The sequence below is a fragment of the Brassica rapa genome, chromosome A05, assembly GCF_000309985.2.
Source record: "Brassica rapa cultivar Chiifu-401-42 chromosome A05, CAAS_Brap_v3.01, whole genome shotgun sequence".
Taxonomy (NCBI): domain Eukaryota; kingdom Viridiplantae; phylum Streptophyta; class Magnoliopsida; order Brassicales; family Brassicaceae; genus Brassica; species Brassica rapa.
Genome location: NC_024799.2, coordinates 7,159,474 through 7,223,060, shown reverse-complemented (window position 1 = coordinate 7,223,060; position 63,587 = coordinate 7,159,474). Strand labels below are relative to the sequence as shown.

At 29.0% G+C, this 63,587-nt stretch overlaps 2 protein-coding genes and 3 long non-coding RNA genes across 6 annotated transcripts in view; 4 read left to right on the top strand and 1 right to left on the bottom strand.

The window, feature by feature from the left end:
• Positions 1 to 5,112: 5,112 nt before the first annotated feature.
• LOC103867860 (40S ribosomal protein S3-2) lies at positions 5,113 to 6,634 on the bottom strand. The gene is made up of 5 exons (XM_033291813.1): positions 6,445 to 6,634; positions 6,041 to 6,360; positions 5,823 to 5,877; positions 5,624 to 5,755; positions 5,113 to 5,560 (listed from the first exon to the last, which is right to left on the bottom strand). Exons 1-5 carry the CDS (start codon positions 6,472 to 6,474, stop codon positions 5,348 to 5,350), a joined length of 750 nt encoding a protein of 249 aa, XP_033147704.1. The 5' UTR covers positions 6,475 to 6,634; the 3' UTR covers positions 5,113 to 5,347.
• Positions 6,635 to 6,865: 231 nt separating this feature from the next.
• LOC117134090 (GDSL esterase/lipase At2g31540-like) lies at positions 6,866 to 12,192 on the top strand. The gene has a single exon (XM_033291815.1). The coding sequence runs from the start codon at positions 7,688 to 7,690 to the stop codon at positions 8,414 to 8,416; it is 729 nt and encodes a 242-aa protein (XP_033147706.1). The 5' UTR covers positions 6,866 to 7,687; the 3' UTR covers positions 8,417 to 12,192.
• A 12,766-nt stretch (positions 12,193 to 24,958) lies between these two features.
• On the top strand, positions 24,959 to 31,205 carry LOC117134097. The gene is made up of 3 exons (XR_004458244.1): positions 24,959 to 27,154; positions 28,921 to 30,838; positions 31,114 to 31,205. It is a non-coding gene; the product is annotated as an uncharacterized LOC117134097 (long non-coding RNA).
• Positions 31,206 to 42,961: 11,756 nt separating this feature from the next.
• Positions 42,962 to 47,604, top strand: LOC117134094. The gene is made up of 2 exons (XR_004458231.1): positions 42,962 to 43,239; positions 47,190 to 47,604. It is a non-coding gene; the product is annotated as an uncharacterized LOC117134094 (long non-coding RNA).
• A 7,729-nt stretch (positions 47,605 to 55,333) lies between these two features.
• Positions 55,334 to 63,587, top strand: part of LOC117134095 — a 13,455-nt gene continuing 5,201 nt past the window's right edge. The window contains exons 1-3 of one of the 2 annotated variants that reach the window (XR_004458237.1): positions 55,334 to 55,421; positions 57,890 to 58,061; positions 58,969 to 60,381. This is a non-coding gene — a long non-coding RNA (uncharacterized LOC117134095). Of the gene's footprint in view, positions 55,422 to 57,889; positions 58,062 to 58,968; positions 60,382 to 63,587 lie in introns of those variants that run through there. The other variant, XR_004458238.1, reaches the window with a different exon arrangement.

The following is a 63,587-nucleotide window of genomic DNA, read 5'->3' as shown; positions in this document are numbered from 1 at the left end:
ACCCTTAATGAATAAAATGTATAAATAAATTAAAAAATAAAAACGAAATTTTAATTGATTTGATTAGATAATTGATTAATATTAATAATAGTAAGAGTTATCCAAAATTTGAAAATATAATTTAAAAAAGAGATAATTTATGTATATATTGTATTGTTATCTGAAAAAAGTATTTTAGTAAAAAGTTAAAAACATAAATTATATAACTAAATATTAATTAAATGTAAAATTTAATTATGTAATTAAAAATAGAATATTGAATTATCCAAAATCTAAAAATATAATTAAAAATAATAATTTCTATATATATATATTGTATTGTTATCTGAAAAATTATTTTAGTAAAACGTTAAACACATAAATTATATAATTAAATATTAATCAAATAAATTTTTTTAATTATATAATTAAAAATATAATATTGACTTATTTTAAGATTTATTTTGTAATGAATATAGTGTACAAATAACTTTTCAAAAACTTATGAAAATGTTTAAGCCCCGCGTCGCGGGCAAATGTAACAAATTTTTTTTACTAGGGTTAAACCCGCCCTACGGGCGGGGTAATCAATTGAAAAATGATTTTTAAATGTATTTATTGTAATATACCAGTAAAACTATTCGGTTTATTCTAAACTAAAACTAATGATAATCTAAATATTTGTTTATGTTGTTCATATTAAAAACCAAAGAGTTAGGCAAAATACTAAAAAATACTTTTTCATTAATATAATATTTTACATTTTTAGTGTTTGTTATTCCTTTATTATAGAGTAAGTAAATTGTGTTTAATTACTGTTGAAATTCAATATAGAAATCATGAATTATTTTCTTTCTTATATATTTTCTCATTTTTGAATCTGTAGGTACTTTTCTTTTCTTTTTTCTTTTTGCGTTTTTAAACTTATTGATTTAGATAATGCAAAATTTAAAAATTTGTTTCTTATGTTAGGTAAATAACATAACAGTCAAAATTGATTATTTAAGAATATACACCATTTATTAAAACTTTTATCAAATAAACTATATCATTAAAAATGATTAAGATTATTAAACAAATGTTATTGTTAGTTTTTAGAGTATAATTAGTTGTTGTTTTATTTTTATTTTAGTATCTTTTGTATATATTTTTCACATTGGTTTTACTATATATAATCACTTTATTATTCCCTCAAAATTTTACTATAATTTTTTTATCAGTAAACTTTTTTAAAAATACTGTTGTTTTATTTTAATAATTTTATATTTTCAACAGATATATTGCGTACTACATTTTAAGATCAATTAACACTGATTCACTGAATAACTATTCATAATCATTAAAATTTATCGAAAACAATACCGAAACACACAAAATCTGAAACTTAAAAAAATACTCATAATACCAAAAATATACTTAAACACCCATATCTATTATAATAAAGGAGACTCTTTTTTTTATGATTGTGGTATTATATTTGTATTGGTTGGTTTTTAAAGGTATGTTGTGCCAGTTGACATTTCTTTGGTTGTGTTATATTTAGTGTCTTAGGTGGTGATGTTGTTGTTTGTATAAACTCCCATGCGTGTACAAAAAATATTCTTTAGCTATGCGAAATGGGATGGTTGTTATTCAACCATTCCCTCACTGCTCTTTGTTGAAGTTTTTGAGATTGTTGCGTACTATGTTCTCCAACTCCAACAGGTATTTTCGTCACAATTGCTAGAGAAAAATAAGAATCTTTATCTGGATTAGGTGTAATCTATTTGTTGTGAAAAAGAAGATGTTAAGAGTTTATGAAATGTGGGTTTATGCTTATGCATTGACGACGGCTTATGCTACGGCTCATGGTTTTCCCTAAGTGTATTGACTGAGGGCTATGAATTGGTGGTATTTTTTGCTTAGCTCGGAGATGCCAGCAAGTAACTTAAATCAACACGTTCACTTAGTACAACTGAGTTTTTATGTTCTACGATGGTTGGAGGCTAAATTAAGTGTGATACATATTTGAGAGAAATTTCTAAATTTAAATACTCATGTAAGGTAAGAATTTTATATAAATGTTGGTAAGTAAACCTCTAAATTTAACTACTCATGTAAGGTAATAATTTTATTTAAATATGTTATGAAACTTAAGTTGTCATAAACCTTTCAATCGTTGTGGACTTGTGGTTGCCATGATGCGTTGAGTACTAAGTTTCTCGGCGTTGAAAATGGTTTTAAAACCCATAACTTTCCCCACGATATTATAGCAAAAAAAAAAAAACTTTCCCCACGATATCTTCTAGCGAATAAAGAATATGTAGGCCACTTGACAGGGATGTTAACTAAAACAAAGTTATAAAGCTCTCACTTCAATCGTTTCCGCAAGTTCAACGAATATTTTTTGTTCCGCTTTCTATAATAGAGCTCTTCTTCTGCTATTTCTGTTTCTTGCACGGTCTCACATACATTTTTTGTTCACACAGCACCTGCAGTATTCAACCACTGAATTGTTAGACAAAGTCCCATTACTTGGCTTATATATCTGAGTCTCTGACCATCGAGAGAAGGAAGAGTTAACGATAATGTTTAGTTATACTACCTTGGCTTTTTATGGAGAAGACTCCTCCAACGTGTTTGCTTTTAATTAAATGTCAAGTATATAATTTGATAATCATACAACTTTGTTTGTTTGCTATAATCTTTTAACTTGAGATTTCTTGTTGATGCACACTTTCTTATGCTTCCAACCTAGAACTCCAGGAAGTGCCATCAATCAATTCATCAATCTTATGGTAACTTGTTACTTGGTAGCATAGAAAAGATAGAATTATATAATAAGTTTGTTCAAAAAAAAAAGAAGAAGATAGAATTACATTATGAGATCCAGAGCGCCATGATTTTGGAAGTGATCGTAGACTCTGTATTGGGACTTTATATATCCAGAGAACTATGTAATGAATTGCTTCAGCTAACTGAGTTCAAAACCGACAAATTTATACATTGACCTCGAATCCAAAACTGATACAATCCACTTTTAAAATATGTAGTTTATTTTAAATTTTCAATTTAAATTAACATTAAATTAAATTAAATAGCCTTTTAAAAACATTAAATTAAATAGTCGATGCTCTGTATTGAGACTTTATGTATCAGTGGATCTAGGTCAACTTTACACGTTAATTTACGTTGATCGTAGACTGTAGACAAGGAGATCCAGAGTGCCATGCTTGTAACAGAATCTCGCAATTGATGCATGTGCAGAAACTATACCAACAAAGAAGTAAACACTTTTAGCAAATGAGCAGCCAACGGATCAACTTTACTTGCTTATTGGAAGCCATAATTGTACAGAGTAACCAGAATATCAAATCTGAAAACATACGAATCACATAGGCCATTGCAAGAGATGAAAGATGCATAATCAGATGTTTGAAGCATTCAAAGCCATGACTTGGCATTGTTCACGTTCTCCTCCATCAGCTTTTGAACTTCTACCTTACCTTCCAGCTGTCTAGACGTAGCAACCAGCCTGCTTTCACAATCAAAAGACACATAAGAATGGATTCAAGTCAGTGAGCGAAACCATCAACCTACTGATTTTTATCGTTCTTTAAGTTACTCTAGACATAGCTTCACACACATTTGTAAATGAACAATCACATACCTGTCTCATCATCATTTACATAAATGAGCTTAGAGTTGCATAACAAAAAATATGAGACTCAGCGTGCTTCGATAGTTTGGAACTGCCGCTCAGATGAAAGAAGTGTTTCTACAACGTTGGTGGAAGTATTGACGAAATTTCATAGTGACTCACACTCTTGTCTTCAAATGACGGAGCTCCTCTTCATTCTCAACAGCTTTTTCTATATCTCTCCTACTGTCTTCAACCAGTTTATTAACTATCACCAGTGTTTTTTTTTGTTCATCGCCAACAGCCTATTCACAATGACATCAACAAAAAACAAATATGAGAAAAAATTGGATAACCCTTCTTTCACTAACAACATAGTTTCACACCTTAGAGACACCCTTCCCAAGGTAGTCTGATCCACCATCCAAGAGCTCAAGAGCCTGTAGATACCAATGGAAGCTCCACTGGAAACTACATTTGTAGCCTTGACACCTTTGTGTGGACATCGACCTATACCGTTATCAGATAAATATCCGGCAATCATTAGCTTCATTTATATGAATCAAAATCAATCACTAACAATATATTCCTTTGAGGTAATAGTATAAACAATTACAAATTCCAAAAAGACCGATCTAACAATGGAGGAGATGATGATCAATCCAATAAGAAACAGAAGGGTTCATAAATTACCGCCATAGGCGTCGGGGAGCTTGAAACAACACATCGTCGAAGAGTTCTCCGTTTCATCGGCATAGATAGAAGGCAAGACCGCCGCGATGAAGGAGATCTTAACTTCTGCTTTCAGAGAATGCTGAACTCGAGGAATCTAGAACGTTCCGAATTATTCAATTTGGCAGAGACCATATGTTTGTGAGGTGACAAACTGAAGCCATAGATTGTAAGCACTGTAAGTTAGCTGAAAGAGATTAAAAATTTGGGAGATGGATATCCAATCGAACCAATGTGAAGCATAAATCTCATGGTCGATGATGGTGGGTTTACATAGCTAGTTTGGGAGAGGGGATAAGTTGAAGAGCTAGATGGGTGATGCTGGAGATGTTTAACGGAGGTGACGATTTGTTTACCGAAGTAGGAGCTACAGAGATCTCGAAGAGTCGTAGCATACAACACACAGAACATGGGCTTGTAAACATACACAAAAAGCCCAATTCAATAACGCAAAGGACACGACAAATTAGTTTCGTAGAGTGCTTGTTTAGGCAGCAAATGCCCCTCCTTCCTTGCTGACGTGGACGCAGGAGGAAAGAGACAAAGCCAACTTTATTGTATAAGATAATGTTGGAGAGTTGAAATTTACTGATTTTTATATCATTTGCACATATCATATTACTACAGAACATATCTATCTGCAGGGTCAGTTAAAACAATGTTTGATTTTGTTCATTTATGAACTAAAATTCCATTGAGCTAAACGCAATAATGCTGGAGAGTTTGGAATTTACTGATTTATACGGTGCCAAAAGAATGAATCATTGAACATCTATGTAGAGTCAGTTAAAACAATGTTTGGACTTTGGAGTAACGTATTACACTGCAACGATTCATTATTCAAGCCCAAAAATTCCATTGAACTAAACGCATTCAACATCCAAAAATACTTGACATAGATGTTAAAAACAACATGAGAAAAAACTTGTCTGCTACGATGACATTTAAACAACAAGTATCTTAAAAAGACGCTGGTAAGGTTTAACCAAAAACAGAGGCATCCCAATGAGTTTTCTTCTAGGCGACAGGGATCATCTCAGGATAATCGACGGCTGTGAGGGGAGCTTCTGGTAGAAGAGCAGCCGGAGCAGCAACCGTAGCAGGTGCGGAGCTAACATCTTCTTCCTTGGGAGCATGGATGATGACAACATCAGGCAGTGGTGTCTTTGGTCCATTTATTCCCTTAGGGTCCCAGTCAAGCATGACCTTGACCTTGATTCCGAGCACACCCTGCACATTTAAAGATTTAACCAGAGAGTACGATTAGACATTGCTCGGCGAAGGAACTCTCACCTGTCTGAGCAGAACATGTCTGACTGCAGAGTCGATGTAATCCTTGGTGGGTTGACCAGAGGAAACCATGTAACCATCCTTGAATTTCATGGACTTGGCACGTGCTGCACGGAGCTTTCCACTCACAATGACCTGACAGTAATCAACAATGTCAGAGAATTTTAAGTGGAGAGAAAATGAAAACAATTTATCTACTCACCTCACATCCCTTAGCGCCACTCTCCATGACGAATCTCAAGACACCATAGCATGCCCTATATTAGCAGCACAACATCACTCCAGTATTAGCAGACAACTAGAAAACAACTTAGAGAATGTCTCTATGAAGGAAAAGGACTTGACGAGTAAACTAATCACACTCTCTCTTGCTAATATTTTTTTGCAGTTAAGATAACAGACAAACATGAGTGAGTGTACCTGCGAACGGCAAGACCGCCGAGGAGTTTGTAACGGAGAGACTCAGCCTGAGCAATGGCACAGAGACCTCTGTTGGCAACCTTCTCAGCGTAAAGCTCAACACTGTCTTGAGGAAACCTGAATCTCTTCTGGACAAGGGACGTCAACTCTCTGATTCTCCTTCCCTTCTCACCGAGAACATTTTGGGTACGGGTGGCTCTGATGATAATCTCTGTCCTCATGGGAGTGACCCTAACCTCCACACCTGAGTAACCATCCTCTGCCAGCTCTCTAGTCAGAACCTCGTTCAACTCTGCGTAGAACACACCGTCCGCTACAAACTACAGATACTCAACACAGTTACGGTTCAAACTACGAAACTTCAAGAAAGAGAAAAAAAAAAAAGACTCAGTGAAACTGCTCACCTTCCTCTTCTTGCTGATTTGCGTCGCCATGATGTTCTTCAAGTCGCCGAAACCCTAGAATCAGGACGAAGAGCGGTAGTTACCCAATAAATAGTCTGGCGCTAGGGTTTCCCAGTCTCGTGCATGGGCTCTTCTGTTCCTTTTTTTTTAAATTAGGCCCATTAATTTGATAAATGCTTGCTTGGGCTCATTTATTGATAATCTCGGCCTTTTATTTTATAAATGGGTAAAGACTTCCTTTTTTCAATAGCTAGAGAAATTATATGTGTGATAAATACAGAAGGAAACACGCTAACACACAAACGTCTGATCTCAATGTTCTTTTGACAATTTCTGAAGCCAAATGTTTGTATTATGTAGCAGGTTCTCTTGCTTCCCAATAAGATAAGTTTTAGCATCCCAAGTATTGTTTTCTTTAAGCATCAATATTGGATTTATCTTAAAGAAAAACTATGAAGTAAGTGGGTTGGTAACAAGAAAACGTTTACCACTAACAAATTATTAAAATTTCTTTTAATTTAGTAATCCATTCGTTTCTAATTAACATTTTCTTTTGTTATTTTCACATAATAGGTAAATATAATAAAGTTTGACTATTAATATATTTGTGAAGAACAATTTTATTAAGTTTAAACTAAAAATATATAGATATGATTATAACTAATAAAAAATACTTATAAAATTCAAAATTTTATTTAAAAAAAAAACATTAATTATTTGGAAATAGAAAGAGTATTTATATAGGTATTTTTCTAAGACGGGAATACATCATATAGTGTTTAGAGTAAAGTTATATTAGGTTGTTTATGTGATTTTGTATTTCACAAATATGTATTGTTAAACTTCCCTCACCTTGTATAGTTTGAGAAATGTTATATTTAATATTATTCCTTCCTCTTACAAATCACAGATATATGCATGGATGGACAAATGGGGTGATTAGACAAATGGATTTGATATTATTTCTCTTTACACACCTTATGATGAACTGTTAAACCCCTCGACCAGCGGTTTTAACTATTTTCTTTAACCATTTTGTTTTTAGGTGAATCTTATTTTAGACTATGAAATCCAAAGCACTTATCCATTTGTTTTTCACTGTAATGACCAAAAAAAACAAACTCACACAATTATCAAAAAAATCCAGCAAGGTCCAACAAAAAAAACTAACCTCCAAAAGTCTTTATAAATTGATCACCATTCACATTTCAAGCAACCAAAACACAAGAAACAGCCAAAAAACATGTCGACTTCTAAAACCATTGCCCTCACTCTATTCCTCGCGACAACACTATTCGCGTCCTGCAACGCAGCCGCAAACGCCACAACCAAACCTCTATTCCCAGCCATTCTAATCTTCGGCGACTCAACCGTGGACACAGGCAACAACAACTACCCTCTAAACACAATCTTCAAAGCTACACATTTTCCCTACGGCATTGACCTCCCAGACCACAAAGCCAACGGGAGATTCTCAAACGGGAAACTAATCCCCGACATACTCGCAGGCAAATTCAACATCAAACAGTTTGTTCCTCCTTTCTTACAACCAAACCTCTCCGACCAAGAGATTGTAACCGGAGTCTGTTTTGCATCAGCCGGTTCGGGTTACGATGACCTAACCAGCCTCTCCACTCAGGCCATTCCCGTCTCGGAACAACCCAAGATGTTCAGGAATTACATTGCTCGTCTTAAGAGTATCGTGGGAGACAAGAAAGCTATGGAGATTATAAACAACGCTTTGGTGGTTATAAGCGCAGGGACTAACGATATGGTCTTGAATTTTTACACCATTCCTACAAGGCGTCTTGAGTTTCCTTTTTGGGCTCATTTATTGATAATCTCGGCCTTTTATTTTATAAATGGATCGACTGACGATCCTGACTGCTCTTCGCGACCCGACGATCCGATTCGGCAGCTCGCGAAGTTCTTCTCGATTCTCGGTGGTCCGTTCAACCCGTTTGGAGGTTAAGGTAAACATCTAAACCCTAAAATCTTAAAACTCCAAATCGGATTCTAATAATCCGATAAACCCTAAATTATGTTCCTACATGATTAAAACCTCAAATCGGATTTTACAAGTTAAAATCTGATAAACCCTAACCCTATATCTATAAACCCTAAATAATATAAGTATCAGAACTAATTATACTATATTTATAAAATCACATATTAAAACCTAAACGGATATTTTTGAAATCAAAACTGTGTTCGGTTTTGATCACTGAGGTTTTAAATCTGACTGAATCTGATGCTATGTTGCTAGAATTTTTTGACAGTTAAGTTGCTAGATTTATTATTCTCATCCTGCTAGTTTAATAATTTTGATCTGTTTAAGTCGATTAAATCCGACCTGCTTGTTTTTATTAATGCTTTGATCACAGTTAGGATTGATAGATTTATTTTCTCATCCTGCTTGGTTAATTGTTCACCTGATTTAAAATTGTTTAAACCGACCAGCCTGTTAAAGCATTGATTGAATCCGATAGGTTGCTAGCTTACTTTGCTTATATAATCTGATAGGTTGATAGATTCATGATAAAATCTAATGTCTTGAGGTTTAAGATTGTATGCTAGGTTCGATTTTATTGATTGATCTGATTAGAAATCATGAAACCCTAATTCTAGTCCTAACCTTAATCCGCATATCTGAAACTTGAAACCCTAAATTCATTATGCTTATGAGTTCTATTAAATTGATCTGATTATATGTTTTTGAGGTTTGATAAATTCGGATACTAGATAGATTATTTACACACGGTTTATGCTAAATACCAACCAGCCTTGAAACTAATTCATTGAAATTCATGCTTGAAACCTATATTCTAGTATTGCTAAAATCAGCCTTGAAACTGATTGAGTGATTAATTGAATCCGTTTTTTGCTAGTCTTGATAAACCATAATATTACGAGCACATATAAATAGTATTGCTGAGACTTGCTAGAAATTGACTGATTGATTAAATGCCTTTAAGATTGATAGTTTCATTGTCCTCACAAGATTGAAATCCGAATTGATTGTTTTTAAGAATAAGGCCGCATGAAAAATTATACTTAAATATTGAGTGATATATGATTTGAGATGTCGAAAATCAACCTGGATTTTGCTGCCCTTAATCTCTTTGGAGATAATTATTTACAGTGGGCATTGGATACAAAGATTATCCTAAAGTCAAAAAGACTTGGTGAATGTATCATAGAAGGCAATAATGCCAATGAGAAAGATTGATATAGGGCAATATTAATTATTCGTCATCATCTTATTGAGAGTCTCAAAAATCAGTATTTGACAATTGAGAATCCTCTAGACCTTTGGACATAATTCAAATCGAGATATGATCACCAAAGAAAGGTGTTATTACCAAAAGCTATGGAGGAATCTCAGAATCCAGGACTACAAGTCCGTGGATGAGTCTATTGCTAGCTAAGCCTCCAATACTGATGAGAAACAATGAATTGAGATCTCCTGGATCAACCCCATTACCTGAAGCCAATAAGGCCGCAAAGAAAAAAAAGAACCAAAGAATCTAACCACGTCCAGGATGATAGACCACATGGCCATGGCCGTGGAGGGTAGAAAGGACGTGGCCATGGCCACTATTATACATTTGGCCGTGGGAACCACTATGGCAAAGGCCGTGGCTATCAACCTAATTTGATACCATGGTCGAGGCAGAGACCGTGGTATATTCTTTAAACCACAAAGCTCGACCAAATCAGTGTGCCAAAGATGTGGAATGGAGAACCATTGGGCTAAGATATGTAGGACTCCCAAACATCTTTGTGACCTCTATCAAGAGAGTCTGAAAGGGAAGAATCCTGAAGCCCACTTGGTATTTAAAGATGGTAAAGATGATTTTGATCATGAAAGAAATGATCCTACGGAATATGAAACTTCTGATTGCCTCAAAGAATAATGTTGATTTCGACTTCTGTGTTTGTTTTGCTTTTATATTTGCTTTGTTTTATCACTTTGAATTTATTTTATTGCTTTGTTTGCTCCGAACTTAATAAAAGGAATGAATAATTTTTTCAAATATATAAGTTTATAAGAAATATAGTTGCCGGTATACAGTGGCGGATGTAGAATCAAATTTAATGGGGGGGGGGGGGGGGGGCACATAAATTTTTTTTACTGTATTTCGTTTTCAGGTTATGGCACTTCTATACTCTTATAGTAATTGTTAAAGAAAATAAAAATTAGTTGGGGGCATGTGCCCCCGTATGTTACACTGTGCGTCCGCCCCTGCCAGTATAGCCATTCTCATGATAAGCTACGACCAGACTAAAGAAATTTAATGATTTATATTCACTCATAGAAGCCCATTGAGTTTAAAAGATATAAGAGTGGTTTCCATATTGAAACAATGGGCAAAGAAAATAAAAAGTTCATTTTTTTTGATATATAAAATTCGCCCAAGACCATAGAAAAATGGTCGAAAATATACTTGCATTCTCTATTGGTCTTTACTATGCCAAGATCATGATGATAGAGGCTAAATGCCTGCGAACAATATTCACTTTATGGCATAACCGGATTGGCCATCCTGGTTCAAACATGATGCGAAATTGATATACAAATGGACACACATTGAAAGAAAGAAAGAGTTATCCCAAAGAATCTCACGTGTGTAGCATGTACACAAGGAAAACTCATTGATAGGCCATCACCAGTCAAAGTGACTAAGTAAATAATAAACTGGTGAATACATGTCTCAAGTGTTTAAATGATTATGGTATGTCCATGGGGGTAAGTGTGGACAATTCTGTGATACATGTCCATACCAAGTACGGCTTGGCCGAAATCTTTTATTAAACGCATACAGCTGATTGCTAGACCATTACTTATGAGGTCAAAACTCCCAGTCATAGCTTGGGCCATACAAAATTTACATGCATGTAAGTTCATACGCATCAGGCCATTTAGTGATCATAGATATTCCCCATCGATTAGATAACGGGTCAAGAGCCAGACATATCACATCGTAAGATATTTGAATGTGCCGTCTATATACAAATTACTCCACCACAGATAACTAAGATGGGACCTCAAAGGAGGATGGGGATATATGTTGGATATGATTCTCCCACGATTATTAAGTACCTTGAGCCAAATATGGATGATCAGTTTGAGGCCAGGTACACGGATTAGGGGGAGAAAGTAATAAGCTGGTAAAAGAGTAAAAGAAATTACATGGAATCATACATTCTTATATTGGCAAGATCCTCGGACTCAAGAATGAGATTTAGACAATTGCCAGATTCCGTTACTAACCCGAATAGAATGACTAAGTCATATATACCAGCTGTAAATGTACCAAATTCGAATTGATGTTCAAGAAGGACACAATCAAGTTGCTACTGAGTCTAAGGCACATTTGAAACATGGTAGACCAATAAGTTCCAAAGATAAGATCCCTCGGATATTAAAGAAAGGTGCTAATAAATCCGTGGACGAGGGAATCCTAGACATGGTCGATCCTAAGATGGACAAACTTAAAAGCCACGGCCATGGATGAGGAAACCATAAACATGGTTGTACCTAAGGCGCCTAACAATGAGGCTTGGGACGACAAGATTCAGGGTACTGAAGGTCATAATGAAACCTCAATAAGTTATGTCATGTCCGGGACACAAATGGAACAAGAGAAAGAATGTCGACATTGATGATATATTTGCATGCAGTGTAGCACTTGAGATTATGAAATGAATGAGGATCATGAACCCACGTCCATACTTGAGTGCACTCAACAAATCAGATTAGATCAAATGGAAAGGGGACGTGGAGTTAAGTTCATTAAGAAAAGAGAGGTTTTGGTCCCATAGTTCGGACACCTCTAGATGTGAAGCCAGTTGGACAAAAATGAATCTTTGTGAAAGAAATGATACATGGCGAGATAGCAAGATATAAGGCACGGCCATATGCACAAGGATTCCACAAAGACCAGGAATCAATTATGAGAAGACATACTCCCCTGTGGTGGATGCAACAAACATTTAGATTCCTAACAAGTCTGGCCATAAAAGAAAAAAAATAGACTTGCGGTTAAAGGATGTAGAAACCGCCTACTTGTATGGTCCACTGGATAATGAGATATATATATATATATATATATATATATATATATATATATATATATATATATATATATATATATATATATATATATATATATATATATATATATATAAAAGTCCCAGAAGGTATTGAGTTGTCAAATGCAACAGGTTCTTGAGAACTAAAATATACAAGTATATGTTAATGATCTAAAATATCCTAGGAACCTCTGGAGAGACTTTCAAACGATTATCTAAAGAAAAAGATTGAAATGAAAATTTGGGACAAACAAAGTTTTGTTTAGGATTACAAATTGAACATCTTAAAAGATGGAATCCTTGTGCATCAAAGGACTTATAGAAAGGTATTCAAACGGTTTTAACATGGACCAAAGCTCGCCCATTGAGTTGTCCCATAAGGTCCCTTGGTCCGGACACAAACCCATTGTAAGTCCCAAGAAGGACATGGTCGTGAGTACCCCTGACTTGGACACGGATCCTTTGGTCCCAAGAAGGACAAGAAATATGTCTTTGGTCCGGTAAAGTCCCTTACCCAAGTGCCATTGGCGCCTTGATGTAATAGGCAAGCCATACTAGGCTGGACATGTGTTCTTGCCGTGAATCTCTTTTATATGTTTATCTCATGTTCGACCATGAGGCACTGGAAATAAAGACATACACGTCCCTTACCTTAAGTACAATTGGCGCATTGCCTTGATGTATTTGTCATGTCATACACATCCGGACATGAGTATTGATGTAAACCTATTGTCTAGGTTTAGGTCATGTCAGAACATAAGGGACTGTGACAGGATAAAATACATCCTATGTTACCTACAAAGAACTAAAAATTTAAGATTACATTATACTAACCAAAACCCAAAGAAGGGTTAATATGTTTTGATTGATACATGTTATCTCTCGGATCCACAATGATAGATCCCAAGCAAGTTATGTCTTTGCAACGCGGTAGCACTATTTTACCTTGGTATTGAGACCATTGTTGGGGTCAAAAACGGTCACGACGAAGTTAACATCCAAATCTACGTAAAAATCAGCGTGAACATTTTTACGAAAGATACTCTTCGTAAAAATAATCTTTACAAAGAGTGTCGCGGTAAAATCTTGTTCAAATCTCGATTGAACCAAATACCGGCCGTTTCAAGGCAACATACACATGTCCAAAAGGCCACATACAAGCTTGAGTCTGGCAATCAGACCACGGACAAGCCAAGCACGATCGTCACGAAGCGACCAAGCACGCACACTGCTCGGTCGCTACATAGTGACCGAGCACGTGCACGTTTTGATCGTTACGAAGCGATCATGTTTTCCCGAAACATCGATACGACACGAATCCATGCATTCTCGTCTACTCTTTAATACTATCTCCCGAAGACCATAGCTGAACCATTTCATGTTTCTCGTCATTCGAAATGTCTTCAATCAAACTTTACGATAAAAACCGCAGAGAGTTCGTTTTTATCGATGAAACCGTAATAAACGTTTCGAGTCAAAAGAATTCCTAAAGAGGCCTAAAATGTGACTCGAAGCCCACTTACGATTTCTTAACCAAAAGCCCATAAACCGTAAGACGGTTTATGCTTGGTTCGCAAGGAAAGATAAATGTCAAGTTTTTGCGGATAAATATGAAGTTTTTGAAGATAATTACGAAGATCGGGAAAAATGATATATCTCCATTTTTAAGCCATGACGGCTTAAGGGCAGAAGAGGAAAAGCGTAAACCGACCTAGGAGCAAGTATATAAGGATTCCTAGGCGAGAGGCGCAACGAGAGAACTTTTTGGCAGCAAACTTAGCACTTACATCAATTAGGCAATTTTCCGTTTTTGTTATTTCGAGTTGCGACTCAACTAGGTTTTGCAGTCTTAGGTTGTTAGAACTAGGGATCTCGCCAACAGCTCTCATAGTCGAGGCTTATACCTTGTTGTAACGCTCATACGCAAATTCGGAATAAGACACCTTTTGCTCTTTTTACGATTTTTTATACTTTCATTGTTGTTATCTCGTGTTCTGATTGCTTGGCGTGTGGTATTAGCAGATATTCGGGATCTCTGGAAAACTAGGGTTCTCCTACTTTCCTAATTTAAATGGAAATCAACAGTGCGAATATCGGTTCCCACATCCATTAGTCATTGGCGTCCATGAAACTCAACCATCAGGTTGGGATGCGCCAACTTGAAGGACATATACGGAGGTACAAATCAGGGGGAGCAATATGTGTTGTATGTTGTACTCTTTTTCCTTCACCATGTTTTGTCCCATTGGATTTTCTTGGTAAGGTTATAAACCATATGATGGATGTCCATAACCGAGAAAGACAGACGGCCTGTTTAGAGAGAGAGACGGCCAGTTTCCATAATCCCTATCTGTTTATGATTTGTACGATTTCCATATTTGTGTTTTCCTTTTCCTAGTTGGATTAGGATTTGTAATCTTTCTATTTATCTATGACGGTGTAATTCTCTATATATAAAGGGCTCCTTATGATTGATTAATAATAAGAACTTACCGATTCTTAATCCTTAAGTTTACAACAAAATAAACTGTTTATTTTTGATACAATGGATTAATCAGTTAGCAAGTTAATGAGTTAACAGGTTAATATGTTAATAGGTTAAATAAATCTATTAGGTTGGGTCAACTCTTACCCATTTGGTTTTCAATTAAAAAAACCCACGAGTAAACTCAATTCTAGGGTTTGATAGAATTGGAGAATAATGGGGTTCTCTAAAGTTCAATCATTTATTCGGTGGAAAAACGCATTTTTCCGCCAAAATCGCAAAAATATGTTTTTCCGCCAAAACTGCAAAAACGCGTTTTTCCGCCAAAACAGTAAAAACGCGTTTTTCCGCCAAAACCGAAACAAGTGTGTTCCCAACTAACGACAAAAAAGCATTTCCCACCAGAATCGCAAAAGCGTGTTTTTCTAAAAAAATCACAAAAGCGTGTTTTTCCGCAAAAAAACGCAAAAATGCGTTTTCTCGCCAAAACCGTAAAAATGCATTTTCTCGACAAAACCACAAAACATGTTTTTCTGCCAAAACCACAAAAACGCGTTTTCCTGCCAAAACTGCAAAAACTCGTTTTCCCGCCAAAACACGTTTTCCTGCCAAAACTGCAAAAAACTCGTTTTCCCGCAAAAACGTGTTTTCCCTCTAAAATCACAAAACGCGTTTTCCCACCAAAACCGCAAAAATGTGTTTTCCGGTCAAAACCACAAAACGTGTATTCCCGTCAAAACTGTAAAAACTCGTTTTCCCACCAATACCGTAAAAACTTGTTTTCCCGCCAAAACCACAAAACGCGTTTTCCTGCCAAAACTGCAAAACTCATTTTCTCGCAAAAACGCGTTTTACCGCCAAAACCACAAAATACGTTTTTTCGCCAAAACTGCAAAAACTCGTTTTCTCGCAAAAACACGTTTTCTCGCAAAAACACATTTTCTCGCCAAAACCACAAAACGCGTTTTCCCGCCAAAACCACAAAACGTGTTTTCCCACCAACATTGTAAAAAAAAACTCAATTTTCCGCTGGGAGTTAGGTTAGAGACATGCAGTTAGGTTGGAGAATATGGAGTAAAAGTGTTCCAACTCTTTTTATATTTCACTTTAAAAATGCATTTCAACTTTATTATACCAAACTACCATTTATCATTTATCTTTCGGTTTCTTTACAAGCTAGGTATTATATAAATTTTGAATTTTTGACTTAATAGAATTTGATTTCTCATCTATATCGATAAAATATTTTAAATAAAATTTAAACTTTTTATCAAAATTAGAACTGTGATTTTTTTTTCAATAGTGCTGTGAAGGAAGGATATGACAGTCTTCTTTTGCTATAAAGTTAGTATTGATTTTGGTTCAGCTCATGAGGTTGTTCATGTCGGAAGTCGTATTCGTTTAGGTCTTCTTGATTTCACTATCTATGGAATGTATAGGGAACATGATTGTAGTTTTCTCAATTTGACTGTGGACATTACTTGCATTTGTTGTAGTTTCATCACTTTCTGAGTCGATAGTGTTTCACATTGTTCATCGAACTTTAACTTTTGATGAAGGATGTATGTATATTTTTTTCGAGAATTCTCTCTTACCTCCTTAACCACTATAGTTTTTCCCAAGTTCATGAGTTTGAGAAGCCTAATGAGGATGCATCCCTCAGTCTTATCAATTCATGTTCAGCTATGGTTTAGGAAGAGTTTTCTGATATCATCTTTCCTTATGGATATAGTGATGAATACATGTTCTAAAGCTCACTTTCTTGTCTTTGTTTGTCTTACACTCATTCTATATATCAGCTTTATCTATTTTCAATTGTTTTACGCAGCTTTGTATTCAAGAAAACCTCAAGATTCGACCAAACACAGGCCATATATTATTGATCTTTTGTAAGCTTTTTTCACCAATATTCTGTATAATTCGCTTTCTCCGGATATTGAAACTCAGACCTCTTGGTGTAAAAATATTAATGAACCTTTGATCAAACCACTGTACCAAGGGGAATTCCACACTAATGAATTTGTTTATGTAACTTATCTTACGTGTCACTTATATCTCTATAATATTATTTGAGAAGTCAGTTTCCTATGTGTCGTGCTCACATTAACTCTCACAGTAGTTGATTACAATGATACCCTTAATGAATTGATTCATTATAATTATAATTGTCATTATTGACATTTTTTTATAATATTCTCAATTTCCTTATTTTAAGTATTTTTCCTTTTTCTTATTTTTTTTATTTTTCAATCTTAGTATTTTTTATTTATTTTCAAAATGAAATATATAATAAAAACGAAATATTCAAAAAGTAAAAAAAAAATTATTTACAAAAAAAGAAAGAACATATTTTAGGAAAATTTATACTATATATAATGTGATCTTATAAAAAAAGGAAAGTTCACGAAAAAACAATCTTGATATTAATGTGAAATAAACATCTCTTTTACCAATAATAAATTATTTTAATTTTATCAATAAATTTTCCTAGATTATTAAAAAAGTAATCTAAATAACATAAACTAAGATATCTTTGATGAACTAAAATATTTTATAAATGCTATAATTGATATTTTTCTTCATTTTTGCATAATTGTTTTTGTGTATTTTTACTTTTCATTTGCAATTTTTTTTTACCAAAATACATTATAAATACAAATATACAAACTATAATCAAACCTAATGTACCACTAAAGTTTCTGTAAGGCTTCATATTTTTTTCCTTTTTATTGAAAAGTTTAATATATTTATACAACCTAATATACATTTAATAAGAATACATAAACCAATATGAACTCTTATGGTTAAGATTATGTAGAAGAATTTTTAATTTATCTTTTATACATTTAATGTATACAGTTATTTAAAATTTACGAAAAAACTACTTTGTAGATATCTATTTGTTCATGAGGTTTTAAAATTTTATTAAAGTATAGTTACATATTTATGATGAAGAACTGAAATACTGTAATAAATAAAATCCATCAAATTTTGTTAAACTAAAATCAAAAATAGTTGTACATAGATTTGAAGAAATATATGTAACTCAATATAACCTAAAAAGTATGTAACTTAAACAATCCAAAATTTTATACCCAAAATCATTAAACAAATTTTATCTATTTAGAACCAAAAAAATAGTCAAATTACGTTATAATATATCCAAATAATAATCAAATCTATTAGATATATTTAATGAAAATGACAAAATATTAATCAAAAATCATACATATAAATTACAAAATAATTAAAATAAAAACATAAACATTAATTAATTTATAATATATTTATTTTTAAATATTTTTATCCGTGCATGCGCACGGGAAAGTCACCTAGTATGTAATATTGTTAATAATGTATATAAAGATATATAGATATATATATATATATAACTCTTTTTATATTTCACTTTAAAAATGAATTTTTACTTTACTAGACCAAATTACCATTAATCATTTATTTTTTGGTTTCTTTTTTAACTAGGTATTGTATAAATTTTGAATTTGTGACTTCATAGAATTTGATTTCTTATTTATATCGATAAATATTTTCAATAAAATTTAAAATAAATGAGTCAAACATTTTATCTATTAAATAAATAAAATTAGAATTGTGATTTTTTGGGGTCAAACTAGATCCTTATATTTTGGCATTTTAAACGCCACTTAACTTAATTTAGATATATTTAATTTTGTGATTGATCTATAAATATACTTCTTGGTCTTTCTTAATTTTAAACTATCAGTTCATTATTTAATTTATTTTGTCAGGAAAAAAAATAAGATGAAAATTTATTATCGATCATCGCTTATTGGTTTCGTCATGCTCACAATTCTTCTGCTTGGTACGTATTTACAGCTAATTTATTATTATATTCTAAATAAATTTATTTTGATGCCGTATTATTTAATATACTTATATAACTTGTGTGTCTATTCTGTAATATTGAGTTTGGTATTTTCCAAGAATAATCAATGATCAAGAAAAAGATGTTTAAACTTTCAAATTAGTCAACAAATAAACAAAAAAAACTCCACCAAGCATATGTTAATAAAAAGAAATTTATATTCTAAATACAAAAAAACTAAAATTATGTTTTAATTATTAAAAACAGGAGTAGTGGCGAATGCTCAAAAAGGAGGACCAGTCCGAAAACAATGTGTTGAACAATACCCGGACCCAAATGGAAAATGTGTTATCGACCAATGTAAAGCCCAATGTGCCAAAAACAGAAAAGGAGGGCTAGCTAGATGCATTGATACTGGCAAAGGACACATGCAATGCAGATGCGATTATCATTGTTGATTTTTATCTACGTTGAAACTCAAATAATATTTATAATAATACAATAATACTGCCTCATTATCAATGAAAAGAATTTAAATATTAATAATTTTGTTGGTGATTGTTGTGTAATAAGGTGTACTAGATTACTAAATATAAATCCAAATTCACATATTTCTGTCTTTTTGTACAATAACGTGAAATAACCGAAAAAATTAAATGAGAATTAGCAGTTATTTCATATAGAAGCTGAAAGAAATTTTTTATTTTAACATTTAACCATTTATCATTTTCACAATCAAAATCAGATTTTTTAAGATATTTATATTTCAAAGAGATTTAACAAAAAAAAGTGTTAACCATTTCATTTGAATCAACAAAAACAAGAATCACATTTATCTTAAATATAACTGAGGTAGATGCATTGATACATGCCAAGGACACATGCAATGCAGATGTGATTATCATTGTTGATTTTTATCTACGTTGAAACTCAAATAATATTTATAATATTGCAATAATACTACCACTTTATCAATGAAAAGAATTATAATATTAATAATTTTGCGAATCAATGTGGCAAAATCAACTGTATTTGCAGCGGGGAGAGGTAAACAGGAGCTGGAAGTGGCTGCAGGGGAAGCTGGTCTTACCGTCTCAGCTCTCCCAAAAAAGTACCTTGGTCTGCCCCTCACTACAAAGACAATGACGCGCCATGACTACGATCCCCTGCTGGTGAAGATTCGGAACAGGTTACTAAGTTGGACTAGTAAATCTCTCTCCTTCGCTGGTCGTCTCCAGTTGATTAAGTCGGTCATTGCTAGCATTACCAACTTCTGGTGCTCAGCTTTTTGTCTACCACAAGCTTGTATTGATGAAATTGATAGTATGTGCTCAGCTTTCCTCTGGAGTGGATCCCCTAATATCACCACTAGAGCGAAGGTTGCGTGGGAAGAAGTCTGCTGCCTCAAGAAGGAAGGAGGCTTAGGAGTACAGAAAATTAAAGAAGTGTCGCTGGTTTTCGCACTCAAATTGATATGGCGTCTCTTCACAGATTCAGAGTCTTTGTGGGGTAAGTGGGTGAAGCAAACATTGCTGCGGGGAGTCTCCTTTTGGGACGTTAAGGAAGGATCCACAGGATCCTGGGTCTGGAAAAAGCTTCTCCAACTCAGACCTGTCGCGCAAAGGTTTCTCAAGATGGATATTCATGATGGGAAATTGGTGAAATTTTGGACAGATATTTGGCACCCAATTGGCCGACTGATCGAGATCGTGGGGGACCGTGGGAGGCTGAAACTCGGCATAGCTATTAGCGCTTGTATTGCGGATGTCCTTGTGGAGAATGTGTGGAGGTTCAGACGTACTCGAGATACGACTGTTCAAAACATGATCGTCAAAGTCCAAGAGTTAGGGGTTGAGCTGGAAACAAATGTACAAGATGAGGTACTTTGGAAAAGGAAGGACGATGAGAATGGAAGGGAATTCTCTGCTGCAACGACATGGGAACATATTAGATGCAAAAGGCCGGTTGTAGTCTGGAGTAAGCTTATTTGGTTTGCGCAAGGAGTTCCAAGGTATGCATTTATCGCTTGGTTGGCAGTTAAAGATAGACTTTCAACAGGTAGCAAAATGCGAGCTTGGGGGCAGGTTCAATGCTGTGTGTTCTGTGGGGAGCCTGATGAAACTAGGAATCACTTGTTCTTTGCTTGTCCTTACTCGTACACGCTTTGGCTACAAGTGATTGGCACACTCTTGCGGCCTCCTCCATCGCCGGACTGAATGAGATTGTAGCGCGAATCATGGCAAGGTCTGTGGGGAGTTTGCAGTCCATACTCTTGCGGCTAGCATTTCAGGTCTCTATCTATTATCTATGGAAAGAACGGAATGAGAGACGGCATGGACAGCCTGCAAAGCCTGTTGCTCAGTTGGCGAAGTTCATTGAAAAGACTATAAGACAAAGGATCATGTCTACAAAGTACTATGAGAAGCAGAAACTCAAAGGACTAATGCAGTGTTGGTTTAGTGCAAGGCAGCCATAGGAATAACTAGGTTTCATAGTTTGAGTTATGATAGAATTCTTTAGTTATTGGTGTACATAAACATTCTTTTTCCTGATGATCAATAAATTTAACATTTCATCAAAAGAAAAAATATTAATAATTTTGTTGGTGATTGTTGTGTAATAAGGTGTACTAGATTACTAAATAAAAATAACAAATTTGCATATTTCTGTCTTATTGTACAATAACATTTTACATTTTATTTTTCGGTTTCTTTTTTAACTAGGTATTGTATAAATTTTGAATTTGTGACTTCATAGAATTTGATTTCTTATGTATATCGATAAATATTTTCAAAAAAATTTAAAATAAATGAGTCAAACTTTTTATCTATTAAATAAATAAAATTAGAATTTTGATTTTTTTTGGGTCAAACTAGATCCTTATATTTTGGCATTTTTAACGCCACTTAACTTAATTTAGATATATTTAATTTTGTGATTGATCTATAAATATACTTCTCGGTCTTCCTTAATTTTTAAACACTATCAGTTCATTATTTAATTTATTCTGTCTGAAATACAAAAAAATAAGATGAAAATTTATTATCGATCATCGCTTATTGGTCTCGTCATGCTCACAATTCTTCTGTTTGGTACATATTTACAGCTATTTTTTTAATATATTCTAAATAAATTTATTTTGATCCCGTATTATTTAATATACTCATATAACTTGTGTGTGTATTCTGTAATATTGAGTTTGGTATTTTCCAAGAATAATCAATGATCAAGAAAAAGATGTTTAAACTTTCAATTAGTCAACAAATATACAAAAAAACTCCGCCAAGCATATGTTAATGAAAAGAAATTTATATTCTAAATACAAAAAACTAAAATTATGTTTTAATTATTAAAAACAGGAGTAGTGGCGAATGCTCAAAAAGGAGGACCAGTCCGAAAACAATGTGTTGAACAATACCCGGACCCAAATGGAAAATGTGTAATCGACCAATGTAAAGCCCAATGTGCCAAAAACAGAAAAGGAGGGCTAGCTAGATGCATTGATACTGGCAAAGGACACATGCAATGCAGATGCGATTATCATTGTTGATTTTTATCTACGTTGAAACTCAAATAATATTTATAATAATACAATAATACTGCCTCATTATCAATGAAAAGAATTTAAATATTAATAATTTTGTTGGTGATTGTTGTGTAATAAGGTGTACTAGATTACTAAATATAAATCCAAATTCACATATTTCTGTCTTTTTGTACAATAACGTGAAATAACCGAAAAAATTAAATGAGAATTAGCAGTTATTTCATATAGAAGCTGAAAGAAATTTTTTATTTTAACATTTAACCATTTATCATTTTCACAATCAAAATCAGATTTTTTAAAATATTTATATTTCAAAGAGATTTAACAAAAAAAAGTGTTAACCATTTCATTGGAATCAACGCAAGAATCACATTTATCTTAAATATAACTGAGGTAGATGAATTGATACATGCCAAGGACACATGCAATGCAGATGCGATTATCATTGTTGATTTTTATCTACGTTGAAACTCAAATAATATTTATAATATTGCAATAATACTACCACTTTATCAATGAAAAGAATTACAATATTAATAATTTTGTTGGTGATTGTTGTGTAATAAGGTGTACTAGATTACTAAATAAAAATAACAAATTTGTATATATCTGTCTTATTGTACAATAACATTTTACATTTTATTTTTCGGTTTCTTTTTTAACTAGGTATTGTATAAATTTTGAATTTGTGACTTCATAGAATTTGATTTCTTATGTATATCAATAAATATTTTCAAAAAAATTTAAAATAAATGAGTCAAACTTTTTATCTATTAAATAAATAAAATTAGAATTTTGATTTTATTGGGGTCAAACTAGATCCTTATATTTTGGCATTTTAAACGCCACTTAACTTAATTTAAATATATTCAATTTTGTGATTGATCTATAAATATACTTCTTGGTCTTCCTTAATTTTAAAACACTATCAGTTCATTATTTAATTTATTCTGTCTGTAATAAAAAAAATAAGATGAAAATTTATTATCGATCATCGCTTATTGGTCTCATCATGCTCACAATTCTTCTGCTTCATACGTATTTACAGCTAATTTTTTAATATATTCTAAATAAATTTATTTTGATGCCGTATTATTTAATATACTCATATAACTTGTGTGTGTATTCTGTAATATTGAGTTTGGTATTTTCCAAGAATAATCAATGATCAAGAAAAAGATGTTTAAACTTTCAAATTAGTCAACAAATATACAAAAAAACTCCGCCAAGCATATGTTAATGAAAAGAAATTTATATTCTAAATACAAAAAATTAAAATTATGTTTTAATTATTAAAAACAGGAGTAGTGGCGAATGCTCAAAAAGGACGACCAGTCCGAAAACAATGTGTTGAACAATACCTGGACCCAAATGGAAAATGTGTTATCGACCAATGTAAAGCCCAATGTGCCAAAAACAGAAAAGGAGGGCTAGCTAGATGCATTGATATTGGCAAAGGACACATGCAATGCAGATCCGATTATCATTGTTGATTTTTATCTACGTTGAAACTCAAATAATATTTATAATAATACAATAATACTGCCTCATTATCAATGAAAAGAATTTAAATATTAATAATTTTGTTGGTGATTGTTCTATAATAAGGTGTACTAGATTACTAAATATAAATCCAAATTCACATATTTCTGTCTTTTTGTACAATAACGTGAAATAACCGAAAAAATTAAATGAGAATTAGCAGTTATTTCATATAGAAGCTGAAAGAAATTTTTTATTTTAACATTTAACCATTTATCATTTTCACAATCAAAATCAGATTTTATAAGATATTTATATTTCAAAGAGATTTAACAAAAAAAAAGTGTTAACCATTTCATTGGAATCAACAAAAGCAAGAATCACATTTATCTTAAATATAACTGAGGTAGATGCATTGATACATGCCAACGACACATGAAATGCAGATGCGATTATCATTGTTATTTTTATCTACGTTGAAACTCAAATAATATTTATAATATTGCAATAATACTACCACTTTATCAATGAAAAGAATTACAATATTAATAATTTTGTTGGTGATTGTTGTGTAATAAGGTGTACTAGATTACTAAATAAAAATAACAAATTTTCATATTTCAGTCTTATTGTACAATAACATTTTACATTTTATTTTTTGGTTTCTTTTTTAACTAGGTATTGTATATATTTTGAATTTGTGACTTCATAGAGTTTGATTTCTTATGTATACCGATAAATATTTTCAATAAAATTTAAAATAAATGAGTTAAACTTTTATCTATTAAATAAATAACATTAGAATTTTGATTTTTTTGGGGTCAAACTAGATCTTTATATTTTGGCATTTTAAACGCCACTTAACTTAATTTAGATAAATTTAATTTTGTGATTGATCTATAAATATAATTCTCGGTCTTTCTTAATTTTAAAACACTATTAGTTCATTATTTAATTTATTCTGTCAGAAAACAAAACAAAATAAGATGAAAATTTATCATCGATCATCGCTTATTGGTCTCATCATGCTCACAATTCTTCTGCTTGGTACGTATTTACAGCAAATTTATTAATATATTCTAAATAAATTTATTTTGATGCCGTATTATTTAATATACTCATATAACTTGTGTGTCTACTCTGTAATATTGAGTTTGGTATTTTCCAAGAATAATCAATGATCAAGAAAAAGTTGTTTAAACTTTCAAATTAGTCAACAAATATATAAAAAAACTCCGCCAAGCATATGTTAATAAAAAGAAATTTATATTCTAAATACAAAAAACTAAAATTATGTTTTAATTATTAAAAACAGGTGTAGTGGCGAATGCTCAAAAAGGACGACCAGTCCGAAAAAAATGTGTTGAACAATACCCGGACCCAAATGGAAAATGTGTTTTCGACCAATGTAAAGCCCAATATACCAAAAACAGAAAAGGAGGGCTAGCTAGATGCATTGATACTGGTAAAGGACACATGCAATGCCGATGCGATTATCATTGTTGATTTTTATCTACGTTGAAACTCAAATAATATTTATAATAATACAATAATACTGCCTCATTATCAATGAAAAGAATTTAAATATTAATAATTTTGTTGGTGATTGTTGTGTAATAAGGTGTACTAGATTACTAAATATAAATCCAAATTAACATATTTCTGTCTTTTTGTACAATAACGTTAAATAACCGAAAAAATTAAATGATAATTAGCAGTTATTTCATATAGAAGCTGAAATTTTTTTAATATTTTTTATTTTACATTTAACCATTTATCATTTTTACAATCAAAATCAGATTTTTTAAGATATTTATATTTCAAAGAGATTTAACAAAAAAAAAAGTGTTAACCATTCCATTGGAATCAACAAAGCAAGAATCACATTTATCTTAAATATAACTGAGGTAGATGCATTGATACATGCCAAGGACACATGCAATGCAGATGCGATTATCATTGTTGATTTTTATCAACGTTGAAACTCAAAGCAATATTTATACTATTGCAATAATACTACCACTTTATCAATGAAAAGAATTACAATATTAATAATTTTGTTGGTGATTGTAGTGTAATAAGGTGTACTAGATTACTAAATAAAAATAACAAATTTGCATATTTCTGTCTTATTGTACAATAACGTGAAATAACCAAAAAAATAAATTAGAATTAGTAGTTATTTCATATAGAAGCTGAAAGAATTTTTTTTTTAACATTTTACCATTTATCAATTTCACAATCAAAATCAGATTTTTAAAGATACTTATATTCCAAAGAGATGTTACAAAAAAAAAAAAAGTGTTAACCATTTCACTGGAATCAGCAAAAGCAAGAATCACATTTATTTTATGAATTCATGTTCGGCTGCGGTTTTGGAAGAGTTTCCTGATATCATCTTTGCTTATAGATATAGTGATGAATACATGGTATTAAGCTCACTTTCTTGTCTTTGTTTGTCTTACACTCACTCTATATATCACTGTTATCCCTTTTTAATTGTTTTACGCAGCATTGTATTAAAAAAAACCTCAAGATTCTACCAGAGACGAGCCAGATATTATTGATCTCATGTAAGCCTTTTTCTCCAATATTATGTAATTCGCCTTCTCCGGATATTGAAACTCAGACCTCCTGGTGTAGAAATATTAATGAACCCTCTATCAAACCACCGTACCAAAAGGACTTCAATTCTAATGAATTTGCTTATATAACTTTTCTTTCGTGTCACTTATATATATAATATTGTTAAAAATGTATATAAAGATATATATATATATATATATATATATATAACTCTTTTTATATTTCACTTAAAAATGAATTTTTATTTTATTAGACCAAATTACCATTAATCATTTATTTTTCGGTTTCTTTTTTTTAACTAGGTATTGTATAAATTTTGAATTTGTGACTTCATAGAATTTGATTTCTTATGTATATCGATAAATATTTTCAATAAAATTTAAAATAAATGAGTCAAAATTTTTATCTATTAAATAAATAAAATTAGAATTGTCATTTTTTTGGGGTCAAACTAGATCCTTATATTTTGGCATTTTAAACGCGACTTAACTTAATTTAGATATATTTAATTTTGTGATTGATCTATAAATATACTTCTCGGTCTTTCTTAATTTTAAAACACTATTAGTTCATTATTTAATTTATTCTGTCAGAAAAAAAAATAAGATGAAAATTTATTATCGATCATCGCTTATTGGTCTCGTCATGCTCACAATTCTTCTGCTTGGTACGTATTTACAGCTAATTTATTAATATATTCTAAATAAATTTATTTTGATGCCGTATTATTTAATATACTCATATAACTTGTGTGTCTACTCTGTAATATTGAGTTTGGTATTTTGCAAGATAATCAATGATCAAGAAAAAGAAGTTTAAACTTTCAAATTAGTCAACAAATATACAAATAAACTCCGCCAAGCATATGTTAATAAAAAGAAATTTATATTCTAAATACAAAAAAAAACTAAAATTATGTTTTAATTATTAAAAACAGGAGTAGTGGTGAATGCTCAAAAAGGTGGACCAGTCCGAAAACAATGTGTTGAACAATACCCGGACCCAAATGGAAAATGTGTTATCGACCAATGTAAAGCCCAATGTGCCAAAAACAGAAAAGGAGGGTTAGCTAGATGCATTGATACTGGCAAAGGACACATGCAATGCAGATGCGATTATCATTGTTGATTTTTATCTACGTTGAAACTCAAATAATATTTATAATAATACAATAATACTGCCTCATTATCAATGAAAAGAATTTAAATATTAATAATTTTGTTGGTGATTATTTTGTAATAAGGTGTACTAGATTACTAAATATAAATCCAAATTCACATATTTCTGTCTTTTTTGTACAATAACGTGAAATAACCGAAAAAATTAAATGAGAATTAGCAGTTATTTCATATAGAAGCTGAAAGAAATTTTTTATTTTAACATTTAACCATTTATCATTTTCACAATCAAAATCAGATTTTATAAGATATTTATATTTCAAAGAGATTTAACAAAAAAAAGTGTTAACCATTTCATTGGAATCAACAAAAGCAAGAATCACATTTATCTTAAATATAACTGAGGTAGATGCATTGATACATGCCAACGACACATGAAATGCATATGCGATTATCATTGTTATTTTTATCTACGTTGAAACTCAAATAATATTTATAATATTGCAATAATACTACCACTTTATCAATGAAAAGAATTACAATATTAATAATTTTGTTGGTGATTGTTGTGTAATAAGGTGTACTAGATTACTAAATAAAAATAACAAATTTTCATATTTCAGTCTTATTGTACAATAACATTTTACATTTTATTTTTCGGTTTCTTTTTTAACTAGGTATTGTATATATTTTGAATTTGTGACTTCATAGAGTTTGATTTCTTATGTATACCGATAAATATTTTCAATAAAATTTAAAATAAATGAGTTAAACTTTTTATCTATTAAATAAATAACATTAGAATTTTGATTTTTTTGGGGTCAAACTAGATCTTTATATTTTGGCATTTTAAACGCCACTTAACTTAATTTAGATAAATTTAATTTTGTGATTGATCTATAAATATACTTCTCGGTCTTTCTTAATTTTAAAACACTATTAGTTCATTATTTAATTTATTCTGTCAGAAAACAAAACAAAATAAGATGAAAATTTATCATCGATCATCGCTTATTGGTCTCATCATGCTCACAATTCTTCTGCTTGGTACGTATTTACAGCAAATTTATTAATATATTCTAAATAAATTTATTTTGATGCTGTATTATTTAATATACTCATATAACTTGTGTGTCTACTCTGTAATATTGAGTTTGGTATTTTCCAAGAATAATCAATGATCAAGAAAAAGTTGTTTAAACTTTCAAATTAGTCAACAAATATATAAAAAAACTCCGCCAAGCATATGTTAATAAAAAGAATTTTATATTCTAAATACAAAAAACTAAAATTATGTTTTAATTATTAAAAACAGGTGTAGTGGCGAATGCTCAAAAAGGACGACCAGTCCGAAAAAAATGTGTTGAACAATACCCGGACCCAAATGGAAAATGTGTTTTCGACCAATGTAAAGCCCAATATACCAAAAACAGAAAAGGAGGGCTAGCTAGATGCATTGATACTGGCAAAGGACACATGCAATGCCGATGCGATTATCATTGTTGATTTTTATCTATGTTGAAACTCAAATAATATTTATAATAATACAATAATACTGCCTCATTATCAATGAAAAGAATTTAAATATTAATAATTTTGTTGGTGATTGTTGTGTAATAAGGTGTACTAGATTACTAAATATAAATCCAAATTCACATATTTCTGTCTTTTTGTACAATAACGTTAAATAACCGAAAAAATTAAATGATAATTAGTAGTTATTTCATATAGAAGCTGAAATTTTTTTAATATTTTTTATTTTACATTTAACCATTTATCATTTTTACAATCAAAATCAGATTTTTTAAGATATTTATATTTCAAAGAGATTTAACAAAAAAAAGTGTTAACCATTCCATTGGAATCAACAAAGCAAGAATCACATTTATCTTAAATATAACTGAGGTAGATGCATTGATACATGCCAAGGACACATGCAATGCAGATGCGATTATCATTGTTGATTTTTATCAACGTTGAAACTCAAAGCAATATTTATACTATTGCAATAATACTACCACTTTATCAATGAAAAGAATTACAATATTAATAATTTTGTTGGTGATTGTAGTGTAATAAGGTGTACTAGATTACTAAATAAAAATAACAAATTTGCATATTTCTGTCTTATTGTACAATAACGTGAAATAACCAAAAAAATAAATTAGAATTAGTAGTTATTTCATATAGAAGCTGAAAGAATTTTTTTTTTAACATTTTACCATTTATCAATTTCACAATCAAAATCATATTTTTAAAGATAATTATATTCCAAAGAGATGTTACAAAAAAAAAAAAGTGTTAACCATTTCACTGGAATCAGCAAAAGCAAGAATCACATTTATTTTATGAATTCATGTTCGGCTGCGGTTTTGGAAGAGTTTCCTGATATCATCTTTGCTTATAGATATAGTGATGAATACATGGTCTAATGCTCACTTTCTTGTTTTTGTTTGTCTTACACTCACTCTATATATCACCTTTATCTCTTTTCAATTGTTTTACGCAGCTTTGTACTCAAGAAAACCTCAAGATTCTACCAGAGACGAGCCAGATATTATTGATCTCATGTAAGCCTTTTTCTCCAATATTCTGTAATTCGCCTTCTCCGGATATTGAAACTCAGACCTCCTGGTGTAGAAATATTAATGAACCCTCTATCAAACCACCGTACCAAAAGGACTTCAATTCTAATGAATTTGCTTATGTAACTTTTCTTTCGTGTCACTTATATATATAATATTGTTAAAAATGTATATAAAGATATATATATAACTCTTTTTATATTTCACTTTAAAAATGAATTTTTATTTTATTAGACCAAATTACCATTAATCATTTATTTTTCGGTTTCATTTTTTTAAACTAGGTATTGTATAAATTTTGAATTTGTGACTTCATAGAATTTGATTTCTTATGTATATCGATAAATATTTTCAATAAAATTTAAAATAAATGAGTCAAAATTTTTATCTATTAAATAAATAAAATTAGAATTGTCATTTTTTTGGGGTCAAACTAGATCCTTATATTTTGGCATTTTAAACGCGACTTAACTTAATTTAGATATATTTAATTTTGTGATTGATCTATAAATATACTTCTCGGTCTTTCTTAATTTTAAAACACTATTAGTTCATTATTTAATTTATTATGTCAGAAAAAAAATAAGATGAAAATTTATTATCGATCATCGCTTATTGGTCTCGTCATGCTCACAATTCTTCTGCTTGGTACGTATTTACAGCTAATTTATTAATATATTCTAAATAAATTTATTTTGATGCCGTATTATTTAATATACTCATATAACTTGTGTGTCTACTCTGTAATATTGAGTTTGGTATTTTCCAAGATAATCAATGATCAAGAAAAAGAAGTTTAAACTTTCAAATTAGTCAACAAATATACAAATAAACTCCGCCAAGCATATGTTAATAAAAAGAAATTTATATTCTAAATACAAAAAAAACTAAAATTATGTTTTAATTATTAAAAACAGGAGTAGTGGTGAATGCTCAAAAAGGTGGACCAGTCCGAAAACAATGTGTTGAACAATACCCGGACCCAAATGGAAAATGTGTTATCGACCAATGTAAAGCCCAATGTGCCAAAAACAGAAAAGGAGGGCTAGCTAGATGCATTGATACTGGCAAAGGACACATGCAATGCAGATGCGATTATCATTGTTGATTTTTATCTACGTTGAAACTCAAATAATATTTATAATAATACAATAATACTGCCTCATTATCAATGAAAAGAATTTAAATATTAATAATTTTTTTGGTGATTGTTGTGTAATAAGGTGTACTAGATTACTAAATATAAATCCAAATTCACATATTTCTGTCTTTTTGTACAATAACGTGAAATAACCGAAAAAATTTAATGAGAATTAGCAGTTATTTCATATAGAAGCTGAAAGAAATTTTTTATTTTAACATTTAACCATTTATCATTTTCACAATCAAAATCAGATTTTATAAGATATTTATATTTCAAAGAGATTTAACAAAAAAAAAGTGTTAACCATTTCATTGGAATCAACAAAAGCAAGAATCACATTTATCTTAAATATAACTGAGGTAGATGCATTGATACATGCCAACGACACATGAAATGCATATGCGATTATCATTGTTATTTTTATCTACGTTGAAACTCAAATAATATTTATAATATTGCAATAATACTACCACTTTATCAATGAAAAGAATTACAATATTAATAATTTTGTTGGTCATTGTTGTGTAATAAGGTGTACTAGATTACTAAATAAAAATAACAAATTTTCATATTTCAGTCTTATTGTACAATAACATTTTACATTTTATTTTTCGGTTTCTTTTTTAACTAGGTATTGTATATATTTTGAATTTGTGACTTCATAGAGTTTGATTTCTTATGTATACCGATAAATATTTTCAATAAAATTTAAAATAAATGAGTTAAACTTTTTATCTATTAAATAAATAACATTAGAATTTTGATTTTTTTGGGGTCAAACTAGATCTTTATATTTTGGCATTTTAAACGCCACTTAACTTAATTTAGATAAATTTAATTTTGTGATTGATCTATAAATATACTTCTCGGTCTTTCTTAATTTTGAAAACACTATTAGTTCATTATTTAATTTATTCTGTCAGAAAACAAAACAAAATAAGATGAAAATTTATCATCGATCATCGCTTATTGGTCTCATCATGCTCACAATTCTTCTGCTTGGTACGTATTTACAGCAAATTTATTAATATATTCTAAATAAATTTATTTTGATGCCGTATTATTTAATATACTCATATAACTTGTGTGTCTACTCTGTAATATTGAGTTTGGTATTTTCCAAGAATAATCAATGATCAAGAAAAAGTTGTTTAAACTTTCAAATTAGTCAACAAATATATAAAAAAACTCCGCCAAGCATATGTTAATAAAAAGAATTTTATATTCTAAATACAAAAAACTAAAATTATGTTTTAATTATTAAAAACAGGTGTAGTGGCGAATGCTCAAAAAGGACGACCAGTCCGAAAAAAATGTGTTGAACAATACCCGGACCCAAATGGAAAATGTGTTTTCGACCAATGTAAAGCCCAATATACCAAAAACAGAAAAGGAGGGCTAGCTAGATGCATTGATACTGGCAAAGGACACATGCAATGCCGATGCGATTATCATTGTTGATTTTTATCTACGTTGAAACTCAAATAATATTTATAATAATACAATAATACTGCCTCATTATCAATGAAAAGAATTTAAATATTAATAATTTTGTTGGTGATTGTTGTGTAATAAGGTGTACTAGATTAATAAATATAAATCCAAATTCACATATTTCTGTCTTTTTGTACAATAACGTTAAATAACCGAAAAAATTAAATGATAATTAGCAGTTATTTCATATAGAAGCTGAAATTTTTTTAATATTTTTTATTTTACATTTAACCATTTATCATTTTTACAATCAAAATCAGATTTTTTAAGATATTTATATTTCAAAGAGATTTAACAAAAAAAAAGTGTTAACCATTCCATTGGAATCAACAAAGCAAGAATCACATTTATCTTAAATATAACTGAGGTAGATGCATTGATACATGCCAAGGACACATGCAATGCAGATGCGATTATCATTGTTGATTTTTATCAACGTTGAAACTCAAAGCAATATTTATACTATTGCAATAATACTACCACTTTATCAATGAAAAGAATTACAATATTAATAATTTTGTTGGTGATTGTAGTGTAATAAGGTGTACTAGATTACTAAATAAAAATAACAAATTTGCATATTTCTGTCTTATTGTACAATAACGTGAAATAACCAAAAAAATAAATTAGAATTAGTAGTTATTTCATATAGAAGCTGAAAGAATTTTTTTTTTAACATTTTACCATTTATCAATTTCACAATCAAAATCAGATTTTTAAAGATAATTATATTCCAAAGAGATGTTACAAAAAAAAAAAGTGTTAACCATTTCACTGGAATCAACAAAAGCAAGAATCACATTTATTTTATGAATTCATGTTCGGCTGCGGTTTTGGAAGAGTTTCTTGATATCATCTTTGCTTATAGATATAGTGATGAATACATGGTCTAATGCTAACTTTCTTGTTTTTGTTTGTCTTACGCTCACTCTATATATCACCTTTATCTCTTTTCAATTGTTTTACGCAGCTTTGTACTCAAGAAAACCTCAAGATTCTACCAGAGACGAGCCAGATATTATTGATCTCATGTAAGCCTTTTTCTCCAATATTCTGTAATTCGCCTTCTCCGGATATTAAAACTCAGACCTCCTGGTGTAGAAATATTAATGAACCCTCTATCAAACCACCGTACCAAAAGGACTTCAATTCTAATGAATTTGCTTATGTAACTTTTCTTTCGTGTCACTTATATATATAATATTGTTAAAATGTATATGAAGATATATATATAACTCTTTTTATATTTCACTTTAAAAATGAATTTTTATTTTATTAGACCAAATTACCATTAATCATTTATTTTTCGGTTTCTTTTTTTTTAACTAGGTATTGTATAAATTTTGAATTTGTGACTTCATAGAATTTGATTTCTTATGTATATCGATAAATATTTTCAATAAAATTTAAAATAAATGAGTCAAAATTTTTATCTATTAAATAAATAAAATTAGAATTGTCATTTTTTTGGGGTCAAACTAGATCCTTATATTTTGGCATTTTAAACGCGACTTAACTTAATTTAGATATATTTAATTTTGTGATTGATCTATAAATATACTTCTCGGTCTTTCTTAATTTTAAAACACTATTAGTTCATTATTTAATTTATTATGTCAGAAAAAAAATAAGATGAAAATTTATTATCGATCATCGCTTATTGGTCTCGTCATGCTCACAATTCTTCTGCTTGGTACGTATTTACAGCTAATTTATTAATATATTCTAAATAAATTTATTTTGATGCCGTATTATTTAATATACTCATATAACTTGTGTGTCTACTCTGTAATATTGAGTTTGGTATTTTCCAAGATAATCAATGATCAAGAAAAAGAAGTTTAAACTTTCAAATTAGTCAACAAATATACAAATAAACTCCGCCAAGCATATGTTAATAAAAAGAAATTTATATTCTAAATACAAAAAAAACTAAAATTATGTTTTAATTATTAAAAACAGGAGTAGTGGTGAATGCTCAAAAAGGTGGACCAGTCCGAAAACAATGTGTTGAACAATACCCGGACCCAAATGGAAAATGTGTTATCGACCAATGTAAAGCCCAATGTGCCAAAAACAGAAAAGGAGGGCTAGCTAGATGCATTGATACTGGCAAAGGACACATGCAATGCAGATGCGATTATCATTGTTGATTTTTATCTACGTTGAAACTCAAATAATATTTATAATAATACAATAATACTGCCTCATTATCAATGAAAAGAATTTAAATATTAATAATTTTTTTGGTGATTGTTGTGTAATAAGGTGTACTAGATTACTAAATATAAATCCAAATTCACATATTTCTGTCTTTTTGTACAATAACGTGAAATAACCAAAAAAATTAAATGAGAATTAGCAGTTATTTCATATAGAAGCTGAAAGATTTTTTTTATTTTAACATTCAACCATTTATTATTTTCACAATCAAAATCAGATTTTTTAAGATATTTATATTTCAAAGAAATTTAACAAAAAAAAAGTGTTAACCATTTCATTGGAATCAACAAAAGCAAGAATCACATTTATCTTAAATATAACTGAGGAAGATGCATTGATACATGCCAAGGACACATGCAATGCAGACGCGATTATCATTGTTGATTTTTATCTACGTCGAAACTCAAAGCAATATTTATAATATTGGAATAATACTACCACTTTATCAATGAAAACAATTACAATATTAATAATTTTGTTGGTGATTGTTGTGTAATAAGGTGTACTAGATTACTAAATAAAAATAACAAATTTGCATATTTCTGTCTTATTGTACAATAACGTGAAATAACCAAAAAAATAAATGAGAATTAGTAGTTATTTCATATAGAAGCTGGAAGAATTTTTTTTAAACATTTTACCATTTATCAATTTCACGATCAAAATCAGATTTTTAAAGATATTTATATTCCAAAGAAATTTAACAAAAAAAAAGTGTTAACCATTTCACTGGAATCAGCAAAAGCAAGAATCACATTTGTTTTATGAATTCATGTTCGGCTGCGGTTTTGGAAGAGTTTCCTGATATCATCCTTGTTTATAGATATAGTGATGAATACATGGTCTAAAGCTCACTTTCTTGTCTTTGTTTGTCTTACACTCACTCTATATATCACATTTATCTCTTTTCAATTGTTTTACGCAGCTTTGTACTCAAGAAAACCTCAAGATTCTAACAGGACGAGCCAGATATATTGATCTCATGTAAGCTTTTTTCTCCAATATTCTGTAGTTCGCCTTCTCCGAATATTGAAACACAGAGCTCCTGGTGTAGAAACATTAATGAACCCTTTATCAAACCACCGTACCCAAAGGACTTCCACTCTAATGAATTTGCTTATGTAACTTTTCTTACGTGTCACTTATATATGTAATATTGTTAAAAATGTATATAAATATATATATATATATATATATATATATAATCTTTTTATATTTCACTTTAAAAAAGAAATTTTACTTTATTAGACCAAATTACCATTAATCATTTATTTTTCGGTTTCTGTTTTTTGTTTTAACTAGGTATTGTATAAATTTTGAATTTGTGACTTCATAGAATTTGATTTCTTATGTATATCGATAAATATTTTCAATAAAATTTAAAATAAATGAGTCAAACTTTTTATCTATTAAATAAATAAAATTAGAATTGTCATTTTTTTGGGGTCAAACTAGATCCTTATATTTTGGCATTTTAAACGCCACTTAACTTAATTTAGATATATTTAATTTTGTGATTGATCTATAAATATACTTCTCGGTCTTTCTTAATTTTAAAACACTATTAGTTCATTATTTAATTTATTCTGTCAGAAAAAAAAAATAAGATGAAAATTTATTATCGATCATCGCTTATTGGTCTCGTCATGCTCACAATTCTTCTGCTTGGTACGTATTTACAGCTAATTTATTAATATATTCTAAATGAATTTATTTTGATGCCGTATTATTTAATATACTCATATAACTTGTGTGTCTACTCTGTAATATTGAGTTTGGTATTTTCCAAGAATAATCAATGATCAAGAAAAAGATGTTTAAACTTTCAAAGTAGTCAACAAATATACAAAAAAACTCCGCCAAGCGTATGTTAATAAAAAGAAATTTATATTCTATATACAAAAAACTAAAATTATGTTTTAATTATTAAAAACAGGAGTAGTGGCGAATGCTCAAAAAGGAGGACCAGTCCGAAAACAATGTGTTGAACAATACCCGGACCCAAATGGAAAATGTGTTATCGACCAATGTAAAGCCCAATGTGCCAAAAACAGAAAAGGAGGGCTAGCTAGATGCATTGATACTGGCAAAGGACACATGCAATGCAGATGCGATTATCATTGTTGATTTTTATCTACGTTGAAACTCAAATAATATTTATAATAATACAATAATACTGCCTCATTATCAATGAAAAGAATTTATATATTAATAATTTTGTTGGTGATTGTTGTGTAATAAGGTGTACTAGATTACTAAATATAAATCCAAATTCACATATTTCTGTCTTTTTGTACAATAACGTGAAATAACCAAAAAAATTAAATGAGAATTAGTAGTTATTTCATATAGAAGCGGAAATAAATTTTTTATTTTAACATTTAACCATTTATCATTTTCACAATCAAAATCAGATTTCTTAAGATATTTATATTTCAAAGAGATTTAACAAAAAAAAGTGTTAACCATTTCATTGGAATCAACAAAAGCAAGAATCACATTTATCTTAAATATAACTGAGGTAGATGCATTGATACATGCCAAGGACACATGCAATGCAGATGCGATTATCATTGTTGATTTTTATCTACGTTGAAACTCAAAACAATATTTATAATTTTGCAATAATACTACCACTTTATCAATGAAAAGAATTACAATATTAAATTGTTGTGTAATAAGGTGTACTAGATTACTAAATAAAAATAACAAATTTGCATATTTCTGTCTTATTGTACAATAACGTGAATTAACCAAAAAAATAAATGAGAATTAGTAGTTATTTCATATAGAAGCTGAAAGAATTTTTTTTTTACATTTTACCATTTATCAATTTCACAATCAAAATCAGATTTTTAAAGATATTTATATTCCAAAGAGATTTTACAAAAAAAAAAAAGTGTTAACCATTTCACTCGAATCAGCAAAAGCAAGAATCACATTTATTTTATGAATTCATGTTCGGCTGCGGTTTTGGAAGAGTTTCCTGATATCATCTTTGCTTATAGATATAGTGATGAATACATGGTCTAATGCTCACTTTCTTGTTTTTGTTTGTCTTACACTCACTCTATATATCACCTTTATCTCTTTTCAATTGTTTTACGCAGCTTTGTACTCAAGAAAACCTCAAGATTCTAACAGGACGAGCCAGATATATTGATCTCATGTAAGCCTTTTTCTCCAATATTCTGTAGTTCGCCTTCTCCGAATATTGAAACACAGAACTCCTGGTGTAGAAACATTAATGAACCCTTTATCAAACCACCGTACCCAAAGGACTTCCACTCTAATGAATTTGCTTATGTAACTTTTCTTACGTGTCACTTATATATGTAATATTGTTAAAAATGTATATAAATATATATATATATATAATCTTTTTATATTTCACTTTAAAAAAGAAATTTTACTTTATTAGACCAAATTACCATTAATCATTTATTTTTCGGTTTCTGTTTTTTGTTTTAACTAGGTATTGTATAAATTTTGAATTTGTGACTTCATAGAATTTGATTTCTTATGTATATCGATAAATATTTTCAATAAAATTTAAAATAAATGAGTCAAACTTTTTATCTATTAAATAAATAAAATTAGAATTGTCATTTTTTGGGGGTCAAACTAGATCCTTATATTTTGGCATTTTAAACGCCACTTAACTTAATTTAGATATATTTAATTTTGTGATTGATCTATAAATATACTTCTCGGTCTTTCTTAATTTTAAAACACTATTAGTTCATTATTTAATTTATTCTGTCAGAAAAAAAAAAGATGAAAATTTATTATCGATCATCGCTTATTGGTCTCGTCATGCTCACAATTCTTCTGCTTGGTACGTATTTACAGCTAATTTATTAATATATTCTAAATGAATTTATTTTGATGCCGTATTATTTAATATACTCATATAACTTGTGTGTCTACTCTGTAATATTGAGTTTGGTATTTTCCAAGAATAATCAATGATCAAGAAAAAGATGTTTAAACTTTCAAAGTAGTCAACAAATATACAAAAAAACTCCGCCAAGCGTATGTTAATAAAAAGAAATTTATATTTATATACAAAAAACTAAAATTATGATTTAATTATTAAAAACAGGAGTAGTGGCGAATGCTCAAAAAGGAGGACCAGTCCGAAAACAATGTGTTGAACAATACCCGGACCCAAATGGAAAATGTGTTATCGACCAATGTAAAGCCCAATGTGCCAAAAACAGAAAAGGAGGGTTAGCTAGATGCATTGATACTGGCAAAGGACACATGCAATGCAGATGCGATTATCATTGTTGATTTTTATCTACGTTGAAACTCAAATAATATTTATAATAATACAATAATACTGCCTCATTATCAATGAAAAGAATTTATATATTAATAATTTTGTTGGTGATTGTTGTGTAATAAAGTGTACTAGATTACTAAATATAAATCCAAATTCACATATTTCTGTCTTTTTGTACAATAACGTGAAATAACCAAAAAAATTAAATGAGAATTAGTAGTTATTTCATATAGAAGCGGAAATAAATTTTTTATTTTAACATTTAACCATTTATCATTTTCACAATCAAAATCAGATTTCTTAAGATATTTATATTTCAAAGAGATTTAACAAAAAAAAGTGTTAACCATTTCATTGGAATCAACAAAAGCAAGAATCACATTTATCTTAAATATAACTGAGGTAGATGCATTGATACATGCCAAGGACACATGCAATGCAGATGCGATTATCATTGTTGATTTTTATCTACGTTGAAACTCAAAACAATATTTATAATTTTGCAATAATACTACCACTTTATCAATGAAAAGAATTACAATATTAAATTGTTGTGTAATAAGGTGTACTAGATTACTAAATAAAAATAACAAATTTGCATATTTCTGTCTTATTGTACAATAACGTGAATTAACCAAAAAAATAAATGAGAATTAGTAGTTATTTCATATAGAAGCTGAAAGAATTTTTTTTTTACATTTTACCATTTATCAATTTCACAATCAAAATCAGATTTTTAAAGATATTTATATTCCAAAGAGATTTTACAAAAAAAAAAAGTGTTAACCATTTCACTGGAATCAGCAAAAGCAAGAATCACATTTATTTTATGAATTCATGTTCGGCTGCGGTTTTGGAAGAGTTTCCTGATATCATCTTTGCTTATAGATATAGTGATGAATACATGGTCTAATGCTCACTTTCTTGTTTTTGTTTGTCTTACACTCACTCTATATATCACCTTTATCTCTTTTCAATTGTTTTACGCAGCTTTGTACTCAAGAAAACCTCAAGATTCTAACAGGACGAGCCAGATATATTGATCTCATGTAAGCCTTTTTCTCCAATATTCTGTAGTTCGCCTTCTCCGAATATTGAAACACAGAACTCCTGGTGTAGAAACATTAATGAACCCTTTATCAAACCACCGTACCCAAAGGACTTCCACTCTAATGAATTTGCTTATGTAACTTTTCTTACGTGTCACTTATATATGTAATATTGTTAAAAATGTATATAAATATATATATATATATATAATCTTTTTATATTTCACTTTAAAAAAGAAATTTTACTTTATTAGACCAAATTACCATTAATCATTTATTTTTCGGTTTCTGTTTTTTGTTTTAACTAGGTATTGTATAAATTTTGAATTTGTGACTTCATAGAATTTGATTTCTTATGTATATCGATAAATATTTTCAATAAAATTTAAAATAAATGAGTCAAACTTTTTATCTATTAAATAAATAAAATTAGAATTGTCATTTTTTGGGGGTCAAACTAGATCCATATATTTTGGCATTTTAAACGCCACTTAACTTAATTTAGATATATTTAATTTTGTGATTGATCTATAAATATACTTCTCGGTCTTTCTTAATTTTAAAACACTATTAGTTCATTATTTAATTTATTCTGTCAGAAAAAAAAAAAGATGAAAATTTATTATCGATCATCGCTTATTGGTCTCGTCATGCTCACAATTCTTCTGCTTGGTACGTATTTACAGCTAATTTATTAATTTATTCTAAATGAATTTATTTTGATGCCGTATTATTTAATATACTCATATAACTTGTGTGTCTACTCTGTAATATTGAGTTTGGTATTTTCCAAGAATAATCAATGATCAAGAAAAAGATGTTTAAACTTTCAAAGTAGTCAACAAATATACAAAAAAACTCCGCCAAGCGTATGTTAATAAAAAGAAATTTATATTCTATATACAAAAAACTAAAATTATGATTTAATTATTAAAAACAGGAGTAGTGGCGAATGCTCAAAAAGGAGGACCAGTCCGAAAACAATGTGTTGAACAATACCCGGACCCAAATGGAAAATGTGTTATCGACCAATGTAAAGCCCAATGTGCCAAAAACAGAAAAGGAGGGTTAGCTAGATGCATTGATACTGGCAAAGGACACATGCAATGCAGATGCGATTATCATTGTTGATTTTTATCTACGTTGAAACTCAAATAATATTTATAATAATACAATAATACTGCCTCATTATCAATGAAAAGAATTTATATATTAATAATTTTGTTGGTGATTGTTGTGTAATAAGGTGTACTAGATTGATTACTAAATATAAATCCAAATTCACATATTTCTGTCTTTTTGTACAATAACGTGAAATAACCAAAAAAATTAAATGAGAATTACTAGTTATTTCATATAGAAGCGGAAAGAAATTTTTTATTTTAACATTTAACCATTTATCATTTTCACAATCAAAATCAGATTTTTTAAGATATTTATATTTCAAAGAGATTTAACAAAAAAAAGTGTTAACCATTTCATTGGAATCAACAAAAGCAAGAATCACATTTATCTTAAATATAACTGAGGTAAATGCATTGATACATGCCAAGGACACATGCAATGCAGATGCGATTATCATTGTTGATTTTTATCTACGTTGAAACTCAAAACAATATTTATAATTTTGCAATAATACTACCACTTTATCAATGAAAAGAAATACAATATTAAATTGTTGTGTAATAAGGTGTACTAGATTACTAAATAAAAATAACAAATTTGCATATTTCTGTCTTATTGTACAATAACGTGAATTAACCAAAAAAATAAATGAGAATTAGTAGTTATTTCATATAGAAGCTGAAAGAATTTTTTTTTTACATTTCACCATTTATCAATTTCACAATCAAAATCAGATTTTTAAAGATATTTATATTCCAAAGAGTTTTTACAAAAAAAAAAAAGTGTTAACCATTTCACTGGAATCAGCAAAAGCAAGAATCCCATTTATTTTATGAATTCATGTTCGGCTGCGGTTTTGGAAGAGTTTCCTGATATCATCTTTGCTTATAGATATAGTGATGAATACATGGTCTAATGCTCACTTTCTTGTTTTTGTTTGTCTTACACTCACTCTATATATCATATTTATCTCTTTTCAATTGTTTTACGCAGCTTTGTACTCAAGAAAACCTCAAGATTCTAACAGGACGAGCCAGATATATTGATCTCATGTAAGCCTTTTTCTCCAATATTCTGTAGTTCGCCTTCTCCGAATATTGAAACACAGAACTCCTGATGTAGAAACATTAATGAACCCTTTATCAAACCACCGTACCCAAAGGACTTCCACTCTAATGAATTTGCTTATGTAACTTTTCTTACGTGTCACTTATATATGTAATATTGTTAAAAATATATATATATATATATATATATATATAATCTTTTTATATTTCACTTTAAAAAAGAAATTTTACTTTATTAGACCAAATTACCATTAATCATTTATTTTTCGGTTTCTGTTTTCTGTTTTAACTAGGTATTGTATAAATTTTGAATTTGTGACTTCATAGAATTTGTTTTCTTATGTATATCGATAAATATTTTCAATAAAATTTAAAATAAATGAGTCAAACTTTTTATCTATTAAATAAATAAAATTAGAATTGTCATTTTTTTGGGGTCAAACTAGATCCTTATATTTTGGCATTTTAAACGCCACTTAACTTAATTTAGATATATTTAATTTTGTGATTGATCTATAAATATACTTCTCGGTCTTTCTTAATTTTAAAACACTATTAGTTCATTATTTAATTTATTCTGTCAGAAAAAAAAAATAAGATGAAAATTTATTATCGATCATCGCTTATTGGTCTCGTCATGCTCACAATTCTTCTGCTTGGTACGTATTTACAGCTAATTTATTAATATATTCTAAATGAATTTATTTTGATGCCGTCTTATTTAATATACTCATATAACTTGTTTGTCTACTCTGTAATATTGAGTTTGGTATTTTCCAAGAATAATCAATGATCAAGAAAAAGATGTTTAAACTTTCAAAGTAGTCAACAAATATACAAAAAAACACCGCCAAGCGTATGTTAATAAAAAGAAATTTATATTCTATATACAAAAAGCTAAAATTATGTTTTAATTATTAAAAACAGGAGTAAGTGCGAATGCTCAAAAAGGAGGACCAGTCCGAAAACAATGTGTTGAACAATACCCGGACCCAAATGGAAAATGTGTTATCGACCAATGTAAAGCCCAATGTGCCAAAAACAGAAAAGGAGGGCTAGCTAGATGCATTGATACTGGCAAAGGACACATGCAATGCAGATGCGATTATCATTGTTGATTTTTATCTACGTTGAAACTCAAATAATATTTATAATAATACAATAATACTGCCTCATTATCAATGAAAAGAATTTATATATTAATAATTTTGTTGGTGATTGTTGTGTAATAAGGTGTACTAGATTACTAAATATAAATCCAAATTCACATATTTCTGTCTTTTTGTACAATAACGTGAAATAACCAAAAAAATTAAATGAGAATTAGTAGTTATTTCATATAGAAGCGGAAAGAAATTTTTTATTTTAACATTTAACCATTTATCATTTTCACAATCAAAATCAGATTTTTTAAGATATTTATATTTCAAAGAGATTTAACAAAAAAAAGTGTTAACCATTTCATTGGAATCAACAAAAGCAAGAATCACATTTATCTTAAATATAACTGAGGTAGATGCATTGATACATGCCAAGGACACATGCAATGCAGATGCGATTATCATTGTTGATTTTTATCTACGTTGAAACTGAAAACAATATTTATAATTTTGCAATAATACTACCACTTTATCAATGAAAAGAATTACAATATTAAATTATTGTGTAATAAGGTGTACTAGATTACTAAATAAAAATAACAAATTTGCATATTTCTGTCTTATTGTACAATAACGTGAATTAACCAAAAAAATAAATGAGAATTAGTAGTTATTTCATATAGAAGCTGAAAGAATTTTTTTTTTTACATTTTACCATTTATCAATTTCACAATCAAAATCAGATTTTTAAAGATATTTATATTCCAAAGAGATTTTACAAAAAAAAAAAAAGTGTTAACCATTTCACTGGAATCAGCAAAAGCAAGAATCACATTTATTTTATGAAATCATGTTCGGCTGCGGTTTTGGAAGAGTTTCCTGATATCATCTTTGCTTATAGATATAGTGATGAATACATGGTCTAATGCTCACTTTCTTGTTTTTGTTTGTCTTACACTCACTCTATATATCACCTTTATCTCTTTTCAATTGTTTTACGCAGCTTTGTACTAAAGAAAACCTCAAGATTCTACCAGAGACGAGCCAGATATTATTGATCTCATGTAAGCCTTTTTCTCCAATATTCTGTAATTCGCCTTCTCCGGATATTGAAACTCAGACCTCCTGGTGTAGAAACATTAATGAACCCTTTATCAAACCACCGTACCAAAAGGACTTCCACTCTAATGAATTTGCTTATGTAACTTTTCTTACGTGTCACTTATATATGTAATATTGTTAAAAATGTATATAAAGATATATATATATATATATATAACTCTTTTTATATATCACTTTAAAAACGAATTTTTACTTTATTAGACCAAATTACCATTAATCATTTATTTTTTGGTTTCTTTTTTTTTAACTAGGTATTGTATAAATTTTGAATTTGTGACTTCATAGAATTTGATTTCTTATGTATATCGATAAATATTTTCAATAAAATTTAAAATAAATGTGTCAACGTTTTATCTATTAAATAAATAAAATTAGAATTGCCATTTTTTTGGGGTTAAACTAGATCCTTATATATTTGGCATTTTAAATGCCACTTAACTTAATTTATATATATTTAATTTTGTGATTGATCTATAAATATACTTCTCGGTCTTTCTTAATTTTAAAACACTATTAGTTCATTATTTAATTTATTCTGTCCGAAAACAAAAAAAAATAAGATGAAAATTTATTATCGATCATCGCTTAATTGTCTCGTCATGCTCACAATTCTTCTGCTTGGTACGTATTTACAGCTAATTTATTAATATATTCTAAATAAATTTATTTTGATGCCGTATTATTTAATATACTTATATAACTTGTGTGTCTACTCTGTAATATTGAGTTTGGTATTTTCCAAGAATAATCAATGATCAAGAAAAAGATGTTTAAACTTTCAAATTAGTCAACAAATATTAAAAAAAAACTCCACCAAGCATATGTTATTAAAGAAATTTATATTCTAAATACAAAAAAACTAAAACATGTTTTAATTATTAAAAACAGGAGTAGTGGCGAATGCTCAAAAAGGAGATTCAGTCCCAAAAATATGTAATGAACAATACCCGGTCCCAAATGGAAAATGTGTTCTCGCCCAATGTAAAACCCAATGTGCGAAAAACGTAAAATGGAGGCGGGCTACATGCATTGATACTGGCAAAGGACACATGCAATGCAAATGCGATAATACTTGTTGATTTTTTCTCTACGTTGAAACTCAAATAATATTTATAATAATAAAATAATACTGCCCCATTATCAATGAAAAGAATTTAAATATTAATAATTTTGTTGGTGATTGTTGTGTAATAAGGTGTACTAGATTACTAAATATAAGTACAAATTCGCATATTTCTGTCTTTTTCTACAATAGCGTGAAATAACCGGTAAAATTAAGTGAGAATTAGCAGTTATTTCATATAGAAGTTGAAAGAAATGTTTTATTTTAACATTTAACCATTTATCAATTTCACAATCAAAATCAGATTTTTAAAATATTTATATTTCAAAGACATTTAACAAAAAAAAGTGTTAACCATTTCATTGGAATCAACAAAAGCAAGAATCACATTTATCTTAAATATATCTGAGGTAGATGCATTGATACATGCCAAGGACACATGCAATGCAGATGCGATTATCATTGTTGATTTATTATCTACGTTGAAACTCAAATAATATTTATAATATTGCAATAATACTACCACTTTATCAATGAAAATAATTACAATATTAATAATTTTGTTGGTGATTGTTGTGTAATAAGGTGTACTAGATTACTAAATAAAAATAACAAATTTGCATATTTCTGTCTTATAGTACAATAACATTTTACATTTTATTCTTCGGTTTCTTTTTTAACTAGGTATTGTATAAATTTTGAATTTGTGACTTCATAGAATTTGATTTCTTATGTATATCGATAAATATTTTCAATAAAATTTAAAATAAATGAGTCAAACTTTTTATCTATTAAATAAATAAAATTTGAATTGTGATTTTTTTGGGGTCAAACTAGATCCTTATATTTTGTCATTTTAAACGCCACTTAACTTAATTTAGATATATTTAATTTTGTGATTGATCTGTAAATATACTTCTCGGTCTTTCTTAATTTTAAAACACTATTAGTTCATTATTTAATTTATTCTGTCAGAAAACAAAAAAAAAATAAGATGAAAATTTATTATCGATCATCGCTTAATTGTCTCGTCATGCTCACAATTCTTCTGCTTGGTACGTATTTACAGCTAATTTATTAATATATTCTAAATAAATTTATTTTGATGCCGTATTATTTAATATACTTATATAACTTGTGTGTCTACTCTGTAATATTGAGTTTGGTATTTTCCAAGAATAATCAATGATCAAGAAAAAGATGTTTAAACTTTCAAATTAGTCAACAAATATACAAAAACAATTCCGCCAAGCATATGTTAATAAAAAGAAATTTATATTCTAAATACAAAAAACTAAAATTATGTTTTAATTATTAAAAACAGGAGTAGTGGCGAATGCTCAAAAAGGAGGACCAGTCCGAAAACAATGTGTTGAACAATACCCCGACCCAAATGGAAAATGTCTTATCGACAAATGTAAAGCCCAATGTGCCAAAACAGAAAAGGAGGGCTAGCTAGATGCATTGATACTGGCAAAGGACACATGCAATACAGATGCGATTATCATTGTTGATTTTTATCTACGTTGAAACTCAAATAATATTTATAATAATACAATAATACAGCCTCATTATCAATGAATAGAATTTAAATATTAATAATTTTGTTGGTGATTGATGTGTAATAAGGTGTACTAGATTACTAAATATAAATCCAAATTCACATATTTCTGTCTTTTTGTACAATAACGTAAAATAACCGAAAAAAATTAAATGAGAATTAGCAGTTATTTCATATAGAAGCTGAAAGAAATTTTTTATTTTAACATTTAACCATTTATCATTTTCACAATCAAAATCAGATTTTTAAGATATTTATATTTCAAAGAGATTTAACAAAAAAAAGTGTTAACCATTTCATTGGAATCAACAAAAGCAAGAATCACATTTATCTTAAATATAACTGAGGTAGATGCATTGATACATGCCAAGGACACATGCAATGCAGACGCGATTATCATTGTTGATTTTTATCTACGTCGAAACTCAAATAATATTTATAATATTGCAATAATACTACCACTTTATCAATGAAAAGAATTACAATATTAATAATTTTGTTGGTGATTGTTGTGTAATAAGGTGTACTAGATTACTAAATAAAAATAACAAATTTGCATATTTCTGTCTTATTGTACAATAACTTGAAATAACCAAAAAATAAATGAGAATTAGTTGTTATTTCATATAGAAGCTGAAAGAATTTGTTTTTCAATATTTTACCATTTATCAATTGCACAATCAAAATCAGATTTTTAAAGATATTTATATTCCAAAGAGATTTTACAAAAAAAAAGTGTTAACCATTTCACTGGAATCAGCAAAAGCAATAATCACATTTGTTTTATGAATTCATGTTCGGCTGCGGTTTTGGAAGAGTTTCCTGATATCATCTTTGCTTATAGATATAGTGATGAATACATGGTCTAAAGCTCACTTTCTTGTCTTTGTTTGTCTTACACTCACTCTATATATCACCTTTATCTCTTTTCAATTGTTTTACGCAGCTTTGTACTCAAGAAAACCTCAAGATTCTACCAGAGACGAGCCAAATATTATTGATGTCATGTAAGCATTTTTCTCCAATATTCTGTAATTCGTTTTCTTCGGATATTGAAACTCAGACCTCCTGGTGTAGAAACATTAATGAACCCTTTATCAAACCACCGTACCAAAAGGACTTCCACTCTAATGAATTTGTTTATGTAACTTTTCTTACGTGTCACTTATATATGTAATATTGTTAAAAATGTATATAAAGATATATATATATATATATATATATATAATATATTTATATTTCACTTTAAAAATGAATTTTTACTTTATTAGACCAAATTACCATTAATCATTTATTTTTTGGTTTCTTTTTTGGGATTTTTGCCAAAACTAACCCACAACTTGATTTTAATCCCAAACCTATACCCAAACTTGAATCAAATACAAAACTAACTTAAAAGCCTAGTGAAATTACAGTTCAGCCCCTTGTGACCAAACAAAAAAACAGAAGCCATTTTTACGAATATAGCCCCAGTAAATCGTCTGAGATGTTGGAAGTCGTCTGGACGACTGAAGTGTAAGTCGTCTGGTACCAGTTTATTTTAAAAATAATTTATAAATCTTGTAAAAAAATATTTTGATGCGGGAAAAATAAAAATCAAGTAATTATAAACAGTTTTAAGTGATATAAATTAAGATATGATAAAATTGATTTGTTTTGAAGATAGATGAGTGGAAGTAGTGAATCATGAAATACTTTGGTTTAGGAGTTTGGCAAACATATGTTGTAGTATTGTATGTATTGTTAGGGTTAGATTTTGGAAAACTAAAATGTTTTTTTCAAAAATTAGTTTTCACCTATATGTGTTTATTTCTGTGTATAGTAAACATTTTTCAAGTTTGATTTGATTTTATGAAGTGTTTAATTAGATAATTAAGTTTAGGGGTTATGTTTAGGGTGTGGACGACTTATATTTCAGTCGTCTGTTGAATAATTTACCCGGACGACGTATATTTCAGTCGTCCACATCGTACCGAACCTTTAATTTTACCAATGTACGTTTTAACCTAACCGGATCATTTTACTCGGACGACTTACATTTCAGTCGTCTGGTGAAGAAATTAAAACAGACGACTTACATGTAAGTCGTCCAAATATTCCCGCCTAAAATTTTTTTTAAAAAATATTTTCCCGCTTAAATAATTTAAACCAGACGACTTACTTATAAGTCGTCTGGAAAGTCTTCTATTTTAGTTTCCCGCTAAAAATATTTAATTTCCCGCTAAAAATATTAAACTCTTCTGGACGACTTACATGTAAGTCGTCTGTTTAATTTCTTCACCAGACGACTGAAATGTAAGTCGTCCAGGAAGTCGTCTGAGTCAAAAATATTTAACCTAATTGGATTTTTTGTCTCCCTATATAAAGAAAAATTTACACATTCTCTCTCCTCCTCTCAAATGGCTGCAACAAAAATGTAATGTTCATCATTCTAAAACTCTCCAACCTCTCTCTAATCTCTTTGACTTGAAAACACCGAACTTTATATGAATTTTTCAGTTTTGTCTCATGTATTTCTTACTAATCTATCTCTTTTGCAGGTTTTTAATCAAATGGTACTCATCTTCCACTAATTTAAAGGTAGATGTATTAATTTTAGATATGTATTTTTGTGTGTTCAATAAATGTAGATTTATCTAATCTTCCACTCATTTTCTCTATTTTTAAGTCATTTGAACGTTTTTGGATATGCAGGTTTTTCATATCTGGATTTGATATGCAGGTTTTTCAGATCTGGAAGACTTCTGGGACGACTTACCTGTTAGTCGTCTGGAAGTCGTCTGGAAGTCGTCTGGACTTCTTGGAAGTCTTCTGACAAAGTCGTCTGGACTTCCAAGAAGTCGTCTGGATTTTTCTGAGCGTTTTGGTAAGTTCTTATGTCTGATTTTTCTTCATTTGGTAACTTCTTGTTGTATAAAGTTCTTACTTTTTTCCCAAACTAAAACTCTCCAAACCCACTCTAATCTCTTTGACTTGAAAACACCAAACTTTATATGAATTTTTCAATTTTGTCTCATATCTTTCTTACTAATCTATCTTTTTTGTAGGTTTTTAATTAGATGATACTCATCTTCCACTAATTTAAAGGTAGATCTATTATTTTTAAATATGTATTTTTGTGTGTTCTGTGAAGGTAGATTTATCTAATCTTCCACTCATTTTTTCTGTTTTTAAGCCATTTGAACGTTTTTGAATATGCAGGTTTTTCAGATCTGGATTTAATATGCAGGTTTTTCAGATCTGGAAGACTTCTGGGACGACTTACCTGTTAGTCGTCTGGAAGTCGTCTGGACTTCATAAAAGTCGTCTGGACTTCCTGTAAAGTCGTCTGGAAGTCGTCTGAACTTCCTAAAAGTCTTCTGACAATGTCGTCTGAACTTCCTGGAAGTCGTCTGGACTTCTTAGAAGTCGTCTGGATTTCTTAAAAGTCGTCTGGTCTTGTCTACTCAAGTGGAATCCAAGCTTGTCTTTGTAGATGAATGATCTATAATAGTTTTGTTTGTGGTCTGTTTTGTGAATTGCATGTGTACTCTTTTAGTTGTGAATTTTTTGTAAAATCAGTAATAATGTTTTCCAAGATGTATTAAATGTGCTAACAATGTGTTTACACATTTACAAATCAATGAAATAATAGACTTTAGTAGCCTTTTTTCTTATCTTTGGATCTCTCATATGCAATAATAAACTCCAATGGCCTTTTTCTCATCTTAATAAACAAGAATGTTGGTAGCTTCATATTGATACAACATTTTAAGAAGCATTTAACCCTTCTTCCAACTCATAACAATAGTCATCATTATTGTCTATTACAATAATACTTAAGAGATGGAAACAAACAATAGTAACTAGTCAAAGCATATCATATTTTTTATAAGTTTGCGTTGAAAAACTTAGTCAAATTTAGTAAAACTAAGGGAGAGAACATATTTGTAAATATGAGTTTTACATATCTTGAAGTTAGTTATCACTCTTAAAAATACAAGTTATTCAAAAACTAACGTAGAAGACTTAAAAACTAGCGGAGAAGACGCGGACGACTTCAATCTAAGTTGTCTAGACGACTAAACTATACGTCGTCTGGTCAACGCAGAGGTTATTTTTGCAATTGACTTTGAAATCTGTTATTTCGGACGACTGAAAAATAAGTCGTCTACTATTGTTTGGTTAAAAAAAAACTCCAAAAAAGCTAGACGACTTACATTTCAGTCGTCATAGGTTAGTTTTGCATTTGACTGGATTATTTCAGAAGTTTGACTTTTCTGGACGACTTACATTTCAGTCGTCTAGTGAAAATTAAAATAATAATATTTTTTAAAAAGTAGACGACTTACAGTTAAGTCGTCATAGGTTAGTTTTGCAATTGAAAAAAAAAACTTCAAGATTTAATTATATACAGACGACTTATAATTCAGTCGTCCACGAGACGACTGAAATGTAAGTCATCCAGGATTTACGAGGTTTGACCAGAATCTCGGAAAAAAATCCTGGACGACTTACAAGTAAGTCGTCTGGTGGACGACTGAATTATAAGTCGTCTATGTATAATTAAATCTTGAAGTTTTTTTTTTCAATTACAAAACTAACCTATGACTACTTAATTGTAAGTCGTTTACTTTTAAAAAAATATTATTATTTTAATTTTCGACAGACGACTAAAATGTAAGTCGTCTGGGGAAGTCAAACTTCTGAAATTATCCAGTCAAATGCAAAACTAACCTATGACGACTGAAATGTAAGTCGTCTAGGTTTTTTGGAAATTTTTTTGAAACCAAACAATAGTAGACGACTTAACTTTCAGTCGTCTCAGGTTACAGATTTCAAAGTCAATTGCAAAAATAACCTCTGCGTTGACCAGACGACTTCCAGGTAAGTCGTCTACAGCAGCCAGACGACTTCCCAAGTAAGTCGTCTGACGAAAAGATCTGGAAAAAAACTCGATGTCATACCTTAAATTGGTGAGAAAAGTTCCTTAGCATACATACGGCTTCTCCAAGCACACAGAATCACAAACGAAAGTCACCCACCCAGAATCGTTAGCTTCTATGACTCTATGAACCATAAAAATTTTAGAATCAAAATCTTGGGTTTTTTTAGCTCATTGTGGAGAGAAAGTGAGAGATATGTTGTGTTTAGTTCACAAGAATGGAAAAAGAAGAAGGGTAAATCGATTTTGGGAGCATTAAGAGCTTCAAATTGGTTGTTCATGGTGGTTGTGGTATTGATGACAATGGCAATCTTGTAATTACTTGAAGATGATGAGGGTGAGAGAGTAAAGATGTCATTTTCGAAAAAAAAAAAAATTGATGGCATTTTCGTAAATTATATGAACTTGTGGGGTGAATAGGGCAAAACCAATTTTCAAAAAAAAGGGAGGTTAGTTTTGTATTTGACTTTAAGTTGTAGGTCAATTTTGCAAAAAGCCCTTCTTTTTTTTAACTAGGTATTGAATAAATTTTCAATTTGTGACTTCATAGAATTTGATTTCTTACATATATCGATAAATATTTTCAATAAAATTTAAAATAAATGAGTCAAACTTTTTATCTATTAAATAAATAAAATTAGAATTGTCATTTTTTGGAGTCAAACTAGATCCTTATATTTTGGCATTTTAAACGTTACTTAACTTAATTTAGATATATTTAATTTTGTGATTGATCTATAAATATACTTCTCGGTCTTTTTTAATTTTAAAACACTATTAGTTCATTTTTTAATTTATTCTGTCAGAAAACAAAAAAAAATAAGATGAAAATTTATTATCCATCATCGCTTATTGGTCTCGTCATGCTCACAATTCTTCTGCTTGGTACGTATTTACAGCTAATTTATTAATATATTCTAAATAAATTTATTTTGATGCCGTATTATTTAATATACTCATATCACTTGTGTGTCTATTCTGTAATATTGAGTTTGATATTTTCCAAGAATAATCAATGATCAAGAAAAAGATGTTTAAACTTTCAAATTAGTCAACAAATATACAAAAAAAATTCCGCCAAGCATATGTTAATAAAAAGAAATTTATATTCTAAATACAAAAAACTAAAATTATGTTTTAATTATTAAAAACAGGAGTAGTGGCGAATGCTCAAAAAGGAGGACCAGTCCGAAAACAATGTGTTGAACAATACCCGGACCCAAATGGAAAATGTGTTATCGACCAATGTAAAGCCCAATGTGCCAAAAACAGAAAAGGAGGGCTAGCTAGATGCATTGATACTGGCAAAGGACACATGCAATGCAGATGCGATTATCATTGTTGATTTTTATCTACGTTGAAACTCAAATAATATTTATAATAATACAATAATACAGCCTCATTATCAATGAATAGAATTTAAATATTAATAATTTTGTGGGTGATTGATGTGTAATAAGGTGTACTAGATTACTAAATATAAATCCAAATTCACATATTTCTGTCTTTTTGTACAATAACGTAAAATAACCGAAAAAAATTAAATGAGAATTAGCAGTTATTTCATATAGAAGCTGAAAGAAATTTTTTATTTTAACATTTAACCATTTATCATTTTCACAATCAAAATCAGATTTTTTAAGATATTTATATTTCAAAGAGATTTAACAAAAAAAAGTGTTAACCATTTCATTGGAATCAACAAAAGCAAGAATCACATTTATCTTAAATATAACTGAGGTAGATGCATTGATACATGCCAAGGACACATGCAATGCAGATGCGATTATCATTGTTGATTTTTATCTACGTTGAAACTCAAATAATATTTATAATATTGCAATAATACTACCACTTTATCAATGAAAAGAATTACAATATTCATAATTTTGTTGGTGATTGTTGTGTAATAAGGTGTACTAGATTAGTAAATAAAAATAAAAAATTTGCATATTTCTGTCTTATTGTACAATAACGTGAAATAACCAAAAAATAAATGAGAATTAGTAGTTATTTCATATAGAAGCTGAAAGAATTTGTTTTTCAATATTTTACCATTTATCAATTTCACTATCAAAATCAGATTTTTAAAGATATTTATATTCCAAAGAGATTTTACAAAAAAAAAAGTGTTAACCATTTCACTGGAATCAGCAAAAGCAAGAATCACATTTGTTTTATGAATTTATGTTCGGCTGCGGTTTTGGAAGAGTTTCCTGATATCATCTTTGCTTATAGATATAGTGATGAATACATGGTCTAAAGCTCACTTTCTTGTCTTTGTTTGTCTTACACTCACTCTATATATCACCTTTATCTCTTTTCAATTGTTTTACGCAGCTTTGTACTCAAGAAAACCTCAAGATTCTACAAGAGACGAGCCAGATATTATTGATCTCATGTAAGCCTTTTTCTCCAATATTCTGTAAATCGCTTTCTTCGGATATTGAAACTCAGACCTCCTGGTGTAGAAACATTAATGAACCCTTTATCAAACCACCGTACCAAAAGGACTTTTGTTTATGTAACTTTTCTTACGTGTCACTTATATATGTAATATTGTTAAAAATGTATATAAAGATATATATATATATATATATATATAATGTATTTATATTTCACTTTAAAAATGAATTTTTACTTTATTAGACCAAATTACCATTAATCATTTATTTTTTGGTTTCTTTTTTTTTTAACTAGGTATTGTATAAATTTTCAATTTGTGACTTCATAGAATTTGATTTCTTACGTATATCGGTAAATATTTTCAATAAAATTTAAAATAAATGAGTCAAACTTTTTATCTATTAAATAAATAAAATTAGAATTGTCATTTTTTGGAGTCAAACTAGATCCTTATATTTTGGCATTTTAAACGCCACTTAACTTAATTTAGATATATTTAATTTTGTGATTGATCTATAAATATACTTCTCGGTCTTTCTTAATTTTAAAACACTATTAATTCATTGTTTAATTTATTCTGTCAGAAAACAAAAAAAAAAATAAGATGAAAATTTATTATCGATCATCGCTTATTGGTCTCGTCATGCTCACAATTCTTCTGCTTGGTACGTATTTACAGCTAATTTATTAATATATTCTAAATAAATTTATTTTGATGCCGTATTATTTAATATACTCATATCACTTGTGTGTCTATTCTGTAATATTGAGTTTGATATTTTCCAAGAATAATCAATGATCAAGAAAAAGTTGCTTAAACTTTCAAATTAGTCAACAAATATACAAAAAAAATTCCGCCAAGCATATGTTAATAAAAAGAAATTTATATTCTAAATACAAAAAAACTAAAATTATGTTTTAATTATTAAAAACAGGAGTAGTAGCGAATGCTCAAAAAGGAGGACCAGTCCGAAAACAATGTGTTGAACAATACCCGGACCCAAATGGAAAATGCGTTATCGACCAATGTAAAGCCCAATGTGCCAAAAACAGAAAAGGAGGGCTAGCTAGATGCATTGATACTGGCAAAGGACACATGCAATGCAGATGCGATTATCATTGTTGATTTTTATCTACGTTGAAACTCAAATAATATTTATAATAATACAATAATACAGCCTCATTATCAATGAATAGAATTTAAATATTAAGAATTTTGTTGGTGATTGATGTGTAATAAGGTGTACTAGATTACTAAATATAAATCCAAATTCACATATTTCTGTCTTTTTGTACAATAACGTAAAATAACCGAAAAACATTAAATGAGAATTAGCAGTTATTTCATATAGAAGCTGAAAGAAATTTTTTATTTTAACATTTAACCATTTATCATTTTCACAATCAAAATCAGATTTATTAAGAAATTTATATTTCAAAGAGATTTAACAAAAAAAAGTGTTAACCATTTCATTGGAATTAACAAAAGCAAGAATCACATTTATCTTAAATATAACTGAGGTAGATGCATTGATACATGCCAAGGACACATGCAATGCAGGTGCGATTATCATTGTTGATTTTTATCTATGTTGAAACTCAAATAATATTTATAATATTGCAATAATACTACCACTTTATCAATGAAAAGAATTACAATATTCATAATTTTGTTGGTGATTGTTGTGTAATAAGGTGTACTAGATTAGTAAATAAAAATAACAAATTTGCATACTTCTGTGTTATTGTACAATAACGTGAAATAACCAAAAAATAAATGAGAATTTGTAGGTATTTCATATAGAAGCTGAAAGAATTTGTTTTTTAATATTTTACCATTTATCAATTTCACTATAAAAATCAGATTTTTAATGATATTTATATTCCAAAGAAATTTTACAAAAAAAAAAAGTGTTAACCATTTCACTGGAATCAGCAAAAGCAAGAATCAAATTTTTTTTATGGATTCATGTTCGGCTGCGGTTTTGGAAGAGTTTCCTGATATCATCTTTGCTTATAGATATAGTGATGAATACATGGTCTAAAGCTCACTTTCTTGTCTTTGTTTGTCTTACACTCACTCTATATATCACTTTTATCTCTTTTCAATTGTTTTACGCAGCTTTGTACTCAAGAAAACCTCAAGATTCTACCAGAGACGAGCCAGATATTATTGATCTCATGTAAGCCTTTTTCTCCAATATTCTGTAATTCGCCTTCTTCGGATATTGAAACTCAGACCTCCTGGTGTAGAAACATTAATGAACCATTTATCAAACCAACGTACCAAAAGGACTTCCACGCTAATGAATTTGTTTATGTAACTTTTCTTACGTGTCACTTATATATGTAATATTGTTAAAAATGTATATAAAGATATATATATATATATATATATAACTCTTTTTATATTTCACTTTAAAAATGAATTTTTACTTTATTAGACCAAATTACCATTAATCATTTATTTTTTGGTTTCTTTTGTTTTTAACTAGGTATTGTATAAATTTTCAATTTGTGACTTCATAGAATTTGATTTCTTACGTATATCGATAAATATTTTCAATAAAATTTAAAACAAATGACTCAAACTTTTTATCTATTAAATAAATAAAATTAGAATTGTCATTTTTTTGAGTCAAACTAGATCCTCATATTTTGGCATTTTAAACGCCACTTAACTTAATTTGGATATATTTAAATTTGTGATTGATCTATAAATATACTTCTCGGTCTTTCTTAATTTTAAAACATTATTAGTTCATTATTTAATTTATTCTGTCAGAAAACAAAAAAAAAAAGATGAAATTTTTTTATCGATCATCGCTTATTGGTCTCGTCATGCTCACAATTCTTCTGCTTGGTACGTATTTACAGCTAATTTATTAATATATTCTAAATAAATTTATTTTGATGCCGTATTATTTAATATACTCATATAACTTGTGTGTCTACTCTGTAATATTGAGTTTGGTATTTTCCAAGAATAATCAATGATCAAGAAAAAGATGTTTAAACTTTCAAATTAGTCAACAAATATACAAAAAAAAACTCCACCAAGCATATGTTATTAAAAAGAAATTTATATTCTAAATAAAAAAAAACTAAAACATATTTTAATTATTAAAAACAGGAGTAGTGGCGAATGCTCAAAAAGGAGGACCAGTCTGAAAACAATGTGTTGAACAATACCCGGACCCAAATGGAAAATGTGTTATCGACCAATGTAAAGCCCAATGTGCCAAAAACAGAAAAGGAGGGCTAGCTAGATGCATTGATACTGGCAAAGGACACATGCAATGCAGGTGCGATTATACTTGTTGATTTTTATCTACGTTGAAACTCAAATAATATTTATAATAAAACAATAATACTGCCTCATTATCAATGAAAAGAATTTAAATATTAATAATTTTGTTGGTGATTGTTGTGTAATAAGGTGTACTAGATTACTAAATGTAAGTACAAATTCGCATATTTCTGTCTTTTTGTACAATAACGTGAAATAACCGAAAAAATTAAATGAGAATTAGCAGTTATTTCATATAGATGCTGAAAGAAATGTTTTATTTTAACATTTAACCATTTATCAATTTCACAATCAAAATCAGATTTTTTAAGATATTTATATTTCAAAGAGATTTAACAAAAAAAAGTGTTAACCATTTCATTGAAATCAGCAAAAGCAAGAATCACATTTATCTTAAATATAACTGAGGTAGATGCATTGATACATGCCAAGGACACATGCAATGCAGATGCAATTTTCATTGTTGATTTTTATCTACGTTGAAACTCAAATAATATTTATAATATTGTAATAATACTACCACTTTATCAATGAAAAGAATTACAATATTAATAATTTTGTTGGTGATTGTTGTGTAATAAGGTGTACTAGATTACTAAATAAAAATAACAAATTTGCATATTTCGGTCTTTTTGTAAAATAACGTGAAATAACCAAAAAAAATAAATGAGAATTAGCAGTTATTTCATATAGAAGCTGAAAGAACTTTTTTTTTTAACATTTAACCATTTATCAAGTTCACAATCAAAATCAGATTTTTAAAGATATTTCTATTTCAAAGAGATTTAACAAAAAAAAAGTGTTAACCATTTCACTGGAATCAGCAAAAGCAAGAATCACATTTATCTTAAATATAACTGAGGTAGATGCATTGATACATGCAAAGGACACATGCAATGCAGATGCGATTATCATTGTTGATTTTTATCTACGTTGAAACTCAAATAATATTTATAATATTACAATATTACTACCACTTTTTCAATGAAAAGAGTTAAAATATTAATAATTTTGTTGGTGATTGTTGTGTAATAAGGTGTACTAGATTACTAAATAAAAATAACAAATTTGCATATTTTTGTCTTATTGTACAATAACGTGAAATAACCAAAAAAATAAATGAGAATTAGTAGTTATTTCATATAGAAGCTGAAAGAATTATTTTTTAACATTTTACCATTTATCAATTTCATCGGAGCAATCAGATATTATTAATCTCATGTAAGTCTTTTTCTCCAATATTCTGTTATTCACCTTTTCTGGATATTGAAACACAGACTTTCTCGTGTAGAAAGATTAATGAACCCTTTATTAAACCACCGTACCAAAGGGACTTTCACTCAAATTAATTTGTTTATGTAACTTTTCTTAGGTGTCACTTATATATGTAATATTGTTAAAAATGTATGTAAAGATATATATATATATATATATATATATATATATATATATATATATATATATATATATATATATATATAAATAACTCTTTTTATATTTCACTTTAAAAATGAATTTTTACTTTATTAAACCAAATTACCATTAATCATTTATTTTTCGGTTTCTTTTTTAACTAGGTATTGTATAAATTTTGAATTTGTGACTTCATAGAATTTGATTTCTTATGTATATCGATAAATATTTACATAAAATTTAATATAAATGAGTCAAAAAATTTATCTATTAAAAAAATAAAATTAGAATTGTGATTTTTTGGGTCAAACTAGATCCATATATTTTGGCATTTTAAATGCCACTTAACTTAATTTAGATATATTGAATTTTGTGATTGATCTATAAATATACTTCTCGGTCTTTCTTAATTTTAAAACACTATTAGTTCATTATTTAATTTATTTTGTCAGAAAACAAAAAAATAAGATGAAAATTTATTATCGACCATCGCTTATTGGTCTCGTCATGCTCACAATTCTTCTGCTTGGTACATATTTACAGCTAATTTATTAATATATTCTAAATAAATTTATTTTGATGCGGTATTATTTAATATAGCCATATAACTTGTGTGTCTACTCTGTAATATTGAGTTTGGTATTTTCCAAGAATAATCAATGATCAAGAAAAAGATGTTTAAACTTTCAAATTAGTCAACAAATATACAAAAAAACTCCTCCAAGCATATGTTATTAAAAAGAAATTATTCTAAATACAAAAAACTAAAATTATGTTTTAATTATTAAAGACATGAGTAGTTGCGAATGCTCAAAAAGGAGGACCAGTCCGAAAACAATGTGTTGAACAATACCCGGACCCAAATGGAAAATGTGTTATCGACCAATGTAAAGCCCAATGTGCCAAAAACAGAAAAGGAGGGCTAGCTAGATGCATTGATACTGGCAAAGGACACATGCAATGCAGATGCGATTATACTTGTTGATTTTTATCTACGTTGAAAACTCAAATAAAATTTATAATGATACAATAAAGCTGCCTTATTATCAATCAAAAGAATTTAAATATTAATATTTTTGTTGTTGATTGTTGTGTAATAAGGTGTACTAGATTACTATATATAGGTATAAAATTCGCATATTTCTGTCTTTTTGCACAATAACGTGAAATAACCGAAACAATTAAATGAGAATTAGCTGTTATTTCATATAGAAGCTGAAAGAAATGTTTTATTTTAACATTTAACCATTTATCAATTTAACAATAAAAATCAGATTTTTTAAGATATTTATATTTCAAAGAGATTTAACAAAACAAAAAGTGTTAACACTTTCATTGGAATCACCAAAAACAAGAATCACATTTATCTTAAATATAACTGAGGTAGATGCATTGATACATGCAAAATACACATGCAATGCAGATGCGATTATCATTGTTGATTTTTATCTACGTTGAAACTCAAATAATATTTATAATTATACAAAAATACTTCCTCATTATCTATGAAAATAATTAAAATATTAATAATTTTGTTGGTGATTGTTGTGTAATAAGGTGTACTAGATTACTAAATATAAATACAAATTCACATATTTATGTCGTTTTGTACAATAACCTGAAATAACCGAAAAAATTAAAGGAGAATTAGCAGTTATTTCATATAGAAGCTGAAAGATTATTTTTTTTTTAACATTTAACCATTTTTCAATTTCAAAATAAAAATCAGATTTTTTAAGATATTTATATTTCAAAGAGATTTAACAAAAAAAAAGTGTTAACCATTTCATTGGAATCAGCAAAAGCAAGAATCACATATATCTTAAATATAACTGAGGTAGATGCATTGATACATGCAAAGGACACATGCAATGCAGATGCAATTATCATTGTTGATTTTTATCTACGTTGAAAATCAAATAATATTTATAATATTACAATAATACTACCACTTTGTCAATGAAAAGAGTTACAATATTAAAAATTTTGTTGGTGATTGTTGTATAATAAGGTGTACTAGATTACTAAATAAAAATAAAAAATTTGCATATTTCTGTCTTATTGTACAATAATATGAAATAACCGAAAAATAAATGAGAATTAGTAGTTATTTCATATAGAAGCTGAAAGAATTTTTTTTAACGTTTTACCATTTATCAATTTCACAATCAAAATCAGATTTTTAAAGATATTTATATTCCAAAGAGATTTAACAAAAAAAAAAGTGTTAACCATTTCACTGGAATCAGCAAAAGCAAGAATCACATTTATTTTATGAATTCATGTTCGGCTGCGGTTTTGGAAGAGTTTCCTGATATCATCTTTGCTTATGGATATAGTGATGAATACATGGTCTAAAGCTCATTTTCTTGTCTTTGTCTGTCTTACACTCACTCTATATACCACATTTATCTCTTTTCAATTGTTTTACGCAGCTTTGTATTCAAGAAAACCTCAAGATTCTACCAAAGACGAGCCAGATATTATTGATCTCATGTAAGCATTTTTCTCCAATATTCTGTAATTCGCCTTTTCCGGATATTGAAACACAGACCTTCTAGTGTAGAAACATTAATGAACCCTTTATCAAACCACCGTACCAAAGGAACTTCCACTCTAATGAATATGTTTATCTAACTTTTCTTATGTGTCACTTATATATGTAATATTGTTAAAAATGTATAAATATATATATATAACTCTTTTTATATTTCACTTTAAAAATGAATTTTTAATTTATTAAACCAAATTACCATTAATCATTTATTTTTCGGTTTCTTTTTTAACTAGGTATTGTATAAATTTTGAATTTGTGACTTCATAGAATTTGATTTCTTATGTATATCGATAAATATTTACATAAAATTTAATATAAATGAGTCAAAAAATTTATCTATTAAAAAAATAAAATTAGAATTGTGATTTTTTTGGCTCAAACTAGATCCTTATATTTTGGCATTTAAACGCCACTTAACTTAATTTAGATATATTTAACTTTGTGATTGATCTATAAATATACTTCTCGGTCTTTCTTAATTTTAAAACACTATTAGTTCATTATTTAATTTATTTTGTCAGAAAACAAAAAAAAAATAAGATGAAAATTTATTATCGACCATCGCTTATTGGTCTCGTCATGCTCACAATTCTTCTGCTTGGTACGTATTTACAGCTAATTTATTAATATATTCTAAATAAATTTATTTTGATGCCGTATTATTTAATATACCCATATAACTTGTGTGTCTACTCTGGAATATTGAGTTTGATATTTTCCAAGAATAATCAATGATCAAGAAAAAGATGTTTAAACTTTCAAATTAGTCAACAAATATACAAAAAATCTCCTCCAAGCATATGTTATTAAAAAGAAATTATTCTAAATACAAAAAACTAAAATTATGTTTTAATTATTAAAAACAGGTGTAGTTGCGAATGCTCAAAAAGGAGGACCAGTCCGAAAACAATGTGTTGAACAATACCCGGACCCAAATGGAAAATGTGTTATCGACCAATGTAAAGCCCAATGTGTCAAAAACAGAAAAGGAGGGCTAGCTAGATGCATTGATACTGGCAAAGGACACATGCAATGCAGATGCGATTATACTTGTTGATTTTTATCTACGTTGAAACTCAAATAATATTTATAATAATACAATAAAACTGCCTCATTATCAATGAAAAGAATTTAAATATTAATAATTTTTTTGGTGATTGTTGTGTAATAAGGTGTACTAGATTACTAAATATAAGTACAAAATTCGCATATTTCTGTCTTTTTGTACAATAACGTGAAATAACCGAAAAATTAAATGAGAATTAGCTGTTATTTCATATAGAAGCTGAAAGAAATGTTTTATTTTAACATTTAACCATTTATCAATTTAACAATAAAAATCAGATTTTTTAAGATATTTATATTTCAAAGAGATTTAACAAAAAAAAAGTGTTAACCATTTCATTGGAATCAGCAAAAACAAGAATCACATTTATCTTAAATATAACTGAGGTAGATGCATTGATACAGACAAAGGACACATGCAATGCAGATGCGATTACCATTGTTGATTTTTATCTACGTTGAAACTCAAATAATATTTATAATTAT

Excerpts from the sequence above, each read along its gene's own strand:
- LOC103867860 (XM_033291813.1), bottom strand. The coding sequence starts at position 6,474 with ATGGCGACGCAAATCAGCAAGAAGAGGAAG. Across the intron at positions 5,756-5,822 it reads GTGGCGCTAAGGGATGTGAG|GTCATTGTGAGTGGAAAGCT; the intron begins GTGAGTAGATAA and ends GATTACTGTCAG. Across the intron at positions 5,561-5,623 it reads GACATGTTCTGCTCAGACAG|GGTGTGCTCGGAATCAAGGT; the intron begins GTGAGAGTTCCT and ends TTAAATGTGCAG.
- LOC117134090 (XM_033291815.1), top strand. The coding sequence starts at position 7,688 with ATGTCGACTTCTAAAACCATTGCCCTCACTCTATTCCTCGCGACAACA.